At 35.6% G+C, this 61,723-nt stretch overlaps 3 protein-coding genes and 1 long non-coding RNA gene across 4 annotated transcripts; 1 reads left to right on the top strand and 3 right to left on the bottom strand.

Moving 5' to 3' along the window:
* Positions 1-1,391: 1,391 nt before the first annotated feature.
* On the top strand, positions 1,392-24,328 carry LOC127160669 (NLR family CARD domain-containing protein 3-like). Its single transcript, XM_051103325.1, is given in 9 exon segments — positions 1,392-1,440; positions 1,697-1,876; positions 1,956-2,071; positions 2,405-2,516; positions 2,705-2,765; positions 3,242-3,434; positions 3,591-4,180; positions 4,183-5,390; positions 24,136-24,328. Coding segments are annotated over 8 exon segments (2,517 nt in total). The 5' UTR covers positions 1,392-1,440; positions 1,697-1,817; the 3' UTR covers positions 24,314-24,328.
* Positions 24,329-27,357: 3,029 nt separating this feature from the next.
* LOC127160667 (NLR family CARD domain-containing protein 3) lies at positions 27,358-41,393 on the bottom strand. Its single transcript, XM_051103324.1, has 7 exons — positions 41,252-41,393; positions 40,638-40,745; positions 40,457-40,517; positions 39,869-40,073; positions 37,948-39,712; positions 29,752-29,925; positions 27,358-27,535 (listed from the first exon to the last, which is right to left on the bottom strand). The coding sequence occupies exons 1-7, from the start codon at positions 41,308-41,310 to the stop codon at positions 27,358-27,360; spliced, it is 2,550 nt and encodes an 849-aa protein (XP_050959281.1). The 5' UTR covers positions 41,311-41,393.
* Positions 41,394-47,071: 5,678 nt separating this feature from the next.
* Positions 47,072-51,175, bottom strand: LOC127160666 (uncharacterized). The gene is made up of 6 exons (XM_051103323.1): positions 51,089-51,175; positions 49,938-50,217; positions 49,373-49,615; positions 49,165-49,278; positions 48,397-48,472; positions 47,072-47,144 (listed from the first exon to the last, which is right to left on the bottom strand). Exons 1-6 carry the CDS (start codon positions 51,173-51,175, stop codon positions 47,072-47,074), a joined length of 873 nt encoding a protein of 290 aa, XP_050959280.1.
* Positions 51,176-52,339: 1,164 nt separating this feature from the next.
* On the bottom strand, positions 52,340-54,173 carry LOC127160670 (uncharacterized). The gene is made up of 3 exons (XR_007826815.1): positions 54,050-54,173; positions 53,637-53,725; positions 52,340-52,475 (listed from the first exon to the last, which is right to left on the bottom strand). It is a non-coding gene; the product is annotated as an uncharacterized LOC127160670 (long non-coding RNA).
* Positions 54,174-61,723: the final 7,550 nt, after the last annotated feature.

Raw genomic sequence — 61,723 nt, 5'->3', positions numbered from 1 at the left:
AAGTTGCTCAGCATGTGGAGATCTATCAAATGATATGCATATTGTGTGGATGTGTGAAACACCACGTGAGTGAGGCATGTTAGAGAGGCAAAAAACTCGTTAGCGCCAACTAGTGGCCGATTTGTTTCAAAATTCTTACAGACCTTTAGGGCCATGAGTCGAATATGCCCAGTGAGTTTCGTTCCGATCAGCCTCTGTTAACCTTGTCTAATGGGTGCTCAAACTTCGTTGGCCGATGGCGGCCATGTTTTTTGAGATACGCCAATGTCCTCATAGACCCTTATGGCACATTGGACAGAGACACTGCATACCAATTTTCAGGTCGATCAGACTAACGATTGCATAGTTATAGTCAATTTATGTTTTTTCAGGCTTATAGCGCCATCAAGTGGCAGAGCTGTGCAATTTTTTTTATTTGACCAAAGATTCTGCTTATACACATGTGTACCGAGTTTGGTGAAGATATCTCATTTGGTTCATGAGTTATAGCCATTTTAGTAAAAATGGTCCTCCACCTGACAAACTTTTTGGGGCCCTTTCGCAACGATGAGTCAAAATTTCAACTTTTTTTGATAATTATTGATATTCAGTGTCCAGAGAACATTTCTGCACTGGTTTGGTTCCGATCGGGTGAAAAACCTAGGACTAGTTCGCAAAAGTAGGTTTCGGACATTCGGCCATTTTGCGGAAAAACGGTACGTCCTAGAGCCCAAATTGCACCTGTGCACTTTTGTGCGTATTGACCCAAGGATTGCAACAATGTAAAGTTTTTGAGTCTACGACAAAAATTGTACGAGCTAGGGCCAAAAATGTAAAAAAATTTTGTTTTTTGCGCTGTAGCGCCACCTTTAGGCCGATTTGGGCGAGACTTTGTCAGAACGTCCCCACGGGGAGCTCTACCTTTTGCCCAAGTTTCAGCTCTCTAGGCCTTACGGTTTGAAAATAATAATAATAATAATAATAATAATAATAATAAAAATAATAATAATAATAATAAAAAAAATTACAATAGGGTTTCAGCGCTCTGCACGATCAGTTTTAGCGGAAAATAATAATAATAATAATAATAATAATAATAATAAAAAAGTTTTAGCGGAAAATAATAATAATAAAAATAACTGCAACACTGTTATAATATTCCACTCGTATCCTGTAATGAGAAAGCTGACAGAGAGAATAAGTTAAAAGCTGCCTTTATATATTAAATCAATCAACACTCAGAGTACAACTGTGAGGGAAATACATGAATGGGTTATAACTGAATAATGAAGAATGAAATTCAATATTAAGATATTTAGATTTTAAGATATGAGGATTTTAAACACTTTATGGTTTGTTTTGGACACAAACTCCTCCTTGTCAGGTGACACATGAAAGTTAAACTATTACAGCAGGTTTTGTCATATGAGGAAGTAAACTACATTAAGAGAGAAAAACACAGTGAGTACCAAGATTTCACATCATATTTGATAGTCAAAATCAATCCTGACTGATTTAAAGTGAAGTATAACAATAAGTCGTATCAGATATTTTGGAAGTAGTTTAAATTACATTAGGAGAGCAAACACAGATTCTGTAAATCATCAGATTGAACATTTACTTTCATTTTAACACAGTGCTTGTCTGAATTTGTTAAACTATTTGTGAATAATCTGATTCTGTGTAAATAATGTCAGGATAAACTTGTTTTTTCAAGTGTGCAGGTCATTACTGTGGACTGACTGATGAGACAGAGGTGGATTTGAGAAAATTAAATGCTGAGATGATTCATAACTCACTCTGTGGATCAACATCTGTATCTGTTTTTAGATGAAACCATGACCTCCAGAATGAATCTCTCTGAAGAACATGAAACAAAGATAAAGACAGTCAAGAGGTGAGAGAACTTGAAATGTTTCACATTTTTAATGTTCAGAAACAATAAATACATAATACAATATCATTTTCATTTATAGTCTGATTCAGGGGGGTGAATCAGATTTACACGAACACATCAATGTGTCTGTGAGGAAAAAACAACCGATGGATCTTTCAGATCTCTGTAGAGATGAAGACTCTTCTGTTGAGTCCATATGAGATATTATGAGTGTCATATATACTGTAGGTGTAGTGTATTATAGACATTGTCATCAGGTGTCCCTGTTACTGCTGGATGTTTCTGTTTCTGTCTTCATCTATATGTGTGTATTGGTTTTTTTATTCTATAATGCTTGAATGAAAATGTCACATGTGGCAGATTCCTTTTATTTATAGACAAATAATACTTTCATCTTTTAACTCTCAAGTCACAAAAGACTCCTCAAGTGAAAGAGATGAACATTTCAGTGAGGTTGAAAGAGTAAAGGTGTTTCTGTCAGACCAGTGTGAGATTTTTTGAAACAGTTTTTATTGTTGTTATATTTTAGTCTGCGGCAGAATGAATCTCCTGAACCCAGCTGTGTGTCCATGAAGAGTGACCGGTCAATGGGTCGTCCAGTTGATTTCAGTCTGGGAGCCACAACTTCTGCTGATCTGAGGTGATGTTTAGTTTACAATATAATTTTTTTTTTTATACAACAAACCAATTTTATTACCAACTTTTTATGAACAACAACCATTTAAAAATATTATTTTAATGATTATATATATATATATAAGATATATTAATTTATGGATGTGTATTAATACATAATTACAAAAATATTCAATGTTTGTTTAACTACAGTCAAAAACATGAAGGACCAGAATCACATACAGCAAAGAAGAACTTAGACTCCATTTTCAAGGTTGGTTTTGTGTGTGTGTGTGTGTGTGTGTGTGTGTCCCAACACAATGACCCTCTGGGTAATAACATTAAGAAATGAAGAAATTTGTAAAATCCTCTTTGTAATAGTCATATTTACTTTCCTACACACGTAAGATAATTTGTAGGCCACTATAAAGCAGATCAATGACCACTAAAGTAGAGAAGATGAATCCATATGTAACCTGACTGCTGCACAAAGATGAACATCAATCTAGCAAACAGACAATCCAGTCAAACTCCCTCTTTTAACCTCAGTATCTGTAGACGCTGATGTTTGAGCATACAGTCGAAGTTATTATATAGGTGTGATATAATTCAGTGATGTTTGTTAGTATTCATGCCTTTGACAAAACTACAAAAAAAAAAATAATAATAATAATAATAATTCTTGACTCTAGTGTATTGATTCTTTGGTTCATCTTCTCTGTATTGTTTGAATATTCACTATGATTTCAGGAGCTTGAGCACAAAATAATTTCTGAGTTAAAAAGTTTTAAGAGACTACTGAGTCCAGATTACCCAGAATGCTCTGAAAGAGACCATTATGATGATGAGGGTCATAACAGAGTCAGAGAGGGGCTTCTGAAGATCACACTGATCATCCTGAGGAAGATGAACCAGACAGACCTCGCTAACACACTACAGACCAGTAAGAGCTCTGGATCAGCAGATTATAGCCTGTATTTTTATTATGAACCTTCTGTCTTCAGTTAGTAATGTTGATGAATGTCATGACACATCTAACATATCAAACCTAAAATACATTTCTAAAATATTGATTATTAAAATTATTTCCTTTGCTCAGAACTGATGCCTGTGTATCAACAAAAACTCAAATCCAGACTACAGGACAAATATCAGAGAATCAGTGAAGGAATGTCCAATCATGGAGACTCAACACGTCTGAATGAGATCTACACAGAGCTCTACATCACAGAGGGAGGGAGTGGAGAGATCAATAATGAACATGAGGTGAGACAGATTGAGACAGTGTCCAGGAGACCAGAGACACAGGAAACACCAATCAACTGCAATGACATATTTAAACCCTCACCTGGACAAGACAAACCCATCAGGACTGTGCTGACTAAAGGAGTCGCTGGAATTGGAAAAACAGTCTCTGTGCAGAAGTTCATCCTGGACTGGGCTGAAGGAAAAGCCAATCAGGATGTTCATTTCATATTTCCACTTCCTTTCAGGGAGCTGAATTTGATACAGAAAAATCTCAGTCTTGTGGATCTTCTAAATCACCTTCACACTGAAACCAAAGAATTTAAGTCAGCAGATTATGATGATTACAAAGTCATGTTCATATTTGATGGTCTGGATGAGTGTCGACTACGTCTAGATTTCCAAAACAATCGGAGCTTGTCTGATGTAACAGAATCAGCCTCCCAGTGGATGTGCTGCTGACCAACCTCATCAAGGGGAATCTACTTCCTTCTGCTCTCCTCTGGATCACCTCTCGACCAGCAGCAGCCAATCAGATCCCTCCTGAGTGTGTCGACCAGGTCACAGAGGTACGAGGATTCAACGACCCTCAGAAGGAGGAATATTTCAGGAAGAGAATAAACGATCAGAGTCTGGCTGATAGAATCGTCACACACATCCGATCATCAAGAAGTCTGTTCATCATGTGTCACATACCAGTCTTCTGCTGGATTTCAGCCACTGTTCTAGAGAGGATGATGGGTAAAGCAGAGAGTGCAGAGATTCCCAAGACTCTCACACAAATGTTCACACACTTCCTGATCTTTCAGACCAAACTGAAGACACAGAAGTATGATGGGAAATATGAAATCGATCCTGATCAGGCTAGAAAGACTATTCTGTCTCTAGGAAAACTGGCTTTTGAACAGCTGGAAAAAGGGAACCTGATCTTCTATGAGAAGGACCTGAAAGAGAGCGGCATTGATGTCAGAGAAGTGTCAGTGTACTCAGGAGTTTGTACCCAGATCTTCAGAGAGGAGTTTGGACTGCAGCTGGGGAAGGTGTACAGCTTTGTTCATCTGAGTATTCAGGAGTTTCTTGCTGCTTTATTCAAGCTGCTGTCCTTTTCTGAACAAAACACAGGACGGATGAATGAGTTCAGATCACCAATGACCAGTTTACTGAAGGGAGAAGTAGACAAGGCCTTACAGAGTGAGAACGGACACTGGGATCTTTTCCTCCGGTTCCTTCTCGGTCTCTCACTAAAGTCTAATCAGACTCTTTTACAAGGCCTCCTGAGAAAGACACTAAGCAGCTCTGATATCAATAAGGAAACAGCTGAATACATTAAACAGAAGATCAGGGAGAATCGCTCTCCAGAGAAATCCATCAACCTGTTCCACTGTCTGAATGAACTGAATGATCGTTCACTAGAGCAGGAAGTACAAAGATACCTGAGCAGAAGAACAACAATAAAAAGTTACAGTTGGCTGAGCAGAAAAGATTTCAGTCGTCTCTCTGGAGTCAAACTGTCTGCTGCTCAGTGGTCGGCTCTGGTGTTTGTGCTGTTGAACTCAGAAGAAGAGCTGGATGAGTTTATACTGAGTAAATATGATCGATCAGAAGAATGTCTCCTGAGGCTGCTGCCAGTGATCAAAGCATCTAGAAAGGCTGAGTGAGTATTTTACAGTGTCTTTGTTTTATTGACTTTATTGTATACAGTAGGCCTTTGTTTCTCTACCATGTTTCTGTATATTTTGAGGTGTTTCTTATGTGACACACTGAGCTAACATCATAGAGTGCTCTACTAATGACCTGATGAGCTGAATCAAGTGTGTTTGATAAGAGAGATTCATCCAAAATGTGTAAAGTTGAGTCTTCAGGAACAGGGTTGTGACTCTCTGATACTACAAATATTGGATTGTAGTGATGTTACGAATGACACTGAAGATTGGATGTGCGTATCACGCATGCGACACAATTTCTAATGAAGCCCCGTATCGATCGATGACAAATGAAGCCTCACTTTCTGTCCAATCACGTGAACGATTCACTTCTCGTGTTTGAATGTTTGAACCGGTTCGAACCCCCAGATCTTACTTTACTAGGAAGTTTTTATTCAGACATATTCAATTATATTTTTAAGTACCCAGTCACACAAGAAATATGAAGAATACTAATTATTTCAGGAAGATTAAATATCTGTCATAAGCAATTCATATATGTGTACATTATTCATCAAATTGTAATTCGTACTGGCATTAAATGCCACAGTTTAATAGGTAGATGAATTTATCAGAGACAGAAATTCAACACATACTGTTAGGCTTTTATTTATGCAGGTAACATGTATTGATATATGGATGTGCGGTGGCTGCTTTTTTTTTTTACTAACCACCAGATGGTGCTGTTTTTGACCCCTCGATGCTTCAAATCTTTTCCCCCTAACTTTGATGTAAATAAATTGGCATTTAGGGCTGGACCAGAATATTCGATTATTGGAATATTCGTTCGGTGGGTTGGCATTCGATTTAAAATTTTAAGATTCGAATATTCGTTTTTTATTTTTTTTCATACACCTGGCATCCTCCCCTAAACGGTTCTCATTCCCGCTTGAATATGAATGGAGAAAATCAGACTGCTTCACCACCAGCACAGAGAAAGCAAAGAAAGAGATTGAGCAATATTTGAGAGACAGTACTAGTCGGGCCCACTTACATGGTGGAAGCAAAATTATGGCTGTGACTGTCGCAATGACAACCTCGCAAATGCATGCAATAGGGTAAAGCTGGTCAAGCCCCAGCAAAAATAATTACCATGAATGTGTCGGGGGAAAGGTAAGGAGATATTCGAATAATTTATTAATAAACTAGTATTTGTGGCAAAGATGAAGATCCTGACTCACCATCTGCTCAATGGACGCGCCTTTAATGCCTGAATGCATTTTTATGGTTAGGCCCATAGCTAATGAAAGAGTTTTGTTTTGAATTTGAATTATTTCGTTTTCTAATCGTGTCTGAGGCAATTGCGTTTTGGTAATTTTTTGTGCAGCGCTCCTGTTCAACATCAGAAAGCGTATCCTGTTTGTTTTCTTTAAAAGCACGTTTTGTTGATAATGTGAGTACACACAAACTAAGGTAGACCCTTTACAGTTCCGGATGATATATTACTCTTACCTTTATGAGCAAAAATTAAGTTTCACATCGCACCGGCGCCTCCATGTCCTGCATGAATTATGAAGCCCGCTTCAGCTTTCACTCTCCACACAAACGACTGCATATGCGCATAATAGCATACATTTATCTAGGTTAAACGATTAAACTAATATTGTGATATGCTTTAAGTTTTTTATATCTATGGATTTTTAAATCGTGATGACTTGAGAAGGTTAAATTCATCTGTCTGCCGCTGGCCGCTTGGTCGATACTTTAAAAAACAAAAACTTGAATTCAACAAATAAAAAGTGTTCCAAATATATTTCTAAATTAACTTCATAAACGAAAGAAACGAAAATAAATGTAATCACTTTACGAATAAAAACAGCAGCTGTGTAATGGGGAAGAAAAAGAGAAAAAAGACCGGTTTCTGTCGGACTCGGGCCAGTAACGTTAATTCTGATGAGCTGTCGTACGGTCCGGGCGAGGTTGTTGGGAATTTTTGCAACGAATGTTTGTTTAATGGCCTGTTTAACATTTTTATTCAGGCTACTTTCTTATTTAAATGTATTATTTCTTTGATTTATGTTAGCGTTTTGTTGGCTGCTTGTTCACTAACGGAAGTGCTAAAATAAACACGCACGTTTGTTAATAATGTTTGAGCCTCATTTATTTTGTGTTTCAAAATTATATACATATGTATTTTATATATAGGCCTATTTACACAAAAGTTATATATAATTTATATGTATATTTATTTATAAATCATTTATACAAACATAAATATATATATAAACACCGTGCCATTTTTTTCGTTCTTCTTTTATGTAAATAGCCTCCCTCCGAAGCTTCGACTATTCGGTGTTGATTACTACCGAAGCTTAGAAGCTCAAAAATGGTATTCGGACCAGCCCTATTGGCATTAAATATAAGTAAAACTAAGATTATGTTATTTGGGAGATATAAAACAAATCCTCAGATTGAATCAGAGGAAAGACTCAGTGCTTCACGAGACTTCATTTGCCCATCACTATTGGATTGGGATCAATCTAATAATACACACGTATAAATAATTTTATTACATTAAAACTGTAGACAAAATGCATCTTAGTAAAACTGCAGAAAAGTAAAAAGTTTTACTTGATTCTCCTCCGATGTTTCTCCGCTCTATTTCCAGATTATTTTCTACACAGATTATATTCTACACATCAAACCAGTATTAACTAAGAAATTACAAATATTTTTCTTGTCTTGCCCAATCACCCCACTTTTCAGTACATCTTTTATCTCTGCCCCTACCAACCCATCTTTAATTAATTCTTCCATCATTTTTCTTTTTTAATTTTTTATGCAATAAATGAACAATTACAATTACAAAAACAAAAGAACAACAATGAGGGTCACATACAGTAATCCAGAGCATATTATGTTGGTTTATAGGATTTACACCATGAAAGAGTCTTGATTGTGAAAGAGTTCACATACACATCAAAATCTTTTCTGAAAATTAAAAAGTAAGGGGTTTTCTTTGAAAACTTACATTTATGAATGTAAAATTTTGCAAGGAATAGCAATAAATTAATAGTAAATTTACAGTGAGAAGGGTCTACATTCAAAGAGTAACCAAAAAACACAATTTTGGGAGATATACAGAAGTTTGGAAGTAAATATTTTTTAACAAAATTAGAAAAATCAACCCAAAATACTTTACAATAAGCACAGTCCCAAAATAAATGATTGATTGTTTCTTCAGACTGAAGACAAAAAGAGCAATTGGGGGAAACACTATTATTAAATTTAGCAAGTTTGTAATTTACCGGGTAGCAATTATGGATAATTTTAATAGAGACTTCAGCAACTTTATTAGTTAAGAAAAATTTCTGTTGAAGAAGCCAAAACTCTTCCCATTGTATATCACTAAATATGTTTTTCCAAAAGCTTACACAAGCAGGTAGAGAAATCTGAGATCTATTAATAATTGAACAAATGTCTTTGTTTGACATGGTATTGAGAAGACTTTGGTTAACAAATAAGTTAGTGTTATCAAAGATTGGAGAGACTAAAAAACCTTTAGGGCCACACTTGACTAAAGGTATAATACAATCAGGAATTGCACCAAAAACAATGGCATATTCTCTTGGGGACTGGAAAAGAAAATTCTTGCATAAATTGTTTATAAGTGAAAAGCACAACACAATCATCTAAAAGCTGACTAACTAAAAGTATATTTTTATTAAGCCAATTAAAAAAAAAGAGATTTGTTTTTATATCTAATATTTTTATTGTTCCAAATAAAATAACCATGTGGAGAAAAGTTATAATTATATATAAGTGACCAACTTATTAAAACCCGTTTATGAAAACAAGATAAAGTTAAAGGTATTTTAGAGATGTCAAAGTTGCAGCGCAACAAAAAATGTAAACCTCCAACTGAATTAAATATATGGTTTGGAATAAAATTCCAGCAGGACGTGGGGTTGTTTAAAAAAGTCTTTATCCATTTAACTTTAAACTAATTATTAAGAGTGGAAAAATCCACTAACTCAAAACCCCCCATAGCCCGATCAGCATAACGCTTTTTTAATTGAGTTTTAGAATTTCAAACAAAATCAACTATAATTTTGTCTCGTGTTCTACAAATTTCCACAGAAACATCCAGTGCCAATGCAGGATAGAAAACCCGAGATAATCCATCTGCTTTAGAAAGCAACACTCGACCTGTTATTGACAGATCACGCTGTAACCAAGAGTTTCATTTATGTCGGACAGAGAGTATAAGGGGTTCAAAATTAAGCTTTGATCTCTTTTTCTGATCTTTACATATAGTTATACCTAAATATTTGACTTCAGATTTTTACGTCAAAAGTTAACATCAGTAGAATCTTTTACAGATAAAAGTTCACATTTATGAATATTAAGACATAAACGAGAAGCACAGAAAAAAAAAACTTGTCTCTAAAAAAAAACTTGATCTTTATTTTGTGTCATCACCAATTGGCTTATTAATATTGGATTTGCCACAGAGATAACTTTCAAGTGACTATTTTGAATGTGGATGGCTAAAAGGAAGCAGAAAAAGGCGAGACAGGGCAGCCTTGACGGACGCCTCTATCTGTGTTAAACCTATGAGTATCACCATGTTGTAATTTAATTGAAGCATTGGCATTACTGTACAAAGTTTGAATTGCATTAATAAAATTAGGGCCAAAACCAAAAATACTCAAGGACTTAAGAATAAAAGGAAATTCAATCGAATCAAAAGCTTTATAGAAATCAAGAAAAAGCAGAAAACTGTCATCCGGGATCAGATCGGAGTAATCTAAGATATCAAGAACAAGTCTAATATTGTTTGAAATAAGTCTGTCTGTCATAAAGCCCGACTGACATTCATCTATTATGTCATCTAGAACACATTTAATTTTCTTAGCAAAAATCATGGCTAGTATTTTGTAGTCATTATTTAAAAGACTTATAGGTCGCCAGTTTTCCAACTGAGAGAGGCCTTTTTGAGGTTTAGGGATCAAATTTATAACACGCTGGGTCATAGAGGCGGGAGAAAACCCTTTTTAAGACTTTCTAAATAAACATTTAAGAGAAACGGTGAAAGATAATTTGAAAATTTCTTATAAAACTCTGTGGTCAAACCATCATTTCCAGGTGACTTATTTAGTTTTAACTTATCAATAGCCTCTGAAATATCTTTAATTTGAATAAGAGCTTCACATAAATTCTTGCCGTTATCATCAATTTCAGAAATGAGGTCCGTATCAAGGGAGTTAAAAAATAAGTCCAAATTCTGTTGAGAGTATCTGGAACGATAAAGGTCTTTATAAAACTCTTCACAATAGTTTGATATTTCTTTATAATTCTTTAAAACCACTCCATTTACCTTAAGGCTACTATAGAATTTAGATGATTTCACTGTTTCTCTAATCTAAAAAAATAGTTGGAGTTACGTTCTCCCTCCTCCAACCACCTTCTTCTCGAGCGAACAAAAGCACCCTTTGCTTTTTGTATATACAAGTTATCTAATGAATTCTGACGTTCAACCAATTCTGATTTCTGATCAACAGATAAATTGTCAAATGAAACACTGGAGAGGCAGACAAGTCTTTTAACAATATCAAGTTCCTCTGCTTTATATTGTTTAGCTTTTTGAGTTCCAGCTTTAACTAAGATTAATCTAATATTATATTTTAACAGCTCCCAATTAGAACTAAAATTATCCTCGGCTTGAGCTTTAAGAAAAAAATGAATCCTAGATATCACAGACAGACAAATTTCTGCATCCTCTAATAAAACAGAATGAAGTTTCCAGTATGAGTTATATGTTCTTGAATAAGCAGATGGTTATCAAAAGACAGAATGATGGACTTATGATCAGACAATGGAGAAGGCAAGATTTCAGCCTTAGTAACATAATTGGATAAAGAGTCCAATATTAACCAAAAATCAATTCTAGACCTAAGTGAACCAGAACTGTTAGACCAAGTAAACTGTAAAACATGAGGATGTCAAATGTCAATTAGGCCAAATCAGGAGATCAAACCACAAAGGCCTGATGAACTATGGGAAAGTCTAGGTGGTGATCTGTCCAAATTATTATTTATAGTTTGATTAAAGTCTCCACCCAAAAGAATAAACAAATTAGGATACTTAGATTTAAAATATTCTAAATGAATTTCTATTGAATTAAATAACCTGAGGTTATTTTTTGTGGCATTAAATCCATAAATGTTACCCAGGACAAAAAAAAGATAATTTAAAGTAACCAATAAAAAAAGAAAATGGCCTTCAGGATCAGATATTGTCTCTATTATCTTCCCCCTAAACTTGTGCTTCAAAGTTAAAAATTAGAACCACATGAAGAAAATAACTCATCACCCCATTGTGATTTCCAAAACTTAAAATCACTAGAATTTGCATGTGACTCTTGTATAAAACAAAAATCAGTATTAAGTGATTTGGCATATAAGAAGATAGCTTTGTGTTTAACATCACTACACAACCCTCTTACATTAACTGAGCAAATAGAAAAATTTGGAAACATTGGACAATGTGACACCAGAACTGTAACAACAAGTGAGTCAGACCATGAGATCCTTAAAGATTAAAAGATAGGGGTCTTTTCAAGAAGAAAAAAGTAAAAACTAAAAAAAAGTAAAAACTAATTAACAAATTATTATTATTAGACAATAATAATATTAATAATAAAACTATTTGAAGAAGAATAATGATAACAAATAACACTGAATATTAGCATTTAACGTTTGTTAGGCTAGTTTGTCATGGCCACAACATATCAACTCGTGGGTACGTGATAATACGCCGTGGCCACAAGTTATTATTTCGTGGGAACGTCATATTAACTCGTGGGAGCGTGATAATATGTCGTGGCCACAAGATGGCAGTGTATACATAGTTATACGGCATATATCCACTTCATCACTCTGCTTTGCGTAAAACGAAACTGAAAGCAAAACGCGCACGCGCATTCAAAGGCAATTTTAATACCAGAAGTTTAGAGAGCGACTCCCCAACGCGCGAAAATTGGACTACATAACATATCTAGACTGTTATTAGTATGTGGGCTATAATAGGTTGTGTTAGTTGTCTATAGCTTTGTATCATACTTGAGATCTCTTGACTTCAGGTTCTGAATAGTTTTGCCGACGAGGAATTTTTACTGGTGCAGATTAAAGGGTGAATATAACATATTTCATTTCGGCTTATTGATAAACTATTACACTTTATTTTATTATAGTTAAGGAATAAATCATTCACGCAGTTTCATTTGAAACACAATGAACACAACATGCTCATGTATTATCACCAACTGGGGTAAATACATTAATAAAGTAAAAACTTCACTGGCATAATTGTCAGGCGTTTACAGTATTTGCAAAATATTTTAGCATATTAATAATATTAGAATAATTATACATAAAGTTAATTAAAGCACTACACGAACTGAAAGGGAAATAAGCATATAAAACAATAAATATAGCCCAAAAATATAGCCCTAACCAGTTAATATAATTATTATAAAATTAGGCCTATTGTATTAGCCTACTGTTTAATAATAATAATATACAAATATGAAATATAAGGAACCGATCCGTTAACAGGCAAGCGGTGCTCCTGCAGCCAAAATACTGCCACTTACGTCTCTTTGCGTCAGGCGCCGCCAGAGATAAAAATATGTTATGTCCTTTAACCAGATTTTTAACAACAAATAGAACATTTGTCGGTAGTGTTGAAAACGACGATCATGTAATGGAATTCCCCTATGATCAATCAAAAAAACTTTACAGAGATGTGCCTGACATGAAGTCATAATCCCATGAATAGGGACTATGAATTATAAATAGAAAAAACACATATAATACATTGCTGTTATGTTTTGTTTATTTTTAATGAAATCAAATGTGACCTTGTTGTTTGCAACTATGTTTGCAACTTTGTCTTTCCCAAAACAGCACAAATCACTTCAGGCTTTTTCACACGGGACGCGGCAGTCGCGAGTGTCCAGTTCATTTTCAATGGGAGCGGCGCGGTGGCGAAGCTCCAGTGGTGCTCCTGCACCCAAAATCCTGCCGCTTCCACGAACATGGCGCTTCGCAGCAGGCGCAGCCAAAGATCATTTTTTTAAATCTTTTTGTGAGCGGCAGCGTCCGCACCGAGACCGCGCCGCGAGCACCACATCAACTGCACAAAACGCTTCCACTACGAGAGAAGGCAGCAGCCGCGCGGCGATTCCTGCATGTCATTACACTGTGTGCAGAATTATTAGGCATGTTGATATTCTGGTCATATTTTTTTTCCAAACACATTTTACCAATTCCAAACCACATCAGTCTTAATAACTACTGTTAATTTTGTATTTAATCATTTGTAAGTGATATATAATTGTCCGTGAAGGCTGGAAGTGAAAAACTCCTTATATTCAGGTGTGTGTAATTATTAGGCATGTTTTCTTTTACAGATAAAATGAGCCAAAAAAGAGATTTAACCCAGACTGAAAAGTCCAAATTATTAAATGCCCATGAGAAGGATGCAATACTAATGCATTACAAGAATTTGCAAAGTTCAGGCTTGACCATTGGACAGAGAAATGCTTGTTGAGTCTGCATGGTCAGAAAAAACAGGTGGAGAAGAAAAGATGCATGTTAACTGCAAAAGAATTAGGAATTAAGGTGAAGAATTAGGTGTGACACCATCAGGAACCGTTTAGTCTCCAGCGCCACCATTTTCCAGAGCTGCAACCTACCTGGAGTCTTCAGAAGTACAATGTGTCAGGTTCTCAGAGACTTTGCTTGGTAAAAAATCCTGAAAAATGCCCCTGACTTAATAAGAATAACAAGCTGATGTGTTGTGAAATACATGAAGACAGTTTTTTATAGGCTTTATAGACAGATAAGCTGAGAGTGACTCTTGAAGGACAAGCATCACACTCTCTTGTACCTCTGATTCAAGAATTTATCTTCCAAAATCTGGCAGTAAGTTTTGGGAGTTCATTTTGGTCCATCTCTGCAAGTCAGACTTTTCAGGATAGGAGACTAAACATGAACTCCCAAAATGTACTGCCAGATTTTGGAAGATAAATTCTTGAATCAGAGGCACAAGAGGATGTGATGCTGGTCCTTCAAAAGTCACTCTCAACTTATCTGTCTATAAAGCCTATAAAAAAACTGTCTTCATGTATTTCACAACACATCAGCTTGTTATTTTTATTAAGTCAGGGGCATTTTTCAGGATTTTTTACCAAGCAAAGTCTCTGAGAACCTGACACATTGCACTTCTGAAGACTCCAGGTAGGTTGCAGCTCTGGAAAATGGTGGCGCTGGAGACTAAACGGTTCCTGATGGTGTCACACCTAATTCTTCACCTTAATTCCTAATTCTTTTGCAGTTAACATGCATCTTTTCTTCTCCACCTGTTTTTTCTGACCATGCAGACTCAACGAGCATTTCTCTGTCCAATGGTCAAGCCTGAACTTTGCAAATTCTTGTAATGCATTAGTATTGCATCCTTCTCATGGGCATTTAATAATTTGGACTTTTCAGTCTGGGTTAAATCTCTTTTTTGGCTCATTTTATCTGTAAAAGAAAACATGCCTAATAATTATGCACACCTGAATATAAGGAGTTTTTCACTTCCAGCCTTCACGGACAATTATATATCACATATAAATGATTAAATACAAAATTAACAGTAGTTATTAAGATTGACGTGGTTTGGAATTGGTAAAATGTGTTTGGAAAAAAAATATGACCAGAATATCAACATGCCTAATAATTCTGCACACAGTGTATCTTCACAAAATGATCTTGTGGCCACGACATATCATACTGCCACGAGTTAATATGACGTTCCCACGAGATAATAGGCTCGTTTGAGATGCGCCCAGCCTCGCCTGAACTGTAGGCGAGAGTAGGCGCCTGCAGTGAAGGGAGGAGTGAAAAAAGCGCAGTCAAGACTGACAGTTCTGAACAGAAACCTACGAGATCAAAGGCTGATATCGCGTTTTTTACACTCACGTGCTGTGTTGCTGATAAACATGGTATAATTTCAGTTTCGTTGCTTCTATGTGAAAATAAATACGATGCACAAGACACGCAAAGTGCTTGCTATTTAATTCCATACTAAAGACGTATTTATCATTCATTTTTTACTTTAATATAAGCATGTATTTTAGATTTTTATAGGAATATTACAACAATCACATATCACACACAGAGATCGCACTGTCATATTGTGAATATTCATACAGAATTTAAACCATAACCACATGATATTAGATAAAAAATAAAACATTTTAGAAGAGAACGCGACATCACAGTTGTTTGAACCAATGAGCATTAAGCTGTGTCGTCAGCCAGTCGTTTCCCATTGTGCTTTTGGTCAGTGGAGAGCTACTGCGCCCGACTGCTCAATCCGACAAGGCCGCCTTGCTGTCGCGAGAGTTTTTTGGCACACGTCAGCATCATGTCACTTTTCTAACCGGCATGAATCTTGCGTTGATCACCGGTGATCGATTGTGCGCAGATTTTGCTCATCTCAAACGAGCCTAATATCTTGTGACCACGGCGTATTTTCACGTACCCACGAGTTAATGTGACCACGGCAAAACTAGTCTAAGTGAACCAAATCCCTCTTGGTCACAGTAAATGCTTCGTTCGACTTTTCGTGGATCATCTACTCTTCCCTGTGCATAACCTCTGACCTACTTTCTGTATGATCTGAATTTCTGCGCTTTGAATTTTGAACACTGAATTTGATGTTCCGAATTTTTCTTCATCTTGAAAACTTGAAGTTGTATTTTTAAAAACTGAATATTTGAAGTCTTAGAAATCAGAACAAAAATCTGCTGTTTGAAAATACATGTCTATTTGAAAATGTGCGATTTGAAAATTCAGTTGTTCAATTTCAAATGTTCAATATTCAAGTTTAAAAAAATCGAATTCAGAACTATGTCAAATGCCATATAATATTCAGTTTTGTTAAATAACACTTGTAAATAATTCAAATTTACACAATTCACATTCAAATAGTTTTGTCATAATATCAGCTCCATACATGTGCACGAGAAGCTTTGTAAAGGTGTAAATCGCATTTCAAGCGTAAGAAAAAAATGATTTGCAGCATTTTAGTGTTACTTCACTGCAAAAAGAGATGTTAAAAATGACACGTTGTGTAGAATTTTAACACATGTATTGAGTGTGCTCAGGGACAACACATGTTGTGTTGAATTTAACACAACAGATGTGTAAGCCATTTTAACACAAAATTGTGTCAGGTAATTAACCTCTCAAATGTGTTATTTTAACACATTATGTGCTGATACAATGCAATTAAAATGTCCATTTTAAAACTACTTATTAATGTGTTAATATTAAAACTAAGAATCTGTAATTCTAAAACATTCAAGCAAAACAGACAGATTGTAAGAATATTAGGCATTTAATCAAATGTAAATAACAAATAGAACATTTCATCAACGTTATGAACAGCACATTTTTAGAATAACATTTGTCATTGTAATGTGTCAATGTAATCTGTGGCATTTTTTTGTTGGATCTCTCTGTGCTTGCTGTAGCTAAATACACATCACAAAGAGTTAAAGAGTTAAGACTTAGAGTTAAAAATGTATTCATTTGTGTTCAGGAGAACACAAGTCTCACTAAGGGTGAGCAGTTGTAACAGAAATTACATTTCTGGGTGAACTATATTCTATAAGGTTAAGGCAAATTTTCATTATTATATAACACAAGTGCACTATAGCTACAGCATACAGAGAAAACTGTTAACACACTAACGCATGGTAGAACATTAACTGAAACAACAATTATACGGTACACAGTTGAGAGAAACATGTCTCATAACAGGACTGAATTCATCTCAAAGTTATATACTCAAACATATAAGATGAAACATTTTAAATCAGACAACATATCTACACACCTTAAAATAGTGACAGATGACTATAGCTCTTAAGCGGATTGTATTCTATACATTTTGCAGTAAATTTGTCTCAAAGTAGGTTATTAGAATACATAACTGAGTTTGAGTTTATTAGTAGATCATGTTATGGATTAAATCTTAAAGGCATAGTTCATCCAAGAATGAAAAATCTATCATCATTTACTCACACTCATGTTGTCCCAAACCTGTAGGAGTTTACTTCTTCTGTTGAATGGATGTTGGTTAACAGACAATTGACAAGTACCTATTGGCTTCCATAGTATTTTCTTGCTGCTATACAATTCAATGACATCAGCTGTTGGGTTACCAACATTCATTAAATAACTTTGTGTGTGTGTTCAGCAAAAGAAGTAAACTCATACAGGTTTGAAGCAACATGAGCGTGAGTAATTGATGATGAAATTTTCATTTTTGGGTGAATTATCCCTTTAAAAGGCAAGACAATCTAAAGTCTGGCTGTCCGCATTCTAGAGAATTTCAATAATCTTGTACCTTGGGTTTACATACAGTTCATCTGTACTGAAACTCAGCATTATGTCTAAAGGTCTTCCATCTGCTGCACTGGTCAGGCTGAACATTTTATATTCTTTAGTTTGCTCTACCACAAATGTATAAAAATGGTCATCAAAGTATTTGACTTTTAAAATTCGTACAAACAGCAGAATTGATACATTATCAGCCTGTGGGATAATGTGAATAATTTCACCAAACACAGGCTCTCCTTTACAGTCAATCTTAAGAGGCAGCACAGAGCCAGTTCTGTAAGTATGGCCATGCACACTAACAGTGTGAGTGACATAGACAGTGCTGTTCAAAGTCAAGTCATCAGAGGTTGATCTCAGATTGTCCAGCACAGCATCAGCTTGCTTCAAAGAGCTGATGGTAACAGGGTATGCATTTGTAACACTCATTTTTACAGAAAAAGTGTCACCCAACCTGAAATGATACATTTGCTTGTTTGCTTGTACAAACTTGATGTTTGTAACTCATAGAGGGCGGGAGAATACCCTGTTTAAGACTTTCTAAATAAACATTTAAGAGAAACGGTGAAAGATAATTAGAAAATTTCTTATAAAACTCTGTGGTCAAACCATCATTTCCAGGTGACTTATTTAGTTTTAACTTATCAATAGCCACTGAAATATCTTTAATTTGAATAAGAGCTTCACATAAATTCTTGCCATTATCATCAATTTCAGAAATGAGGTCCGTATCAAGGCGGTTAAAAAATAAGTACAAATTCTGTTGAGAGTATCTGGAACGATAAAGGTCTTTATAAAACTCTTCACAATAGTTTGATATTTCTTGATAGTTCTATTTCTCCCAATTAGAACTAAAATTATCCTCGGCTTGAGCTTTAAGAAAAAAATTAATCCCAGATATCACAGACCGACAAATTTCTGCATCCTCTAATAAAAACAGAATGAAGTTTCCAGTATGAGTTATATGTTCTTGAATAAGCAGATGGTTATCAAAAGATGATGATGGACTTATGATCAGACAATGGAGAAGGCAAGATTTCAGTCTTAGTAACATAATTGGATAAAGAGTCCAATATTAACCAAAAATCACTTCTAGACCTAAGTGAACCAGAACTGTTAGACCAAGTAAACTGTAAAGCATGAGGATGCCAAATGTCAATTAGGCCAAATCGGGAGATCAAACCACAAAGGCCTGATGAACTATGGGAAAGTCTAGGTGGTGATCTGTCCAAATTATTATTTATAGTTTGATTAAAGTCTCCACCCAAAAGAATAAACAAATTAGGATACTTAGATTTAAAATATTCTAAATGAATTTCTATTGAATTAAATAACCTGAGGTTATTTTTTGTGGCATTAAATCCATAAATGTTACCCAGGAAAAAAAAAGATCATTTAAAGTAACCAATAAAAAAAGAAAATGGCCTTCAGGATCAGATATTGTCTCTATTATCTTACCCCTAAACTTGTGCTTCAAAGTTAAAAATTAGAACCACATGAAGAAAATAACTCATCACCCCATTGTGATTTCCAAAACTTAAAATCACTAGAATTTGCATGTGACTCTTGTATAAAACAAAAATCAGTATTAAGTGATTTGGCATATAAGAAGATAGCTTTGTGTTTAACATCACTACACAACCCTCTTACATTAACTGAGCAAATAGAAAAATTTGGAAACACTGGACAATGTGACACCAAAACTGTAACAACAAGTGAGTCAGACCATGAGATCCTTAAAGATTAAAAGATAGGGGTCTTTTCAAGAAGAAAAAAAAAGTAAAAACTAATTACTAATTATTATTATTAACAATAATAATATTAATAATACGAAGAAGATAATGATAACAAATAACATGTAAGCGTTGTGCAAGTGTACATAAGACTGTAAATGTAAATTAAATTTGCATGCACAAGAGAAGCTTTGTAAAGGTGTAAATCGCATTTCTAGCGTAAGAAAAAAGGATTTGTATCATTTTACTGTTACTCGTAAGTGTAATTCATGAATTGTGAAACTGCAGTTTCATGCTTTCGCAAAATAAATACGATCTGTATTCTTCTGACTTCCGTTTCTCCACGCTTACACTTTTGGCACGATTCTTTCACTCACTGAGTTTTGCAAGGATGATAAAAAAAAAGATCAAAAAACGTGGCATTTATATTATGCCTATATTTTCGCGCTGTCATTATTTTGCTACTTATGTTGTAATTGTAACTACATTGCTAGGCAGCGCCTTTTGCTCACTGAATTAGCAGTTGAGATTCATAAATAAAGTCAAAATTAGTAACAGAAGGTGATTTATAGATGCTGAAGAGGTTAGAAGCACTAAATGCCATTAGTCTGAGTCAACATCTGACGCCTCATCTGACTGTGATCTCATGTTTACATGTTTTAGTCTAACATTACTCATATTTTTCAAACTTTAGATTATTTCATTTTTGATTTGCCATTTCTATTGTTTATTGTTCGCTACTGTGTTGCCATTTAGTCTGCCATTTCCTGAAAAAATAAATAAATAAAAATAAACAAAACTCTGATCTATGGTTTAATGAATAAAACATTTTTTTTTAATTTTATTTTTTTATTTTTATTTGATGTTGTTTTCTTATTTAAATAATAAATTATATACAGTTCAATGAATAACTAATTAGGTGAAGCACTGCTTGAATTTATCATCGCATCATGCAGTGTGTTGAATCATTATCACACATTATTGTCTATAGGCTGTTTTAGTTATTTAAATAACATAAGTTATCTTATTATATTGATTAATGACATTGAATTATAATATTACATCACCCAAATATGTAGTTACTTCCTTTTAATTGTCTTTGTCAGTGCAGGCTTGTTTAGCTTATATTGACTGTTATGAAAAGTGACTGTAACCTGCATAAACAGACTTGAACATAAAACAACAGGACAAAAATATAGTTGATGACTGTACATCATTTTTTATGACTCTAGACACTTCTTTATGAAAACAGTGGCATAATACAGTGAAATAAAATGTTCTTTAGGTGAATCAAAACAGTAGTCATGTGCTTGGGTAAAATTTATCCGCTGGTGGTTTTAGGTATACAGCGACCCCTGGCGGTTCTAGTATTAAAGATGGCCTAGTATCCACTAGCAGCATAATTTATAATAATTTATAATAACATGCATACTTTCACCTGTCTGCTCATCAGGGATGACTCTTTTTTTTTTTTTTTTTTTTTTTTTAAACCAAACCAAACTAAAATTTGATTTAATGTAGTGATATATATATATATATATAGTAATATGTATTTTTTTTCACTTTAACATGTTGTAATTTAAGGGTATTTTACAAAATATTTTCAAAAATCTTTAAAAATGTCAAAGTATACAATTGAGTGTTAAATACAATAAACAGAGACATGGTCTGGAAAATTGTCAAATTCAGATTTATGTAGCTTTATTGTTATATTATAAAAAGGTTTTATAAAAAGTATAGCACTCTGATATTATAGTGTTGAGCATTGTCACATATCATTTTAACTGTAATGTTTAACATCAGCTATACATTAGGCTATATTATATGATATATGCATTTCAATGTAAAGCCAAACCAATCCAATAATGTTAACACCAGCTAGCAATTCAGGATGAACACATGAGAGTCTAGCCTAATGGTACACAACTTATAATGTATCATGTTTTAATAAAGTTATTTATTTATTTATTTTAATGTATGTGTACATTAAAAGTATCATTCCACCGGCAGCGAGAACTAAATGAAGATAAATGTTTTGTTGTGTGATGTGTTTATTGAACCAATCAGATAAGAGTAAATGGAGTCCGAGAGAGTCTCATTTGATTGGCTACAAAAAGGTGGTGGACCCACCCTCCCCCTCACGCCTGCAAAATAGTGATGGGACGGATCATTTTACTGACTCGGACCTTTGAGTCTTGTTCAGCAAAATGAACTAATCTTTTGAGTCATTTCGTTCATTTTAGCAAAATATAATAAAAATGTTACATGTTATCTCCCTAACACATCTACTGCTTACACAAACGTTGATCACACTACAAACAAGACAAAACTATAATGCTATAAGAAACAGAAAAGAGTAATTCATTGTTTACCTGGGTCTTTAGTCTATGATTAGCTCACCTCACCTCTTGTCTGACAAGTTTTCGGGTTTGAGTTACTCGTTCATCATGTGACAGCCCTATAAGCTTAACCTATGCAGTCTGAGCTGGAAAGAGAATTGATTAGTTCAACCTGAAGACTCGAACAGATGAACTAATTCCAGTACAGAATCTAATAGGATGTTGCGCATGCGCGACTGAACAAATCACTCCCCGAGACGACTCATTCATCCCGAGTCACATTAAAGAGTCGTTCAAAATGAATGAAACGTTCAAGAACGACCCATCACTATTGCAAAACTCAGTGAGTGAGAGAATCGTGCCAAAAGTGTAAGTGCAGATAAAAGAAAGACGGAGCTGTGCATATCAGATTATTTTGGGAACTTTGTGCCCTACATACACAACAAGTCATTCAGACATTTGTAACAGTTTGTTTTTTACACATACAGATTGGTTCTACGCAGTCAATCCGTTTTGCAGTTCTTTAAACTGTTGTTTTCGTGTGCAAATCACTGTTCACAGGCTTGCAGTGCTTGTGACCGCATTTTTGTGAAAACAACGTGCCGAAAGTGTAAGCGCGGAGAAATGGAGGTCAGATGAATGCAGATCATATTTATTTTGCGAAAGCATGAAGCTGCAGTTTCACAACACATGAATTACACTTACGAGTAACAGTAAAATGCTGCAAACCATTTTTTCTTACACTTGAAATATGATTTACACTTTTACAAAGCTTCTCTTGCGTATGCATATTTCATTTACGCTTACGGTCTTATGTACACTTGCGTAAGTGTACATAAGACCTTCCTTTATGGCATTATATTATCTCCATAGGATGTTACGTTTAACACAGAAGCTCCGAAGCTTGTATCAAAAAAGGACACATTTCACATTGAAGCACTGCATCGGAGCTTGATTCGTCCGAAGCTTCAATAATTTGAAAACCACGTGACTGCTTCAGTATCTGGTTCAAACTAATGTGAACCTCAGTGCCGTTTCCTTCACATTGTATTACACTTTAATGTATCAACATTGTTTATTTGTTTATTTTTTAATAGTAATTTATATATTGAGCTCAAAAATGAACTTTGCCCATGAAGTAACAGTCTAATGAAGTCTGAGGCAGAGTTAAAATAAACAGATCATAGATTTAATTGATGAATTTGTTTTATTTATTTTGCTTATTTTAGTGCTAGTACACCGACACAAATGAATGACTTTGACAATGATCATTATTTATATACAATAAAATAAAACAAAAAATCATTTGTAGATCCAGATGTGAAACCAGCAGCCGAGTTTACGTGAACTTAAATATTCATCTGTACCTCACATTAAACTATGAAACGGCTTCAGAACACTTGAAATATAGTGCACAAAAACTTTATTGAGCTTCGTAATGTTTTTGTGGCTTTCGTGAGGCTTAACAGTAACACAATAGTATATACAGAATATCAGATTTGGATGGGTCTCGTCTGACCAAATACCTCGATCCAGAAGAAAATGACAGTTTTGGAGTGATACCGATACTGAATATCGGATCGGCGCACCCCTAGTAAGGACTCATTTTGGCATCAAGTGAGGACTCCAGTTGGGCATCAATTGTAATCCGACTCACTTGTAACCTTTATTAACAAGTGTTTGTGCTGCACAAGTTGATCTTTGCTTGACCAATCAGTGGAAAGGTGTGTTTCATGTCCACCTACATGTGGAGATCAAATATTATCCATTTTCTATCAAGCCAAATTCAGAGTTTTTTTTTTTTTTTTTACAAAAATGAAAAAAGGTGCCGCTTTCTCATATTTCTGCTTTGAGTATTAAATCAGGAAAACAAATTATTGCAGGCTGAATACAAATGAAATGACAAAATCCTCTTCAATAGTCAAGGTTGAAAATTTTATAGTAATATTTATAGTAATAAAATATTTATTTATAGTAATAAAATAAAATAGTAGTTTTGGGAATATTTATAGGAATATTTGGGTCCTATTTGTTGAGTCAAATCTGAAGTCTTTTCAGTTTGAGTCTGAAGTCTATTAAAATGGGTCTCGACTCTGAGTCACTCTCTGTGCCTGGTTTAATAATTGATATCTATGACATGTATTACATCTGGTTTTCAGCAATTACAATGGACACATGAGTCAAGCACTAATAACTCATCTTTAATTTTCTATATATTCTCTGCAGTGTTTCTGGCTGTGGTATTACACAGAAAGGCTGTGCTGCTCTGATTTCAGCTCTGAGATCAAACCCTTCACACCTGAGAGAACTGGATCTGAGCCTTAATTTACCAGGTGACTCAGGAGTGAAGCTGCTCTCTACTCTACTGGAGGATCCACACTGTAAACTGGAGAAACTACAGTGAGTCTCATCACATCTCAGTAACTATAAGGTTTCAAGTAAAAAGCAAAATTACTTAGATATGTTTTCTATAGCAGTGGTTTTGATTGTTGTTCTCTCACACTCAGTCCAAACCTTTTTTTTTTTTTAATAAATGTAAATTAATTAATTAATTAATTAATTAATTGTGATCTTAATTAAGATTAATTAATCAATTAATTATGATATTTTTATGGAGCCTTTTTTCAAAACCAACCTTTTTTTTTTTTTTTTTTTTTTTTTTTTTTTTAATAGCTACAGTGACTGCTAGAATCTAGAAATGCTTCTGTCATTACTGCACACCAGTATTAGAGTACAATCAGGCTAAATACATGATTTGCATCCGAGTTTTCAAGCAAATGAATATTGAATGCAACTTCCAAAGGGAAAATATAGAAATATTTGAGGTGGCAACAATGGCCTCACCAGTATGGGGCAAAATGTCCACTAATATGTTTTGCATAATATCTAAGTTAATTCTAAAAAAAAAAAAAAAAAACCTTCAGCAATGCTTGTACCATATAATACCAAAATAATTTATGTATGTTTTGATTCTGATCATTTACTTTTATTAACTGAGTGAGTACATTGCAAAATGGATTTATTTAATTAAAAATACAGGTATGTTTTATTATAAAGAAAAAGATTGTGAAGGATTCTTACACTGCTTGAAGATCCCATAATAACGTAATATGACTTTACAGTATTTCAATTAAAAGATTGTTTATATCTTGTGAGTGGTATCATATTTTTAATATATATTTTTTAAATAAAATAATTATGGTGATTATCTCTTTTTTTACCCCAAATACCACTTTTTTTATATTCTTCAGTTATTGAAAATCTGTTGATTTAATTACATTGAATAAAAATATTAACAAGACTTTTGTTTCAAAACCGAAGCCTGTAATTTTAATGATTCTCATTTGCTACATAAGTCTGTAATAATTTCAAATGTGCCTTTTACATAGGTCCATCTTTAGCCCCATTGTAAACTACCACACACAAGTCACGAAATATAAATGATCAAATTGACAAATATTTCTCCAATTAATAAGTAACAGATTTACAAGTACTCAGTGGCACCAAGACTTGAATATTTTAATCTGTTTGAAGAGTATTTATATAAGAGGGGACAGCATTCATAAATGCTATTTTACCTAATTCTGTGTGAGAAAAGAAAAAAAAAAAGATTGATGTATATTTTACAAATTTCCCTGCCCTCTCAACCAACCCACAATCTTAAAAAAACACGAGAGTAATGTGTTACTCTTAATATGTGATGTGATCTGGGAAAATCAGTTGGATGTTGCACTGGGACATTTTCAGGAAATACAAAAAATAGATCAATGTCCTTTTTTATGTTGTTGTTGTCAAAAATTAGGATTTCATTACATTATTATTCTATAACATCTTGTCTATCATCTTTGAAAATATCTTGGCAAAATTCACTTAATTAGAGCAGAAAAATAGTGATTTGTTGCAGCAAGCAGAAATGACTGTCTTTCTCTTATGTTAAGAACGAGCTGCGGAGGTGCTTTCTTTTAACACCACAAAAACAGTTAACCTATCAAAATAAACCACGTAACATATTAAAGGTGTATCAATGCACATTCTGCACCAGTCCTGTGTAAACTACCGCATGCAAAGTTTTATTTATTTTTTAATATTGTGAGATGGCGGAGCGTAAGAGTACAACACAGTCTGAAGGAGCTGCTCACTTAACGATTAAACGCTGGTGATGCAGTATAGCGCTGCTGACAGACAGCTCTTGTTAAACCCGTGAAGTGAAAGTGAAAATCGTCTCACTTTAAACTCATTTTTCTCAAAATTACATTCCTGAAAATCATAACTATCAGCCAACTTAAGATAGTCATAAATTTTGTTACATTCAAGCTATGGACAAAATAAAAAAGGGCTTGAACCCAGCTTTCATATGGGATCAAAACCTAAACCTAAACTTTCCCCTAGATTATATCACATTATTGTCTATATAGCACTACAGAAGGTTTGAAGAATGAGAATGATAAACTAGTTCAGTATCGGGAATCATGTGGGTAGAGCATTTAAATCAGTTTCTTAGTTTGTGCTTGTGTTGGCAAGTTGAAATGTCTGTACCACTGATCCTGGTGTATAGAAAACATTTTGTTCATATAAACAAACACACAAACACACTCTCACCCTAAAATTCAATGAAAACAATGGTATCAAAACTTTGGTTCCCAACAGTATTCAAATATCATCTTTTGTGTTTCACAGATGAAAGAAGGTCATACAGGTTAGGAACGACAGAGAAGTAAATTATGACAGTTATTATTTTTGGATGAATGATTCCTTTAAGAATCAAACTGTAAATGATCAAATACAATGATTTTTACTGAATGTGCCACGCTGCAAAATGTTTTGCGAGAATTGTCACGTTCTCACATCGGACACATCAGATCACGTCACATCCCTATATATACTGTATATATAATTTTATATACAGCAAAAAACTATAATATACACTAATTTATAGGTAAAGCTGCTGCCAATTAATCACTGCAAACTGAATTAATTTTGGCTTACACTTGGCTTTACACTTGTATTTTGTTGTTCAATGGTCTATAAGTTTATATACAAATATACAATTGTTTTGGGCACATTCATTGTATTTGATCATTTACATTTGTATTCTTAAAGGAATCTTTCACCCAAAAATAATAATGGTCATAATTTACTTCTCTTTCATTCTTAACCTGTTTGACCTTCTTTATTCTGTGAAAAACAAAAGATGATATTTTGAATATTGTTGGCAGCCAAAGTTTTGGTACCATTGCTTTCCATTGTGTGGACAAAAGACATTTTTCAAAATATCTTCTTTTATTTTCCACAGAAGAAAGTCATACTGTTTTGAAATGAGTTGAAGTGATGACAGAATTTTCATTTTTGGATGGACTATCCCTTTAAAACTTGTTTTAATCCCTTTAAAACTTTATTTGCCAAAATTTTCACAATTTTCAAAATTTTTGTTCAATAATATAATAACACTCACCATAGTTTCTCTAGTTTACAGTGTGGATCTTCTAGTAAAGCAGAGAGCAGCTTCACTCCCAAGTCTCCTGGTTTATTACCGCTCAGATTCAGTTTTCTCAGTTGTGAGGGGTTTGATCTCAGAGCTGAAATCAGAGCAGCACAGTCTTCCTCTCCAATACTGCAGTTAAACAGCCTGCAGAGAGTGAACAACATGAATGATCTCTGTTTAAATTTTAGGGTAAGAGTGTGTTTGTGTGTTTGTTTATATGAGCAAATTTATTTTCTATACACCAGGATCAGTGGTACAGACATTTCAACTTGCCAACACAAGCTAAGAAACTAATTTAAATGTACTCTACCCACATGATTCCCGATACTGAACTAGTTTATCATTTTTATTCTTTAAACCTCTTGTAGTGCTATATAGGCAAAAATATGATGAAATCTAGGAAAAGCCAACACATGGTGAAATTTTCCCTTTTTTTAGGTTTTGATACCATATGAAAGCTGGGTTCAAGCCCTTTTTTATTTTGTCCATATCTTGAATGTAACAAAAGTTATGACTATCTTAAGTCGGCTGATAGCTATGATGTTCAGTAACGGAAATTTGAGAAAAACGAGTTTAAAGTGAGACGACTTTCACTTTCACTTCACGGGTTTAACGAGAGCTGTCTGTCAGCAGTGCTATACTGCATCATTACACAAACAGACCAACATTACCCTGAAGAGGACAGTTTTCTGTTGTTTATCATGGGCATAGTCTCTGAACTCTCACATAGTCTCTTACAATATTAAATAAATAAATAAAACTTTGCATGCCATAGTTTACACAGGACTGGCAGAGAATATGCATTAGTACACCTTTATTGAATATGTTACGTGGTTTATTTTGATAGGTTAACTGTTTTTGTGGTGTTAAAAGAAAGCACCTCTGCAGCACATTCTTAACATAAGAGAAAGACAGTCATTTTTGCTTGCTGCAATAAATCGATATATTTCTGCTCTAAACAAGTGAAGATGCTATTGAATAATAATGTAATGAAATCCTAATTTTGACAACAGCAACAACAAAAAAGACGTTGACCTATTTTTTGTTTTTCTTGAAAATGTCCCAGTGCAACATCCAACTGGTTTTCCCAGATCACATCACATTTGTAAAATAATAAATTTTGGAAACAGAAATTTGTAAAATATACATCAATCTTTTTTTTTCTTTTTTTTTCCCTCACACAGAGTTAGGTAAAATAGCATTTATGAATGCTGTCCCCTCTTATATAAATACTCTTCAAACAGATTAAAATATTCAAGACTTGGTGCCACTGAGTACTTGTAAATCTGTTACTCATTAATTGGAGAAAGATCTGTCAATTTGATCATTTATATTTTGTGACTTGTGTGTGGTAGTTTACAATGGGGCTAAAGATGGACCTATGTAAAAGGCACATTTGAAATTATTACAGACTTATGTAGCAAATGAGAATCGTTAAAATTACAGGCTTCTGTTTTGAAACAAATGTCTTGTTAATATTTTTAATTTTTATTCAGTGTAATTAAATCAACAGATTTTCAGTAACTGAAGAATATAAAAAGGTGGTATTTGGGATTAAAAAAGAGATAATCACCATAATTATTTCAATTAAAAAATATATTTAAAAATATGATACAACTCACAAGATATAAACAATCTTTTAATAAAGATACTGTAAAGCCATATTAAGATATTATGGGATCTTCAAGCAGTGTAAGAATCCTTCGCAATCTTTTTCTTTATAATAAAACATACCTGTATTTTTATTAAAATAAATCAATTTTGCAATGTACTCAGTTAATAAAAGTAAATGATCAGACATAAAAAAAAAACATAAATAAATTATTTTGGTATTATATGGTACAAGCATTGCTGAAGGTTTTTTTTTTTTTTTTTTTTTTTTTTTTTTAGAATTACTTCAGATATTATGCAAAACATATTACTTTAGTTGAAATATCTGTACCAGTATTGAGGACATTTTGCCCCATACTGATGAGGCCATCGGTGCTACCTTATATATTTCTATATTTTCCCTTTGGAAGTTGCATTAAATATTCATTAGCCTGAAAACACAGAGGCGACTTGCGTCTTTAGCCCGATTGTACTCTAATGCTGGTGTGCTGTAATGACAGAAGCATTTCCAGATTCTAGCAGTCAATGTAGCTGTTATATATATTATTAAAAAATAAATAAATAAATAAAAAACACTACAGTACTGGTTTTGAAAAAAAGGCTCCATCAAAATATCACAGTTTAACATTTATTTTTAAAAAAAGGTTTGGACTGAGGGTAAGAGGACAATAAACAAAACCACTGCCATAGAAAACAAATTTTGCTTTTTACTCAAAACTTTATAGTTACTGAGATGTAATGAGACTCACTGTAGTTTCTCCAGTTTACAGTGTGGATCCTCCAGTAGAGCCGAGAGCAGCTTCACTCCTGAGTCTCCTGGTGTACTCCAGCTCAGATTCAGTTCTCTCAGGTGTGAGGGGTTTGATCTCAGAGCTGAAATCAGAGCAGCACAGCCTTTCTCTGTAATGTCACAGTCGGAAAGACTGTAGAGAATATGTAGAAAATTTAAGCTGAGTTAGTGCTTGAATTAAAGCTATTAGTGCTTGAATTATGTGTCCAATTTAATTGCCGAAAAACAGATCTAATACATATCATAGATATCAATTATTAAACCAGGCACAGAGAGTGAGTCATTTTAATAGAGTTCAGACTCAAAGTGAAATGACTTTAGATTTGATTCAACAAATAGGACCCAAATATTCCCAAATCTACTACTACTACTATTTTATTATTATAAATATTACAATACAATTTTCAACCTCGACTATTGAAGAGGATTTTGTATTTTCATTTGTATTCAGCCTGCGATAATTTGTTTTCCTGATTTAATACTCAAAGCAAAAATATGAGAAAGCAGCAAAAATAAAATAAAATAAATAAATAAAAAATGTAAAAAAAATCTGAATTTGGCTTGATAGAAAATGGATAATATTTGATCTCCACATGTAGGTGGACATGAAGCACACCTTTCCACTGATTGGTCAAGCCAAGATCAACTTGTGCTGTACAAACAATATTAATTCTTGTTAATAAAGCTTACAAGTGAGTCAGATTGCAATTGATGCCCAACTGGAGTCCTCACTTGATGCCAAAATGAGTCTTTACTAGGGGTGCGCCGATCCGACGTTCAGTGTCAGTATGACTCCAAAACTGTCATTTTCTTCCAGATCGGGTTATCGGACAGACAAGACCAATCTAAATCTGATATTCCGCGTATACTATTGTGTTATTGTTAAGCCTCACGAAAGCCACAAAAACATTATGAAACTCAATAAAGTTTTTGTGCACTATATTTCAAGTGTTCTGAAGCCGTTCCATAGTTTAATGTGAGGTACAGATGAATATTTAAGTTCACGTAAACTCTACTCTCCACTGTGGCTGTCTGTCATCCTCCATTCAGTATTCAAACTGTGTGTCACATTCAGTTACAACAGTCAAGACGATAAAATCCAAGATGATTAGATGTTCCTAATAATATTATACTTGATCTGTAAATAAAGATAAATGGTTTTGCATAAAATGACTTTATCTTGCTGGAGTTTTGTGCTGTTTCTAAATTGTGTTAATTTCTACTGGGTACCTTTTAGATCACTGGAGTAGAGAGCACTATGAATTGTTCTTCACGAGCACAGTAACTGAAATTTAAAACTGTTAAAATAAAAGGCGCTGTAAACTTACACACAGATTTAATGCACTACACATCAATATCTCTTCCCTTTGTGCTTTGAACTTCTCTAAATGGAGTGCTGTGTCTGCATGCTGTGACTCTGTGTTGCTTCAAGCACAACATTCTGACCACAAGTGTTTTGTTCTGAAAAAGTAGCATCGGGCCAGCCATAGTCCTTACTCCTGGAAAGTTGTGTAAAGTGTTAGTGCTGTGTAGTTTTTTTTTTTTTTGTATCATTCATCAGATGGTTTGTGTGCCATTTGAGGCTGAGACTAATTAAGAAACTGCTGAATGCTGTCAATTTAAACATGGTTAATGTCATTGACGATTTCTGCACATGTATATCTGGGCCCGTATTCACAAAACATCTTAAGGCTAAAAGTAGCTCATAACTTGCAGATTTAGGAGAAAATCTTAAAAATAATGGGCGTGCCAGTCCTAAATTTAGGACTCCTAAGTTTTTGCTCTAGTGTTTCACAAAGCGTTTTAGCGCTAAAACTAGCTCCTAAATCTGTGCAATGTAAAGGCTGATTTATACTCGACGCGTCCGCAAGTTCACTTGGGTTTGTGAAATCAACCATTTCGCATGGCAGTGTGCATGGCATCTGAACTGTTTGCGTGTCACCGCATTGATCACCAACAATTTTAAAGCTGTTTTGGCTGAACAGGTACGCCTGTAATCCATCAATGCGTGATCATAGAAATAGTCAGATGGCAAATAACTCTTGGAGAGAAATCGTGACCAGCGTTGGAAAGGATGAAAACTTTTCCAAGAAAGAAACTGTACATTTTAACACTGTTGTGTTGGTTTTACTATTGAGGACTGCTGTAATAAAAATATTTATCATTTTTTTCTCATTATTATTAATGTTTCACATTACTTATTTTCATAGGCGTAATTTACGGGTGGGATGGGACACTTTTTGCAAGACTCGATTGTCCCACCACTTTTTTGAACATCTCGTACTGCAGTAAAGATAGTTTGCGGTTTGATATTCGGATTTCTTTTGGCTATAAATACACAACGCGCTGTCATAAACGTGCAAATAATCCCGAATGTGGTTCTCCATGATTTGTGAATTCTGGTGATGATGTGCCGTTTGGCCGAAATTTTATTTTATTTTTTCGACTCTTAATTTTATAATGCTTATAGCTCCGAAAGTTGGAAACTTAGCAGACTGAAACCAGTGTCATGTGAACCAGCTTGATCTGTGAATTTTTTCACAGCAAAGCTCTTGTCCGTAACGCCCTTGGTAAGTCCGCTATAGTAAGGAATGTGAAAAATATGCACTCTTCATGTTTAACATATTTTGCCATTAAACACGCAGACTGCTCAAATACAAAAACATTGTTTTTAAGTCAAACTCAATTTGTGAAAACTTTCACAATCGCTATTTATTGCGTAACAGTGTTTCTTTATGCTCTGCTCTCTTTTTCTTCTATCAGTACTGGTCAGCTGACCCTTCCCTGAGTCACTAACATCACTATTCTGATCTGTGAAAACTTTCACAGTTCAGTACTGGTCAGCTGACCCTTCCTTGAGTCATGTAAATCACTATTCTGATCTGTGAAAACTTTCACAATTCAGTACTGGTTAGCTGACCCTTCTCTGAGTCATATTAATCACTATTCTGATCTGTGAAAACTTTCACAATTCAGTACTGGTTAGCTGACCCTTCTCTGAGTCATATTAATCACTATTCTGATCTGTGAAAACTTTCACAGTTCAGTACTGGTCAGCTGATCCTTCCTTGAGTCATGTAAATCACTATTCTGATCTGTGAAAACTTTCACAATTCAGTACTGGTCAGCTGGCCCTTCTCTGAGTCATATTAATCACTATTCTGATCTGTGAAAACGTTCACAGGTCAGTACTGGTCAGCTGACCCTTTCCTGGGTCACTAACATCACTATTCTGATCTGTGAAAATGTTCACAGTTCAGTATTGGTCAGCTGACCCTTCCCTGAGTCAGTAACATCACTATTCTGATTTGTGAAAACTTTCACAGTTCAGTACTGGTCAGCTGACCCTTCCTTGAGTCATGTAAATCACTATTCTGATCTGTGAAAACTTTCACAATTCAGTACTGGTCAGCTGACTCTTCCTTGAGACATGTAAATCACTATTCTGATCTGTGAAAATGTTCACAATTCAGTATTGGTCAGCTGACCCTTCTCTGAGTCAGTAACATCACTATTCTGATTTGTGAAAACTTTCACAGGTCAGTATTGGTGTCAGTACTGGTCAGCTGACCCTTTCCTGGGTCACTAACATCACTATTCTGATCTGTGAAAACTTTCACAGGTCAGTACTGGTCAGCTGACCCTTCCCTGAGTCAGTAACATCACTATTCTGATTTGTGAAAACTTTCACAGGTCAGTATTGGTGTCAGTACTGGTCAGCTGACCCTTTCCTGGGTCACTAACATCACTATTCTGATCTGTGAAAACTTTCACAGTTCAGTACTGGTCTGTGAAAATTTTCACAGTTCAGTATTGGTCAGCTGACCCTTCCTTGAGTCATATTAATCTCAACTCTGATCTGTGAAAACTTTCACAGTTCAGTACTGGTCTGTGAAAATTTTCACAGTTCAGTATTGGTCAGCTGACCCTTCCCTGAGTCATATTAATCTCAACTCTGATCTGTGAAAGCTTTCATGTACATCACTATTCTGACCCAAATTGAACTATGAATTTTTTCACAGATTAAAATAGTGACGTTACTGACTCAGGGAATGTTCAGCTGACCAGTACTGACATGTGAAAATGATCACAGATCAGAATAGTGATGTTACTGACTCAGGGAAGGGTCAGCTGACCAGTACTGACCTGTGAAAGTTTTCACAGATCAGAATAGTGATGTTAGTGCCTTGGGAAGCATCAGCTGACCAGTACTGAACTGTGAAAGTTTTCACAGATCAGAATAGTGATTAATATGACTCAGGGAAGGGTCAGCTGACCAGTACTAACCTGTGAAAGTTTTCACAGATCAAAATAGTGATGTTAGTGACCCAGGGAAGGGTCAGCTGACCAGTACTGACCTGTGAAAGTTTTCACAGATCAGAATAGTGATGTTAGTGCCTTGGGAAGGGTCAGCTGACCAGTACTGACCTGTGAAAGTTTTCACAGATCAGAATAGTGATGTTAGTGACTCAGGAAAGGGCCAGCTGACCAGTACTGAACTGTGAAAGTTTTCACAGATCAGAATAGTGATTAATATGACTCAGGGAAGGGTCAGCTGACCAGTACTAACCTGTGAAAGTTTTCACAGATCAAAATAGTGATGTTAGTGACCCAGGGAAGGGTCAGCTGACCAGTACTGAACTGTGAAAGTTTTCACAGATCAGAATAGTGATGTTAGTGACCCAGGGAAGGGTCAGCTGACCAGTACTGAACTGTGAAAGTTTTCACAGATCAGAATAGTGATTAATATGACCCAGGGAAGGGTCAGCTGACCAGTACTGAATTGTGAAAGTTTTCACAGATCAAAATAGTGATGTTAGTGACCCAGGGAAGGGTCAGCTGACCAGTACTGAACTGTGAAAGTTTTCACAAATCAGAATAGTGATTAATATGACTCAGGAAAGGGCCAGCTGACCAGTACTGAACTGTGAAAGTTTTCACAGATCAAAATAGTGATGTTAGTGACCCAGGGAAGGGTCAGCTGACCAGTACTGAACTGTGAAAGTTTTCACAGATCAGAATAGTGATTAATATGACTCAGGGAAGGGTCAGCTGACCAGTACTAACCTGTGAAAGTTTTCACAGATCAAAATAGTGATGTTAGTGACCCAGGGAAGGGTCAGCTGACCAGTACTGAACTGTGAAAGTTTTCACAGATCAGAATAGTGATGTTAGTGACCCAGGGAAGGGTCAGCTGACCAGTACTGAACTGTGAAAGTTTTCACAGATCAGAATAGTGATTAATATGACCCAGGGAAGGGTCAGCTGACCAGTACTGAATTGTGAAAGTTTTCACAGATCAAAATAGTGATGTTAGTGACCCAGGGAAGGGTCAGCTGACCAGTACTGAACTGTGAAAGTTTTCACAAATCAGAATAGTGATTAATATGACTCAGGAAAGGGCCAGCTGACCAGTACTGAACTGTGAAAGTTTTCACAGATCAGAATAGTGATGTTAGTGACTCAGGGAAGGGTCAGCTGACCAGTACTGACCTGTGAAAGTTTTCACAAATCAGAATAGTGATGTTAGTGATTTAGGGAAGGGCCAGCTGACCAGTACTGACATTTGACCAGTACTGAAATGTGAGCAGTCTGCGTGTTTAATGGCAAAATATGTTAAACATGAAGAGCGCATATTTTTCACATTCCTTACTATAGCGGACTTACCAAGGGCGTTACGGACAAGAGCTTTGCTGTGAAAAAATTCACAGATCAAGCTGGTTCACATGACACTAGTTTCAGTCTGCTAAGTTTCCAACTTTCGGAGCTATAAGCATTATAAAATTAAGAGTCGAAAAAATAAAATAAAATTTTGGCCAAAAGGCACATCATTACCAGAATTCACAAATCATGGAGAACCACATTCGGGATTATTTGCATGTTTATGACAGCGCGTTGTGTATTTATAGCCAAAAGAAATCCGAATATCAAACCGCAAACTATCTTTACTGCGGTACATCTCGTGGCACTGACGTAGCTAATGCTGATGAAACATTACTTTCTGTTAAATAAGGTGCTGACGCTGTAATCTGTATTTTTTTCTGAAATCAAGCTTAATGTTCGTTGCGATGTTAATTAGTGACGGAACTTTCTCAATGCGGCTCGTGCTCAGTGTTCACACGCGAGCGCTTCAATCCATCCCTTATGACTCATTCCGGTTAAAAAACAAAACAAAATACACACAAATGTGTCTCTGATATAGGATCACTGATGAACACATTTGATTTAAAAAAAAAAAAGAAAGGGGAGGGGGGGATTCATGCGATGGCAGGTTAGAACCCAAAACCTCCAACTCACTAAACTATTTGCAATTAGAAATAAGTGATGCATATCTATGTATTTATTCACTGACATGATTTATATTGGGGCTAATAACATATTATTACATATAAGAATAAAACTATCATGTTAAAAATGAGTTTAATGTCAATACATTATGTACACATGATCAGAGCCTGTAACCACAAAACATTTTATCTTACCACTAAAAGTTCTCCTAAATAGCAGTAAAAGTTTTTAGCTAAGAGTTTTCTCTTAAAACCTATTCACAAAGCTGCTGAGACAAACTTTTACTAAGGAATAGAGAGAAGTCTTATGCTAAGAGTAACGGCGGGTTTGACCTCGTTGCTATGAATGATATCGACATGGTTACTATGCACACAATGATTGGCTGATAGGGGAGGGGTCTCTGTCAGATATTTATTCATAGAAATATTGTAATGTGCAATATTATTTTACCATATTCAAATAAAGATTTATAAAATGCAGGCTAATTAAACATGTATATCTTCAGCCTCTTACATGTGCGCTCCTCGTATACAGTTATCGGATATGCATATAAACAGCCTTTTAATTTACAGAGTATAATAATCATGGCTGCTAGTAAGGCATGTAAACGTAAAAGAAAACCAAACTGGACGCAAGAACAACTCTTACTTCTTGCCCAACTTGTTCATGAAAATTAAGATATAATCAAGGGAAAAATTGGAGTTGGGATAACCTCATATACTGGTTTAATAAGTGACACTTAGCCTGCATTTTAAATTCTTTATTTGAATGTGGCAACATTTACAACAATATTTCTATGAACAAATATCTGACAGAGATCCCTCCCATATCAGCCAATCACTGTGTGCATGGTTAGTGAGTATGCTGACATCATCCATAGTAACAAGATCAACCCCGCCCTTATTTTTAACTTAAGACTTCTTTCTACTCCTTAGTAAAGTTTGTCTTAGCTCTTAAAAAAGACAAAAGTTTGTCTTAAAACTCTTAAAACTCTTAGCTAAAAACTTTACTGCTATTTAGGAGAACTCTTAGTGGTAAGATGAAAAGTTTTGTGAATACGGGCCCTGATGTACAAAGTGTCATGAAATTATGGCTGTCACATGATTACTAGTGATGGCGAAGTGAAGTGTTCTGTACCAGTTTCAAGCTTTCAACACAGTTGTATCCGAAAAAGATTCATTACTCTAAACTTTTCAAAATGGTTCATGTCGTGGCCATCTAGTGGTCATAAAAATGAATAACACCTTCCAAAATGTGGTGTTACCATTACAGCAGCTGGTTTCACATCTGGTTCTACAAATGATCCTTTGTTTTATTTTATTGTATATAATTAATGGTCATTGTCAAAGTCATTCATCTGTGTTGGTGTACTAGCACTAAATAAAGTAAAATAAATGAAACAAATTCATAAATTAAATATATGATCTGTTTATTTTAACTCTGCCTCAGACTTCTTTAGACTGTTAGTTCATGGGCAAAGTTAATTTTTGAGCTCAATATATAACTTACTATAAATAAAAATTTGATAAATAAATGCTAACACATTAAAATGTAATACAATGTTAAGGAAGTGGCACTGAGTTCGCTTTAGTTTGAACCTTCAGATACTGAAGCAGTCACGTGGTTTTCAAATTACTGAAGCTTCGGACGTCATAGATAACATGCTTTTCTCAAAACAAATTAAGCTACAAAGCACTGCTTCAATGTGAAATGTGTCCTTTTTTGATACAAGCTTCAGAGTTTCCGTGTTAAACATAACATCACTAATGATTACATATGTGACAAAGCACCTGTTTGTCACCGCTGAGGGAGTGGCAACAAAATCTATATTAAAGTCAATAAAACAAAGACACTGTAAAATACTCACTCAGCCTTTCTAGATGCTTTGATCACTGGCAGCAGCCTCAGGAGACATTCTTCTGATCGATCATATTTACTCAGTATAAACTCATCCACCAGCTCTTCTTCTGAGTTCAACAGCACAAACACCAGAGCCGACCACTGAGCAGCAGACAGTTTAACTCCAGAGAGACGACGAGTACCTGTTTTGCTCAGGTATGTTTGAACTTCCTGCTCTAGTGAATGATCATTCAGTTCATTCAGACAGTGGAACAGGTTGATGGATTTCTCTGGAGAGTGATTCTCCCTGATCTTCTGTTTAATGTATTCAGCTGTTTCCTGGTTGATATCAGAGCTGCTTACTGTCTTTCTCAGGAGGCCTTGTAAGAGAGTCTGATTAGACTCTAGTGAGAGACCGAGAAGGAACCGGAGGAAAAGATCCCAGTGTCCGTTCTCACTCTGTAAGGCCTTGTTCACTTCTCCCTTCAGTAAACTGGTCATTGGTGATCTGAACACATTCATCAGTCCTGTGTTTTGTTCAGAAAAGGACAGCAGCTTGAATAAAGCAGCAAGAAACTCCTGAATACTCAGATGAACAAAGCTGTACACCTTCCCCAGCTGCAGACCAAACTCCTGTCTGAAGATCTGGGTACAAACTCCTGAGTACACGGACACTTCTCTGACATCAATGCCGCTCTCTTTCAGGTCCTTCTCATAGAAGATCAGGTTCCCTTTTTCCAGCTGTTCAAAAGCCAGTTTTCCTAGAGACAGAATGGTCTTTTTAGCCTGATCAGGATCGATTTCATATTTCCCATCATACTTCTGTGTCTTCAGTTTGGTCTGAAAGATCAGGAAGTGTGTGAACATTTGTGTGAGAGTCTTGGGAATCTCTGCACTCTCTGCTTTACCCATCATCCTCTCTAGAACAGTGGCTGAAATCCAGCAGAAGACTGGTATGTGACACATGATGAACAGACTTCTTGATGATCGGATGTGTGTGACGACTCTATCAGCCAGACTCTGATCGTTTATTCTCTTCCTGAAATATTCATCCTTCTGAGGGTCGTTAAATCCTCGCACCTCTGTGACCTGGTCGACACACTCAGGAGGGATCTGATTGGCTGCTGCTGGTCGAGAGGTGATCCAGAGGAGAGCAGAAGGAAGTAGATTCCCCTTGATGAGGTTGGTCAGCAGCACATCCACTGAGGCTGATTCTGTTACATCAGACAAGCTCCGATTGTTTTGGAAATCTAGACGTAGTCGACACTCATCCAGACCATCAAATATGAACATGACTTTGTAATCATCATAATCTGCTGACTTAAATTCTTTGGTTTCTGTGTGAAGGTGATTTAGAAGATCCGCAAAACTGAGATTTTTCTGTATCAAATTCAGCTCCCTGAAAGGAAGTGGAAATATGAAATGAACATCCTGATTGGCTTTTCCTTCAGTCCAGTCCAGGATGAACTTCTGCACAGAGACTGTTTTTCCAATTCCAGCGACTCCTTTAGTCAGCACAGTCCTGATGGGTTTGTCTTGTCCAGGTGAGGGTTTAAATATGTCATTGCAGTTGATTGGTGTTTCCTGTGTCTCTGGTCTCCTGGACACTGTCTCAATCTGTCTCACCTCGTGTTCATTATTGATCTCTCCACTCCCTCCCTCTGTGATGTAGAGCTCTGTGTAGATCTCATTCAGACGTGTTGAGTCTCCATGATTGGACATTCCTTCACTGATTCTCTGATATTTGTCCTGTAGTCTGGATTTGAGTTTTTGTTGATTCACAGGCATCAGTTCTGAGCAAAGGAAATAATTTTAATAATCAATATTTTAGAAATTTAATTTAGGTTTGATATGTTAGATGTGTCATGACATTCAGCAACATTACTAACTGAAGACAGAAGGTTCATAATAAAAACACAGGCTATAATCTGCTGATCCAGAGCTCTTACTGGTCTGTAGTGTGTTAGCGAGGTCTGTCTGGTTCATCTTCCTCAGGATGATCAGTGTGATCTTCAGAAGCCCCTCTCTGACTCTGTTATGACCCTCATCATCATAATGGTCTCTTTCAGAGCATTCTGGGTAATCTGGACTCAGTAGTCTCTTAAAGCTCTTTAACTCACTCTTCATCACAGACATGATTTTCTGCTCAAGCTCCTGAAATCATAGTGAATATTCAAACAATAAACCTCCATTCCATCACAGAGAGGGTGAACCAAAGGATCAAGACACAAGAGTTAAAGCATGAACACTAATAAACATTACTAAATTATATCACAATCACACCTGCTAATAACTTCAACTGTATGCTTAAACATCAGCGTCTACAGATACTGAGGTTAAAAGAGGGAGTTTAACTGGATTGGCTGTTTGCTAGATTGATGTTCATCTTCTCTACTTTAGTGGTCTGCTTTATAGTGGCCTACAAAAAAGTTAAGTAAATGTGACTTTTATAGAGAGTATTTCACAGATTTCTCCAATTCTAAATACTTTTACCCAGAGGATTATTGTGTTGGGACACACACACACACACAACCAACCTTGAAAATGGAGTCTAAGTTCTTCTTTGCTGTATGTGATTCTGGTCCTTCATGTTTTTGACTGTAGTTAAACAAATATTGAATATTTTTGTAAATATGTGTTCATGTATTTAATACACATCAGTAAATGAATGAATATCATATACTGTATATATTTCTCATACTGTAAACTAAACATCACCTCAGATCAGCAGATGATTCTCCTGAGGTGAATTCAATTGGATGATGCATTGACTCATTACTCTTCATGGACACACAGCTGGGTTCAGGAGATTCATTCTGCCACAGACTAAATAATACCAGCAATACAAATTGTTTCAGAAAATCTCACACTGCTCTGACAGAAACACCTTTACTGTTTCAAACTCCCTTAAATGTTCATCTCTTTCACTTGAGGAGTCTTTTGTGACTTGAAAGTTTTTTTGTATATAAATAAAAAGAATCTGCCACATGTGCCCTTTTCATTCATGCATTATAGAAAAAATAAGACCAAAACACACATAATAAAGACAGACACATCCAGCAGTGACAGGGATGCCTGATGACAATGTCTATAATACACCACACCTACAGTATCTATGACACTCATAATATCTCATATGGACTCAACAGAAGAGTCTTCATCTCTACAGAGATCTGAAAGATCCATCGGTTGGTTTTTCCTCACAGACACATTGATGTGTTCAGGTGAATCTGATTCACCCCCCTGAATCAAACTATAAATGAAAATGCTATTGTAGTATGCATGTATTTTTTCTGAGCATTAAAAATGTGAAACATTTCAAGTTCTCTCACCTCTTGGCTGTTTTTATCTTTGTTTCATGTTCTTCAGAGAGATTTATTCTGGAGGTCATGGTTTCATCTAAAAACAGATACAGATGTTGATCCACAGAGTGAGTTATGAATCATCTCAGCATTTAATTTTCTCAAATCCACCTCTGTCCACAGTAATGACCCGCACACATGAAAAACAATTTCATCCTGACACAGAATCAAATTATTCACAACCAGCATAACAAATTCAGACAAGCACTGTTAAAATGAAAGTAAAGGTGGAATCTGACGATTTACAGAATCTGTGTTTTCTCTCCTAATATTGTTTAAACTACTTTCAAAATATCTGATACTACTTATTGTTATATTTCACTTTAAACCAGCCAGGATTGATTTTGGCTATTAAATATGATGTGAAATCCTCATATACTCACTGTGTTTTTCTCCCATAATGTAGTTTACTTCCTCATATGACAAAACCTGCTGTACCTGCTGTGATAGTTTCACTTTCATGTGTCACCTGACAAGGAGGAGGAGTTTGTGTCCAAAACAAACCATAAAGTGTTTAAAATCTTCATATCTTAATATCTAAATATCTTAATATTGAATTTTTATTCTTTATTATTCAGTTATAACCCATTCATGTATTTTCCTCACAGGTGTACTCCGAGTGTTGTTTAACCACGAAATATATAAAGGCAGCTCTCTGTAACTTACCGAACTTGTCTCTCTGTCAACTTCCTCTACAGGATACAAGTGGAATATTTTAACAGTGTCGAGAATGCAGTTATTTTCTTTAGTAACCTGAGAAGCAAACAAAGCATTAATAACCTGGCTATGAGTTTTTTTCAAAACGTAACCATTTCAAAAAGTTATATAAATCAAACCTATCAAAAAATCAGGATCAAAGCTCATGTAATTTATGCACAAGAGTTTTATTAACAAAGGACTAACACATAACTAGTCTAAACAAACAAACATGAAATCATTCATACATAGTGGAAGGGTCAGTGAAAAGCCATTAGAGAGACAAGAAATTGAAGCTATGAAAAGAGTCAGTTAACCACCTGAGTGAAACAATCAGTGCTGTCTACAGCTTATACTAAACCTCTGTTTTGTTTAGTTAAATGTACGATACTTGTATTGCCTTGGTCATTGACAAGTGTCTGAATGCAGTCTCGGGTGAAAGTCTTGATGGTTACACCTCCAGGAGGTCCAAGAGCCAATAGTGACTTTCACTTTTGAAGGGAAAGTTTAAGACTCTTTGTCTGTGAGCATGGTATTTTGCATATGTAAATTTAATGGGTAAAAAATAAAAAAAAAGGTTTCTTAAAACACTAATATGTTGCATAGGTATTGTAGGGGATCTACAGAAGTCAATTTAGCTCAAAGGGAATCATTTAAGATTGAACAAAATCTCCATTTTACAGTGGATCAACAAATCAGCTAGTGATTCATTGAGCGAGCCGTATAACATCAACTCTGTAATGGATACTAATATCCAAAATATAGTGAAAACACTATTTATTAGCACGGTAACAAGGTCGGCAGTTTAAGACATTAATTTATAAGCACAAAACACAAAATATTTCTCTTTTCAATATGAATAGAAATTTATTGGATAAACCTAAGACATATGCACTAATCTAACACATAGATGCGCATTCACACATTCATACAAGTTGCAGAAAGAGAGAGAGATGAGGAAAGAATGAGTTTAGAAGAGTGAAAATGTGAAATCCCAAGTTTATAGCATAAGTATATGCAATTTCTTAGACCTGAACAACCGTCAATCATTTAATTAACCCTCGCGTTGAGTTTCTCAATGAGGTTATTAAACGTTATATTAAATGAACCAGTTCAGCTAGAATCTAGAGGTTGTACTTGCATTGCCTTTGTGTTAAGGGGTTTCCTTTGATGACGTCGTTGCAGAAAGGGGTTCCCCAAGGTTGCTGATTGGTTGGAAGTTTGTGGTCGTTGGAAGTGATGTCTTGGGCGTTGGCTGGAGGATGGAGTCGTGTACGCTGGTTGAAGTTTTGAGGCAGGCACAAAGTCTGAGACACGGCTTAGCGGCAAAACTTAACTTAGAACACGCAACTCTCAATGGAAAGAAAAGATTAAAGTGAAAGAAAGAAATGTGACGATCTCCTCATGTTTTCGTTTAGAGGAGTGGCTAGCGTGCAAGCCAGGAAACGTTCAAAGAACGCAAAAAGACAGCGGCAAAAATGATGGCTAAGAGCATGGCTAGGAGCGATGGCATAAAGCACAAACTAAAAGCATGACTAGAAGCGATGGTTAAAACCAATAGCTAAAAAGCTAAAAGCAACAGCTAAAAGCATGGCTAGGAGCGATGGAAATAGCTAAAAGCAAAATTTGATGGTGTCCTGTGGTTTTAAACTCAGTTTTGGACACGTCCCAAAATGGTGTCTTGACCAATTAGATGTTGTCTTAACTTGGGATATTGCTGTTTCTCCTCCCAAAACATACATCAGCATGTTATCTTATCAGTCACATGGTCAGAATTTTCCCGCTCTTGCAGAGTATAATTTGGCCATGATTCCTATAACATGAATACAATGCATTTGACAATGAATTGATCGGTGGAAACGTTCAAAGCATGAATTTTCAAACTCATACATACCAAACATGAATATAAACCCTTAAGCTATTCAATAGTTATTAAAAAGGACATACACAACAAGTGATTAGAACATAAAAGACAAATGTGTGGGTAACATACATAGTAGGGAGTTATGCAGTGGTCTGATGTTCATTCATAAGTCCTTTTAGGCATAATTTTGGTGCATATTTAGGTAAAAGGGACAGTCTCTCTGCCATTCTGTGAACTAAGGGCATGTTCCAAGAAACAAAGGAATTTAGAAGGAACTCGGTCTGGTTCTTGTCTTAGGTGGGGGAGCACCACCCAGCAAAGTTTCCTTGTGTGATGGTCCTGATGTGCTGTATCTTTGACCATTAATCTTGGGTTTCTTGCCCCAAAATTGACAACCTCCTTCCTGAGTTGGTATTATCAATAATTGTGTTCTTTTGTTTTAATGTTGCAAGTTGTTCAAAGCTGTGAAAGTTGGTTGGTTAGGCTTACTTCAGGCTGGCTGGTGCCAGGGTATCCTGGACAGATTTATGACGTGGTCCTGGGCCTCTTTGTGGAATTTGGCTCTTTGGTTTCAACCAAATGTTCTGATCGAATCTTCCATTTGTCTGATTCGCTCTGATACCCTACAGTATCAACAGATAATATACACCATCTTTTAGATCATCAAAATACGAATTCAAAGAGATCAAACATGGCATAGGTAAGTTATAGTACACTAGTGATCTATCATAACAAATGCATATAACAAAATACAATGAAAACACAACATACAAAGCAGTAATACTATACACAATGGCCTGGGGCTATGTGTGATAGAAAGGTCAAGGATAGGTTTGTCTGTGAATGAATAGGTAGTCCATTTCTATAGGCATTGTGTCTTTCCTATGGACAAATGTAGTGTGTTCGGCTTGCATTCCTTTGGAGCAATAAAAAACATGATATCTGATGGTGGTCCTGGCAACTGAGCACTTTTGGGGTGTTAATTGCTTTGGGGGGTTGTCTCCAGAACTCCAGCATATATCTGGCTTGTTGGTTATAAAGATGATTTGTTAAATGTAACAAATAACTCTGATTGGTCCAGATGCTACAACAAAATCAAAGTTTGACTAATGCTTTAAAAGTCAAAGGTTTAATAATCTACTGTAGCAGATTCATTTTTATTTAGGAATATGATTGAGATTCAGACTCACACCAGTACACTTCAGTGTCCCATATCAAGGTGGAGTTGATTGTACATGTAGATCCTCTTTGTGATTCCCACACTGATGAACAACCTTCCAGGCCCCATCTGTCCATATATTTGCTTACTCTCCATCCAGTAGAGTCACTCTGGTCCTCACAGTTTAGATAGAGAGAGACAGATGTGAAGTGTTGAGTTCTGTTGGGACTGATGATCAGAGACACTGGAGGAGAAACACCTGAGAAGACAATTACAGATACAATTTGGAAATCAAGTGAAGACAGTTTTATTAATTGAACACTTTAAAACTTAAATTGTTTCAAAGCAGCTTTTCAGAAAAATATTACAGCTCTAATATCTGAAAATCCACAAGTCATCACTGAGTATTTAGTTTTAAAACTTAAACGAAATTACACCTTAATATATTTTGACTGTAACAACCAAAAAGAACCTCCATAAGGTGTTACAGGTGTTAAGGTGTTATTTGCTTATTTTTCCTCATGTCCACTTATGTAAGTAACACTTTTATGCCACAATAATTATATTTTAGTTTTTCATTACTATTTTCCACCATTAGCCCAGAAAGACGTGAAAAAAAATCTTTCACCACTTATATGTTGTTGTAGGAGGCCTCTAGCAGAAATAAATGAATTAAATTTTTTGTTTATATTTTAGTACATTTTTAGTGAAATGTTGTAATATTGCAACGTTGGGCTCTTGGGGTAGCAGAATTTCAGTGCTTTTACTCACTATTTGAACAAATGTGAAGGACATTCATTTGGAGGATGTAATGCTTCTGTAACCTTATATCAGTGGCCTGTATGAATATATACAACAATAATTACACAATAATGATACAAGAAGTCATATTTTTATGAAAACAAATTCTAAAATGCTCAGATTATATTTACAAAACCTAAATGAAAACTTTTATCACTTGACTTTTATCACTTGACCATTTTTGGACAGCACCAGTGATATCATATCGAATATTTGATGGAGGGAGAAAGTGAGCATAGAGAGGCTGGAGAACAGAAAAAGAAGAAGAGAAAACTGAAGGAACAAAAGACCACTGAGCCAGCTCCACTTCTTGTGGAGGTCAGACCTCAGCAAACTCAAGTCAGTTCTACAGTGAGATCTTCCTTCTTAAAGCCAATAGAGGCAGAACTTCCAATGCTTCCAAATGTCTCTGAACACTTCACTCTACCAGCCACTCACTTCAAACCCCTGCCACCAGTGACCAAACCACCCATGCGTCCTCAAAAGCCAGGAAGTGTCCCTGCCAGGTACTCCTCTTCAAGTGGATCCTCCAAAACTGTTGGTGGTTCCTCCACATCCCACTCCAGCACCTGATGAACTGTTTTCTCTCCGACGCTCCCAAGTGAGTCCTCCCAAACGACTGGTGGTTCCTCCGAGCCCCACTCCTGCACCTGATGAAGTTGTTGCTCAATGAAGTGTGTCCTCCCAGTCTGCTGAAGCCTCAGCCAGCTACTTCTTTCCTGTTTGAGCCGCCTCCACAACTCATGCTCATTGACACAGAGGATGAGGAGAACGAGTATGTGCAGTACACAGGGAAGACCATCCGGGCCTGTGACTTACTTAAGTCTGAACGCCCCCGACTACTGGAAGCTGAAATGAACCCAAGAATGCCTGCTTGGTTGAACAGTGACAGTGAGGTGCTGGAAGAAGTGTGGGCGAGTGAAGTGGTGGAGGTCCTGGGATTTGAGGAAGAGAAAGTCTCCAAGGCCATAGAAGGCCATTTAGATGAAGCCACTCAGAAAAGAAGGAGATGGATGAGCACATGATGAAGCTGTTCTGTGTAACCTCTCCTGAATGAGACCCAGCACCATGTGAATGTCCAGAAGGAGCCAAAGAGCAAGAGAAAAGTGCCACTTGTTCTGTTCATCTGGACAGAAGAGAAGGCCAAGAAAAAGGAGGAGAAGAAAATACAGAAGGAGAAGGAGCGAAGAGATAAAGTGTTGCTGCTTGAACGCTACAGGAACAATCCAAAACTGAAGCACCTGTTGATCAACAACCACAACCACCACCACTACCGCTCCTCTGAAGGAAGATCATTGTCCTTCCCCAAAACATCCTCTTCACCCTTAACCCACTGCACAATCCTGTGTACAAATAAAAAAAACTGTGCAAAGTAAATGCTGAAAGATGCATGCAAGTGTCCTGACTATTAAAACCATTAAAACGTTCAAATGAAAACATGTTTTAATATGAAGTAACTTTCAACCATTTTGAATAACATTTTTAACTAGGCAAGGCAAGGCAAGGCAAGTTTATTTATATAGCACATTTCATACACAGAGGTAATTCGAAGTGCTTTACATAAAAGGAAGTAGAATAATCATAAAATCAATAAAAACAATAATCACAAAAAAGGAAGTAGAACAATCACAAAAACAATGATCACAACAATAAAATAAAAAATGTAAAATGTAAAAACTGATTGCTATAATGATTTAAAAATGATTTAAAAATTGATTTAAAATAAATTTAAGACAGTTAAAAACAAAAAAATGATTATACATAATGCAATTATTTCGGACGAAGCACAGTGCTCATTCAGTAAATGCACAGCTAAACATATGAGTTTTGAATCTAGATTTAAATGTAGCTAATTTTTTAGCACATTTGACCTCTTCTGGAAGCTGGTTCCAACTGCGGGCAGCATAATAGCTAAAAGTGGATTCCCCCAGATTTTCTGGTTCTAGTCAGAATCCTGGCAGCAGTGTTCTGGATGAACTGCAGCTGTCTAATGGTCTTCTTGGAAAGGCCAGTGAGGAGACCATTACAATAATCCACCCTGCTTGTGATAAAGGCATGAACAAGTTTCTCAAAGTCTTGACTGGAAACAAAACATCTAATTCTTGCAATGTTTTTGAGATGATAGTATGCTGATTTAGTTACTGCTTTGACATGACTACTGAAACTAAGGTCCGACTCCAGAATCACACCAAGATTCCTGACTTGGTGTTTAGTTGTTTGACCCCTATGCATTTAGTTTGACCCCTATGCATTTAGTTGTATGAGGTATGCATTCACCTTAAGAACTTCCTCTTTGCTTCCGAATGCAATGACTTCAGTTTTCTGCTTGTTTAACTGAAGGAAGTTCTGGCACATCCAACTGTTAATTTCATCAGTGCATTGGCAGAGGGAATAAATGAGGCTGTAGTCATTTGGTGATAAGGCTAGGTAAATCTGGGTATCATCAGCATAGCTGTGATAGGCAATTTGGTTCTTTCTCATGATTTGACTTAGTGGGAGCATATACAGGCTAAACAAGAGCGGCCCCAGAATTTAGCCTTGAGGGACTCCACATGTCATGGATGTCCACTTAGACTTACGCTCTCCTATACTCACATAATAACCTCTTCTAAGTATGACCTGAACCAATTGAGAGCCATCCCAGACATCCCGACCCAGTTTTCCAGTCTCTCTAGAAGAATGTTATGATCGACAGTGTCAAACGCAGCACTAAGATCTAGTAGTACCAGCAGTACCAACTAGAACAGCTACAGGAATCAAATGATTCATCTCAGATCACAACAGTAAGACCTTACACTTGATTTAAATAGGAGGTAAGTTCACAGGTATGTTGCAGTTTTCAAGACATCACCTGCCATGGTCTTTTCATGTTTCTTCCTCTATAAGGAGTTTTGGAGCATTTCCTCACTAAGAATACATACCGTATGCTATTGTTGTTTTTGAAAAAAATTGCATGTGTATATTTATCTATAATGTCTGAAAGGGTCATCGGACGCAAACTTCACTTTTTCATGTTGTTTGAACATTAACGTGTGTTGGCAGTGTAGGTACAAATCTACCCTATAATGATAAAAATCCATGCAGTGGTTTTTAATTAATCTGTAAAAATTATATCCCCTTTTTCAAATTGAGCCATTCTCAGATGCCTGTCTATGTGTATTTGAAAAGTAAAAGATTAACAGGAGGAGCAAAACAGATTTAACTGATTTCTATTACAGCAATTTTCACAATACATGCTGTTTCAAAGCAGCTTTAGTAAACACTTACAAACCCAAAGCATGACAAGCTACTCAGTATTAATTATAATGATGACCAATTTGATGTTTAACTGAATATAATGTAATAAATCAGACAGATATTTACCTCTCATCCTGCAGCATCTGAAAATCAGCACGACTGTCACTAACAAATATGGAGAAACTGCCAGTACAGAACTGAGTATGTGGAGAACAGAGATCTGAGACTCTGAATGAAACACTGAAGAAGAAACACACAATCACTTTATCAAGCACCAAATCTGAACAAGGACATAAGAAGAAATAAATCAGCTCACAGTTTCATTGACTCTCACCTGTAACTGAGATCCAGCTCTTGGGTGACTCTCCTCTCTCTGGGTGTTTGCAGTAGTAGAAACCCTCATGTGACTTTGAGACAGTAGAGATGATCATCTCTGTAGTTTGACTCTGGATGAGTGATTCATCTTTATAGAAATCAGCTCTGAGGTTTGGTGGGGTTGTATGTTGATATAAACAGTGTAGAGTCAGAGTATCTCCTTCAGTCACAGGATGAACAGGACTCTCCAGAATCACATCAACTACAGAAACAGAGCAAACATCAACTGACAAAGAGTAAGAATATAGTAAGAATGTATCAAAAATATGACAACAACAACAATAAAGAAATTTAAATAATAATAATTAATAATGAACTGAGAATCACAATAATTTTTATATGACAAAATCAAAGTTTGAGCAATGCTTTAATAGTCAAAAGTTTAATAATCTACTGTAGCAGATTCATTGTCATTTAGGAATAAGATTGCGTGAGTGATTGAATTGAGATCACAATCCAGCTATTTAAATCTGAAACATAAAATGAGGGCTTTGTGAAATGAATAAACACAGAAACAGACTCACAGTGTACAGTGATATTAACAGGATGATTTTTCTCTCCAGATTCAGACTCACACCAGTACACTCCAGTGTCCCATATCATGGTGGATCTGATTGTACATGTAGATCCTGTTTGTGATCCCCACACTGATGATGAACAATCTTCCAGCCCCCATCTGTCTGTGTTTCTTCTCACTCTCCATCCAGTAGAGTCACTCTGGTCCTCACAGCTCAGATAGAGAGAGACAGATGTGAAGTGTTGAGTTCTGCTGGGACTGATGATCAGAGACTGGAGGAGAAACACCTGAGAAGACAATTACAGATACAATTTGGAAATCAAGTCAGGATAGTTTTATTGATATAACACTTTACACAACTTAAATTGGTTCAAAGCAGCATTTCAGAAAGATATTTAGGTTGTAATATCAAAAAAATCCATAAGTCATCACTAAGTATTTATATTTAAAACTTAATAAACATTTATTAAAATAGTCAGATTATACTTTTTAATCACACCTATTTGATTATATTTCCTCAAGTCCACCTATGTAAATAAAACATTTGTGCCACTATAGTTACATTTGAGTTTTTTATGAATTTTCCTCCAATAGAATTAAATGTCTAACATTTTTGCAACTCAGGAATCATAGTTTTGCTGGTTAGTTTGGCCTATTTAGGTCCTGCTAGTGGATGCAGTAAAAAAGCATCTCTAGCCGCATATTATGACAAGACAAAATTTCAAAACACATCAAGCTCTGAAAAGTTCAAGGGAAATGTCAAGAGTGTTTCACTCATTCTGTGGTTCAGTTGAACTCACCAGTGACCCATATTAACTGTGTGTTGCTGTACTGTGTGTTATAGGCTGGTTTTTCTCTCTCTGCTCTACACACATAAACTCCTGTGTGATTTAGAGCAGCAGAACTGACAGTGTACCACATCTGTGGAGAAACACTTAAAACTGCTCTGGGAACTGAAGTTGAGAAATCACTCATTAATAACATGTTAAACTTGTGTGTGTTTATGCAGAGATGATCAAACTCACCTGATACTGTCAGTGTAACTTCATTACTGTTTGATGTTCGTGATCCTTCTGTCTCTTCTTCATAACAGGAGTATTTACCTGCGTCAAACTGAATGTGTGTGTTCCTGTAGTTCACTGAAAACACCAATTAAACCTTCTTTATACCAGCTGTAGCGCCATCTAGTGACTCCTTCATCATATATGTCACATCTGAGAGTGACTGTGTCTCCTCTGAATACATGTTGAGCAGGTTTGATTGTCACTTTGGCTTTTGGTTTTTCTGTACAATGACAACAATTCACAATAAAAAAAAATAATGTGCTACTTTTACTGCATGAACACAGTTACTCTGCAGTAAAACACACATGCTAAATGTTGTATCAGCCGTAACAGCTGGCAACGGTAATGTGCCATTTCCCCAACAATCTTACAGGAGGAATAATGAACTAGAAAATCTTGAGATTTACCTCGACGATTTGTTTATAAAGATGCTACAAAAGCGGCAAATCAAGCGGAATAAGAAAGAGGAAAGAAGGAACCCTTACAAAAATGTCCTGTGGTATTCCATATGATAATACATCAAAAGAACCACATACGATTTGTGTGGTAATTGTGTAGTATTGTGTTGTTTTTTGGGACATTTTACCACAGAATTTTGTTGTACAGTATGTAATATTCCTGTGGTAACGTGTGGTATTACTTTCACATTTCTGTAGTATTTACCACAGGATTCTGTGTTGTATAGTATATAATATTGCTGTAATATTCTTGCATTACTATAGTCATATTTCTGCAGTAATACTATTACTATTACTATTTTTGGAGTATTCTGTGGTATTCCTTTAACCTTTTAAGTGAGGGTAAACTGTAAACCCCGATAAGCCTTAAAAACATTGAGTACAAGTAACTCAAAAAACTTAATGACTTTTATTGAACAGAATTTTCTTAACCGCTTCCATTTAACACAGTGAAAATGAATATTTAAAATACAACAATATATTGTTAATTGTGGAAAATTAATTTCTACACACTGTAGAGTTTAAACATTTTCCACAACACCACAAAACTTTTACAACCTCAAAATGCAAAAGCATTTCATTAACAAACATCAAATGCAGATGTACTTTGGTACATTTCGATAAATGAAATAAGTCTTTTAAACCTTTTAAAACAAAAGCCTTTTTTGCCCTAAATTGCCCAACCTCATCACTAACAAGAGTCAAGTAAATGTGTTATATCAAGGAAAACCTGTAAAGGCAATGTGTACAAGGATATCTGGCTTTAAACTGAAAAGAACAAGACCGCAGCAACAGTAAAATGACAAATGCAAACATTTTACAAAATTATTTCTTTTTACGGGTTTACATTCAATAACGGCTGTTAGTGATAAGGCCAAAAAATTAAAGCAGACAGTAATTGTGCAAACAAGTGTCACTCATTCAAAAGATGAGAATCCCTGATGTCAGCTGTGTTGTAGTTTGGATCTAGATCTAGCAAACGATCCCCTGAACATCTCCAAGATCTGGTTCATCAGACTCCTCCTGAATAAATAAGAGAGAGATACAAACAGAAATTAATAACCAATATCAAGTCTAATATCATGTTTATTTAAACAGTGTGTTAATTACACAACAGGTTGTGTCAAAGCAACTTTACAGTATTAAATAGGACAATAGTGTCTCAATAATGCAATGGTTCCATGTTGCAGCAAAGTCAGATTGCAGAGGACTCATCTGGGTCTTAAAGCTGCATTTAAACTGCATTTTTAATCTTCAGTCCGCTGACTACCCTTGAAATCCACTGTATGGAGAAAAATCCTGGAATGTTTTCCTCAAAAACATTAATTTCTTTTTGACTGAAGAAAGAAAGACATGAACATTCTGGATGACATAGGGGTGAGTAAATTATCAGTAAACTGTGATTCTGGAAGTCAACTAATCCTTTTAGTACAGCCATGTTAAATTTGTTTAGGTCAGAAAGCAAGGATTAGGAATAAACCATTGAACACTACAGATGTTTATATACTCCACAAGACAAAATAATATCTAATTTAAATGACCATGTTCAAAAGTTTACATACCCTTGAATCTCAACACTGTGTCATTTCCTGAATGATTCACGACTGTTTTTATCTTTTTTATCTTAAGTTCCTTGTTTGTCCTGAGCAGTTCATCTGATTGCTGTTCTTCAGAAAAATCCTCCAGCTCCTGCACATTGTTTTTTCAGCATCTTCTACATATTTGAACACTTTCCAAATGTGACTGTATGATTTTGAGATCCATCTATTTAACAATGAGAACAACTGAGGGACTTATACATAAGTATCAGTAAATGTTTTCACCTTTTGTAATAGCTAAGTAGGCAACACAATGCATTAGGAGCCAGGGGGTGTAAACTTTTGAACTGGAATGTTTTGAATGTGTACATTTTTCTTGTTTGATTATTCAAATGGAGTTTTGAATGGAGTCATTTTTATAAATTCAGTCATTATTTTGTCCTGTGGAGTTTAAATAAACATCTGTTTTGTAAAATATTCAGGTCGGTACTAAATAAAAAAATAACATTTTGGGTATTCTGCAAGGGGTATGTAAACTTATGAGCAAAACTGTACATGATCATTGTACATTAAACTTAACATTAAACTTACATTAAACTCAAAGCCTAAAAAAGCCTAGTTCCTTAAATAAAAGTTAGAAACTTACTTTCTTTAGTAGAACACTAAAGACCCATGATCCCGTGGTCACTAACACCCTTGCTGGTCCACTCGTGCTTGGCGATGTAATGAGGTCTTCTGAAACAAAACAATTGGTCTTTGTAAGAAACTAAACATTATTTAAAACATTACTCACATAATGACATACAGTACTTGTCTAATCTGTAAACATTACAGATTAGACAAGACTCCTTAGCTCACCAAGGCTGCATTTATGTGCTCGAAAATACAGTAACACACTAATAGTGTCAAAGAGTTTTAAAATAACTGTTTAAACTGTTTGTAAAATACATTTTAAAATGTAATTTACTGCTGTGGAGCAAAGCTGAAACTTTATTAACATTATTAAAAAAAAATAAGTATATTAGAATGATTTCTGAAGGATCATGTGACACAACTTACACTGCCAAATCATGCTGGCACCTAACCTGAAAGAAAAGAAAATGTCAAAGTTTAATCCTCCATCAAAAACATTCAATCTGAATTCCTTATACTTACAGTACAGTTCATTACTAGGTAGACCTGCCACAAAATTATATATATATATATATATATATATATCCTAATTTTACAACATGGACTTCTGCTTTAATAGCTACTACAGGCAATCTAGGGTAAAACTATATCTGCACTACAAACCAGCGTGTTGTATATAGAATAATACATGAATTAAACTAAGAAATACCTATTTGCAGTATCAAGCATCAAATGGATGTGTCTCTTGTACGTGTAACTCCTGTTACTGTGAATGTACAGTACAGTAAAACTCTAAGGCTCTAGTAACAGAACTCGTCACTCATATTTGCACTCTCATACACATACAACACAACCTTTGGGCGACTATATGGTATTTAATTTTATTCGTCAGCACATTAATAGATGTACTACCATGTAAGTTTAATTCATATTTCCCCTTTAAACGGCATACAATTTCATAGCAGTATTCCTCCTTGCACTGAATATAACCGTGTTTACAGTATACCATGGCAAGTCTTACAATTACTCCATAAAACGACTAGAAACGGCCACATTTTTTTCAAAAGCCTTCTTAAAACACATTTAAAATATATATTAAACACTTACTTTGAGACTACTGGTGATTGTCGTCCAAACGTTAAGAGCACAGATCCAACCTGCTGCAGATTCAGTCAGCGTTTCCTCAAGAAGAGTCGATTCCCGCCGGCGCCTTCACCACGCGGGGGCTTCTCCTATGGCGTTAGTTGTGGCGCATGTTTGGTAAACCAGCGCGTGAAGCTCGTTACCGCCACCTGCTGCTTTGAAATGTCATCGAGTAATATATGAAGACTTTGCTTCCAAAATGCGATAAACGACCTTTTTCATGTTTTTTTATTTTTTTTTTTTCTGCCAAAATCAGTATTGTATCTGGTCGGTATTGAAAAGGCCGTTTTTAATCTTACGCAAAATGCAATATTCGCCGTGTTTTTCTCTCTGGAAATATATATAAAGTGTGTACATGCACACATTTGATCTTACAATGTGTGTACACTAAAGTCCACAGCAACATTAATATTTATAAAAATGGTCTTTAACATGAAAACAGATGTATGCACTTTTGATTATTGACTGCAGCAGGTTTTTGGAAATTTAAACCATTCTTGCTGCTTGCTGTTCTAAAGTAAATGATTTTGACGTTGACTGCTATATGTTAATGATATTATGTAGTTTTAAGGTGGTAATATGAAACCATTTAGCTGCATACATTTTCATAATCACTTGCAATTTACAGATTTTACAGCTGGAAGAGAGGTGTACACATGTTATAAGCATTTTATAAATGAGCCCAAGAAGGTAAAGTACTATAGGATATTCCTGTGATAGTGTACAACAAAAAGTGCTGTAGTAATCCTATCATAATTATCTCTGTTTCAATACTTTTGTATTACCATACAAAAAAACCACATATGGCATTTAATGGTAAATTCTTGTGATACTGTACAGCAGAAAAGTGCTATGGTAATCCTGTCATATTTAGCTTGTGTTGGTATTACCACAAAAGAACAACAGAAAAACCACATATGGCATTTAATGGTAAATTCTTGTGATACTGTACAGCAGAAAGTGCTGTGGTAATCCTGTCATATTTAGCTATGCTCAGTTGTTGTGTGATAAATTTATGTTGTACTGTTGCAGTACCACAGGATTACCACTGGACATTTTTGTAAGGGGGGTCCAGGTAAGGGGCGGAGTCCGGCGGCCGCACGCGCTCCCCGCTCAGGTCCGGGGTGCGAGGGGCGGTGGCTTCTCTAGCGGCATCGTCCTCCTCCACCTACGCGGCGCTTCTGGGGGATATCACGGCCCGGCATCCTGGCCCGTCAACTGTCACGGGTGCGGTCCTCATCCGGACCCGGATTAAAAAATGTAATTTCTTTACAACTAAAGAAAGAATGACATGAACATCTTGGATAACAAGGGGATTAGTGAATTATCTGTAAAGTTTTTTTTTTTTTTTCTGAAAGTGGGCTTTAATTTAAGATGAAGTTAACTGTTAGACTGAGACCAGACAATGTTTCATACACACCATGTCAGCATCATGTAATTTGATGGTCTATAACTAGGTTTGAGAACTGCATGACTACTTAGTGAATAAATTGAACAGCATTCATTCATTAAAGAATATAACTTTATCTTTAAATAACCGTCCATTAAACTCATCATGATGTTCGTTTTATACTATTATTATTATTCAAGGTACATTGAGCTCAGTGTGAAGTGCTCCAGTGGTACTGCAAATACAGTAAAAGGCTGCCTTTGTTCCTGAGAGACAGGCCTCGTGTTGTGGTTGACCACTAGGGATGCACCGATACCACTTTTTTCAGTACTCGCCCGATACCGATACTTTTATTTTTGGTACTTGCCGATTCCGAGTACCGATACCGATACTTTAAAATTTACAGGTAGATTTGTAAAATATAGGGTACAGAAACTAAAAGAATATGTATAATGTTAGTTGGTCAACTTTGTTTATCAAATAGATACAGTCAAACCAAAATGTATTTAGAATCCATTATCATAAACTGTGTCCTGCACCCACTAGTAAAAAAAAATAAATAAATAAATAATAAAAATAAATATATATCAAAAATTGTCAAAAGATGGTGTATATCTGCTGTCTAAATAATTTTTGGGTTGACTATATATCCCTTAATTGTTTTTACACTTAATTATGCCCTTTAAAATGTGTTTTGTTACTTTAACTGTTTTTTTTTTCTCTTGCTCTATGGTTCATCATCTTCAATTTAATAACATTAAACTACTCCACTGCAGCGGCTCAGTACTGTAATCACGTGAACCACTCATTATGAATCTCCTAACTCTGATATTTTCAGAATTATAAATCACGTTTTTTTATCTGAAATATGCTGCTATTGGGCTACAATCCAAGGCGACTCAAATAATGGAGAATCTCTCATGAAGCAAAAGATCGCATCGCATTTCACAGGCTGCTATAGTTTCACTTTCGCCGGACATTCGTGTATGCTTAAGGCTGAAAAAAACGATGTTTATAGCGAATGCCCCTATATATATTCTTATTCTATATATATATTCTTATATCTACGATTTTGTTTTAATCCAAAAGATGCGTGTGCTAAATATGCGAACATCAATGAAGATCACGCAACAGCGCGCGCTTTCTCTCTCGCTCCCTCTCTCTTTATACCGTTAAATAACTTGTGCATTGATTTACTTAAATTGTTTTTGACATATCTCACCCAACTACAAACTTTCCAGTGATGTCAAGGCGGGATATTAACTCGACAAGCCCGCACATCTTGGCCGCCGCGCGCTCAATCCAATCTGCGTGCTCTGCCTATCAGCTGACGCGCACCAGTTAAACAAGCTTAATACTGAATGTTTAACATTATATTACTTACATACACATACTTCGTAGACATCTTTATACTCTAATGACTCCATTCTGCTGTCTGTTGTTTTGTTGTCGGTGTTTCTTTGCCTGCATACGCACTTGTCACATGATGTGGTATCGGCGTTTGGTATCGGGGCATTTTAACGAGTACGAGTACGAGTACGAGTACAGGAGCTCAGTATCGGCCCGATACCAGTATCGGTATCGGTGCATCCCTATTGACCACATCATGGATCACCATGTCCTACCACCGGGAAGATGTCACAGTGCATGGGGATGGAGTTTTCAGTGTGCAGATTATCACAAAATATGTTTTGGTTCCCACACAACAATGTCCTCCTGCACATGTGAGGACTGGCAGAGGAACCTGCTGCCTTGCAAACACTTCTGTGCTGTTTTCAGCATGGTACAGGTGTGGGGCTGGGAGCAATTAGGAGGGATATACAGGGATAACCCCGTTTACTTATGTTTAAGCAGTCTCACCTCTCCCAGAGTCGGCAACCCTCCTTCCCAAGACAGCAACACCCGTCCCAGAGACGGCACCAGCAGCAGCAATCCTCCAAAAGGCAACAGCAGGACAAATAAAAGGCAAAAGTGTGGGAGTTTACTGCGTGACATTTAGGATCTTACTTACCATCTGCAGGATGAGCCATTTCTGGACTCCTTAATTGTTCAATTGAATGACTTTTCAGAGGATGTGAGGTGTCATACCCCTCATGATGACACACTTCCTCTTTCTTACACACCTCCATGTTGTTGTTATTACGGTTGGCACTGTGTTTGTGTATGTGCATGAGTGAATGATGTTGTTGTTGTTGTTATTAGGGTTGGCATTGTGTCTGTCTGTGTGTGCATTTGTGTTTGAGTAAAAATAAAATGTTTTGTGCCAACAAATTGTGTTTTTGCTCTTTTTTAAAAAAAAAAAAAAATTCCCCCCCCCCCCTATTGTGTAGATACTGGAAATTGTAAGTCTAGTCTCCAATAACAGCACACACAGCTTACTTTACATTTGAAGACATTTATGTTGGGTAGTGGAAGGGTGAAATCCACGAGGCTTTGACATGAGTACTCTCATACAAACACAGTTTAACAATTGTATTAATTCACCACAAAAATAATTAGAAAACGACTTGTTTTGATTGTAGACGCTGAATGAGACAGACATTAGTTTGTGCCAAGAATCTCTTAAAACTATTAAATTATTTTTTTAATTTACCTTTTTAATTAATTTTTAACATTTAACTTTTTTTTTGGTAAAGCTTTCGTTTTGTATTATTTATATTTTTGTTATATACACATATGTATAAATGGTGCTTTGCTTGTAATGTCACTTTTTTTGTACGTAAGTTTGATATTTTCTGCACTAATATTTTTTACATCATCAATATCATCAATTATTAGTAAGAAAAAAAAATAGTTTGCTACTTTTTGTTTTCACTGTTCGTTAAATTTTTCCTGTATGTCTGATGAGATTTGGCGTTGCTTCGGGGCCACATCCGACGAGTTTTTGCACCACTTCCGGCTGGAGCTGTATCTCTTCTAGTCATAACCCTGTTACGGTGCAGTCCAGCGACATGACAAAGAAAGTTGATCCTGATTGATCCTCTTGTGTGCATTTGAAGAGCTGATTGGCTCACAGATACAACCTTATAGAACCAAGTTAGAGTTCGACTTTCTAAAATAGAACCTTTTTGTTTTCTAAATAAAAAGTCCTAAAATGTACACTAAATGTAAACTTAAAAAAAAAAAAAAAAAAAAAAAAAAAAAAAAATCACATAATGTAAATAAGTTGTCACAGAATAAGAATATGTGACTCAATTTTGAAAAAAATGTCAGATAGAACCTTATAATTCCAAGGTGACGAAATATGCTGCCAGTATTTTACTGTTAATTTACAGGACAACTTTTATTACACTGTAATTCTCTATACAACCAAAAAAAAAAAAAATACAAAAATACAAAATGTATACAGTATAAACTGTATAAAAATATACAGTACTTTACTGGTACAAAAATACTTTATAGGTTCCTGCAAATTTATAGTGAAAAGTTTTACAGTGTGCAATTATTAACCCAAAATATATTGTAATTTCACACTAAAAAAATTGTACAGTGCAGTTAGTATGTCCAATCTACTTTTTTTGTTTGTTTGTTTGTTTTTAAGACTGGAAAAAAAAAATAGGCTGAATGAAAATTAATAACAAAAATCCTTCACATATGAAACTGCTGGATCAGTATCTGCATTTGTCCAGGTGACAGTCTTGTTCAGGACGTGTTGTTTTGATTCACATGTTTGGAGCTCGTGAAGTTTCCACTGTCAAATGCTGTAAAATACAGAGAAAAATAAAATACACTGAGATCTGCTTTAACAGAAGATAATAAATGACAGCATTTACTTAATTACTTACTATAGTTTCTCTAGTTTACAGAGTGGATCCTCCAGTAGAGCAGAGCGCAACTTCAATCCTGAGTCTCCTGGTTTATTAAGGCTCAGATCCAGTTCTCTCAGGTGTGAGTTTGATCTCAGAGCTGAAATCAGAGCAGCACAGCCTTCCTCTCCAATACTGCAGTAAATCAGCCTGCAGAGAGTGAAGAACATAAATGATCTCTGAGATTGTGTTTAATCTTTAGTGTGAGAGTGTGTTTGTGTGTGTGTTTGTATGAGCACTACTTTTTCTATACACCAGGATCAGCACAACAGAGATTTTAACTTGCCAGCAGCTAAAGCATTAATTTAAATGCACTCGACCCACATGATTCCTGATTGTGATGCTGAACAAGTTTATAGTACTATACAGGTGATAATGATAAAATGAGAGTAACATTATAGTATAACTATGTCATATCTTTTACTTGCGCTTCTGCAAAGTTGGGATTGAGTTTAAATTTTATTGTAGCTCTGTGTTTAATCTGACTCCAATTTTCAAGTGATCATTACATTTAGATTGAGTTTCTAATTAGTAACTAATCACAAATATCAGATAATATTAATTGAGATATTTAATTATTCTGATCATCCTATCCACCTTATTATTCCCATAAAAATGAAAACATTTTATTTTTCTTGATTCTGGGCTCATTCCCTTCCAGCTATTTTTAGCTGTACAAAACAGCTTGATTTGTTGCTTGACATTGCAATTGGTGTGTCTTACCATATTATTTTAATGTATTATCCTAATTATGAACACACTGGTTTGTAGTGCAAACAGTTTTACCGTTTATTGCACATTGTAATTATTTGTGTTATTTCTCTATAGCGGCTAATGAACTGGAAGTCTCACCCATATGCTTACTTCTGTGATGAAGAATAAGGTGGATACTTTCAATTATTCATTCATCAGGGACCCGTTGTCGCATTTGAGTCTAACGACGACCAGAGGTCGTGGATCTCACAATCACAAACTTGTCTGTCTGAACTTAGTCAGAGGTGCAAGGTTAACTTATACCATCAGCTGCCTACTACTTGCTCAGAACAAAAAGTGTAGTTTGTTTGGTCACTTCAGTACAACTTGCTAAGTCAGTGACAGATAGAAATGAAAAGGTCTCTGATGGCATTCCTACTGCTCCATTCATCCAGATTTGAGATTTGAAACATCAGCCTCCACATGATCTACTAGTCAAAATGATTTCAGGAGAGTTCAAGATAAATCAAGTATAACATTTTATTTGTCAGTCAAGAATGTATCTGTCACAGACTTTTAATCATCTTGTATTTTTAGTTTCATTTTCATGGACTCTTAGTTTTTATTCTTTAGTTCCTGTGCTCCTTTGTTCAGTTTTCCCGCTCTATTATCAGTTGTCATGGTGATTCATTTGATCTCACAAGTGTTTGTCATTATTTCCCTCATTTTCTTGGTATTTAAGTTCCTCTTGTTTCAGTTCAGTTTGTCTGTTCTCAGTAATACAGCAGTTGTATGTTTGTGTTGGTCGTTATTGGATTTTCCTTCTGAGTGTGTCATTAAAGACTTTTTGCTAAATCTTCTTTATCCTCGTCTGCTTGGACAACTATGTGTGACAGTATCATGCTAATTATATAATTAAACAATAAGAATCCAATTCAGAGATAATAAATACTAGGGAAGTAACGTATTATCAATATCATGTTACGCAAGAGCAAAACTCAATATTATTGTAGTCATTTGACAATGTGAAACGATAGGTCTTATTCTTACATAAAACATCTTTAAAGT

The sequence above is a fragment of the Labeo rohita genome, unplaced genomic scaffold (assembly GCF_022985175.1).
Source record: "Labeo rohita strain BAU-BD-2019 unplaced genomic scaffold, IGBB_LRoh.1.0 scaffold_422, whole genome shotgun sequence".
NCBI classification, from domain to species: domain Eukaryota; kingdom Metazoa; phylum Chordata; class Actinopteri; order Cypriniformes; family Cyprinidae; genus Labeo; species Labeo rohita.
This window is presented reverse-complemented; position numbering and strand designations above follow the sequence as displayed.

Excerpts from the sequence above, each read along its gene's own strand:
- LOC127160667 (XM_051103324.1), bottom strand. The coding sequence starts at position 41,310 with ATGACCTCCAGAATAAATCTCTCTGAAGAACATGAAACAAAGATAAAA. Across the intron at positions 40,746-41,251 it reads AAGATAAAAACAGCCAAGAG|TCTGTGGCAGAATGAATCTC; the intron begins GTGAGAGAACTT and ends GGTATTATTTAG. Across the intron at positions 40,074-40,456 it reads ACTTAGACTCCATTTTCAAG|GAGCTTGAGCAGAAAATCAT; the intron begins GTTGGTTGTGTG and ends CTATGATTTCAG.
- LOC127160666 (XM_051103323.1), bottom strand. The coding sequence starts at position 51,175 with ATGTATTCAGAGGAGACACAGTCACTCTCAGATGTGACATATATGATG. Across the intron at positions 50,218-51,088 it reads CTACAGCTGGTATAAAGAAG|GTGTTTCTCCTCCAGTCTCT; the intron begins GTTTAATTGGTG and ends TTGTCTTCTCAG. Across the intron at positions 49,616-49,937 it reads TGTTAATATCACTGTACACT|TTGATGTGATTCTGGAGAGT; the intron begins GTGAGTCTGTTT and ends CTGTTTCTGTAG.